Below are 72,089 nucleotides of genomic sequence, written 5' to 3' on the forward strand. Positions count from 1 at the left end.
TGCAAAGGTGAACTGCCCACCCATTGACCAATCCATTGTTTCTCTTTCAAGGGTCAAGTTTCCCCTGGTTCAACAATACAGTTTTCGGCATTGTCTTGTCAACCTGCTCAAACATGCATCAAATATGGCAGGGCCTCAGACACGACTCTGATCCCTGACACAGATGCTTGGGGATCATCCCATTCCTTAAATTCTCCTTTGGTGGTCAAGAGCCTCCTATGACTTTCATTTCCTTGAATGCCTTCCAGCTACCTTCTTAACAGGACCACTCTCTTTATTCTCAAGACAAAGACAGCCACTTGCACACAATAATCACTGCAATGGGGGAATACAGGACTAAGCACTGTCTGGTAAAACTGAAGGAATTCACCATTTGTTACAGTCAAACATTTTCCCAACATTTTCCACTCTCCTCTATTGTCAGCAGACATCCCCACCCTGTTCCATTCCGCTTGCAGAACCCTGTACCTACTATCCATGGGCACTGGGGATGGAGCAGCAGTCACAGAGATGGCCCTGCTGCACTGGGCAGGAACCAAAATGCTCTCGAGTCACAGCTGCAGGCCTGTATCTGCACAGGATGCTCTGGTTGCCCCACTCCTCATCACAGTTGGCATTTGGAAATGCAATTGCACTTTCTGCCTCATGGAGAAGCACCATGGTTGTGCAAAAATTGGACAATGGAACGTATTCCAAAGGAACTGCAATGTGGAGGAAGTGATGCCCTAGTGATTGAGGAACAAAACCACACACTTTTGAGACAATATTAGCAGAAGTGGCAATATCAATTCTGGTCTCCAACTGGAGGACTCCAGGGGCAGATATGGAAAAATGACCACCCTACATAGGGTGAACGTGATTTTTTAAGTCTGGAAAATCAGCATAATTGATAAGAATTCACAATTAGAAGCACAATAATGAGGAATTTCCCCCCCTTTTCATTCCACCTCTTCTGGAGCCCCTCTTTCTTGCAACTTGCTGTTCTAGCGGAACAGGCTATAGTTACTTTATGAGAAACGGTCTTGAGAACGTGTTTTAACCTCGGTTCCCAGTGGAGCTAAGATAGGAAGGGAATCTTTGGAACATGTTTTGTCTTTCTGGTTTTTAGGGGAGTAAAAGTACTGAAATTACTAGGAACTACGTAACTATACAACAATAGTCTATGCATCTAGGAATATATATGAAGGAAATGAAAAAGCAAAAATAATTTTGGCATCAGGAGACTCTTTCTCAATTCCTAACTATACCAAAATCACCATAAACGGGACTTTCCATCTTGAAAACAACATTGGACAATTCAGAAAATTAATGTAGAGTTTATTCACAGGATGACAAGGAAGGGAACCTTCCAATGGAGTTGAGGTTTGATAGAGTTTTTATTCTGAGTCCCACTCAGGATTTGAATTGGCGAGAGTCATCCTGAAATGGTCGTCACCAACACCTGAACTCCCTCCATTGATTCACTGCAATGATCAGAGATGCCAGCCAGGAGAGAGGCTCAGCTGGCTTCAAATATGGATACTGCCTAAAGGGAAAAAACAACAACAAAGGAACCATTACTTTGAAAACTCAGTGCCTCACAGGATCAAGAGAGATTCCTTGGTTTCCAGAAATATGCAGAAATAGGCCAGACAGGACCATCTGCACCTCTGCCTTCATGACCCTTCTATCACAAATCAATATTCTCCATAATCCTACAAGTTCATTCACCAAGGTCTCTCCAGCAGTAGCAGTAGCAGCGGCACAGCTCAAGAGACATCAGGCAGCAGTTCCCATTCCCTGTGTGTGCATGGCTGCAGGGTCAGGACTCCCAGGGCCAGGGCGGTTGGAGAGTACGGGCAGCACCGATCCCGAGGAGCCGCTGTCTTTGACACTGCAAGAGGACCCCCCTGAGACGAGGGGTTGGGAGGTGCCACTGAGTACTGAGATGGTTTTTGCAGTGCAACAAGGCAGCTCAGGTGCCCACCTGAGCCTTGAGTAGGCAGCAGCCAGCTCTGCCAGCAGTACCATATGGCCGGAGAGCTGCTGTGTTTCATACTCACAGCAAAGGCCACCAGCAAGACAATTTCCATGTCAGAGCTGGAAAGACCTTTCCTCTTACCTTGGTGGATCCCAGGGAAAAATTCTGGATGCTGTGACAGAGAATCTGCTTCTCCAAGAGACTGATGATTCCACTCACAAGGAGCTCAACACAACCAGAGCTTGAGCAATCCCTGTGGGACCAGCTGAGGATTCCATTGCAGCTGAGGGGACAGGATCACTGCCTGTGAAAGGACAATTCCAGTGAAGTATTAAGGCCTGAACAACAAGCCCTAAGCCAAAGCTGACCTCCAGATGAACCTTCCAACCAAACATTGTATTTATGTTCACTCATTAACAAAATATGATTAATCTTGTTAGTGAAACGGGAGTTTACCTTTTCACACTTAGAAGCCAGACAAGGTAACAAAATGAGATATCTCTATCTGGCTTTGCTGGAAGTTATATGGCCAAACTCCCTTAGTTCCTCCCTGAGTCCTGCCCAAGAGGAGGATGAAACCAGATGTTCCCGCACTACAAGTTATGGTGACTTATTTATTCAACAGTATAAAATCTGGGCCCTCTCACAGTAAAGTTGGCAGCCTTGGCAAACTGCATAGGAATTCCCAGTTACTGGGAGTTCCTCTCCAATCCTTTGCTGTGACAGGAGCTGCCCAGGTGATGTGTGTGTCAGGCTGATGGTCAAGTATTAGGGTAACTGGTGATATATTTTTCTTAGTCCCTAGAGGCAATCTTTTGCAGTAATAATCAGGTGCATTCCTTATATTTCCTTTTTTATTTCTTTGAATTTCTTTGCTGCTTTGCACTTCAGTAAATGACACTTACTCCATAAAGTGGTGTTGGTGTCTTGGTGCTCACCCTGCCTGCTGGAAAAACAGAAACCCATTCCCTTCAGAATTGAACTCGGTGGAGGCACAAGATGGCGGCTGGAGCGGAGGCAGCCTCACACAAGATGGTGGCCATGGCTGAGGCAGCTTCACACAAGATGGCGGCTAGGGCTAAGGCAGTCTCACACATAATGGTGACCAGGTCTAAGGCATCCTCACACAAGATGGTGGACCAGGCTGAGGCAGAAACACACAAGATGGCGGCCAGAGCTGAGGCAGCCTCACTCAATACGGTGGCCAGGGCTGAGGCAGCCTCACACAAGATGGCGGTTGGGGCTGAGGCAGCCACACACAAGATGGCAACCAGGGCTTAGGCAGCCACAAACAAGATTGTGGCTGGGGCTGAGGCAGACTCACACAAGATGGTGGCCAGGGCTGAGGTAGCCACACACAAGATGGCGGCTGGGGCTGAGGCAGTCTCACACAAGATGGTGGTCGGGGCTGAGGTTGTCCCTCCCAGTGGCTTTGCAACCCCTGCAGGCCCAATCCCGGCACCGGATCAACGCGAGGAAGGAAGAACCCCCCATTTCAACCTCTGTTTAAATGGACATAAACAGACACCTGGGGCACAGACACAGTGTGGCACCTTTGGTCTGTGCACGCAAACACACACCAACCAGTGTGTAATGTCAACTGGTAGTGTTTTGATGTCAAGGAAAATCAAATAGGTGAAAATAAAAAGAAGCTCCAGGGACTGAAGGTTTTATAATCAGAACTTTCTGTTTGGTTGGTTTTGGGTTTTTTTGTTTTGGTTTGGTTTGGGGTTTTTTTTTGGTTTTTTCCCCCCAAAAGAGGGCTTAAATCATTCCCTGTGCAGATGGACTTCATTCAGTGCTCTGTGCCAGAGACCCCCGGCTGGGCAGGGCACGGCGCCCACTGCGTTGCCGACTCTTTGTGTTGTCACAGCTGGGAACACCTGGAAAAGGTTATGGCCACTTGTGGGCAAACTGAGGGGTTTGTGGGGACTGCACTGCTCTGCACACACCCAGGCCACCTGGGTCACCGAACTTTGACCCTTAAAAAAGGGAAACCAGACAGGAATGACTGGAAAAGATTTAAGTTTCACCTTTCAATAGACCTGAGTACAATGGAAGTTACCCAGCAGAGCATCATCCCCATGGCCAGTTCAGGTGAGAAAGGAGGCTTTACTTTATTTCAGCACTGGGTGCATGGGGAATCACTTTTCTAACACGTACCCACTCAGAAATCTCATCTACTAGTTTGTAACCATGGAACTAAGACACACTCATGACTTTGCTGAAATTCACAGGCTCAACATTCCCCCAAATTATTTGACATATTTCAATCGCTTCTCAGAAGTTATTGACAGGAGAGTAGGGATCTCTTGAGGGTGTCTGGTGGTCATTTGGGGAACATCCCATTCCTCAAATACTCCTCTGATCCTCAAGAGCATCCTCAAAGTACTTTCTTCCCCTTGAATGCATTCCAACTACGTTATTAGGAGGACCATGCTCTTTATCCTCAAGGTTAAGAGCACCTGCACACATTCATCACTGCACTGAAGGAATCCAGGGCTCAACACTGTCTGTTAAAGCTAAAGGAATTCATGGTGTGTTACAGTTAAATATTTTCCCAACACCTTCCATCCTTGGAAATTGCACACGAGCATTTTGTTAATGCACCTTGAAAAAGCTTTTGCAGACTAAAACAAATTTGCGTCATTCCTTCAGAAATTATTAATGAAAACACAAATTGCCTACTGAAACCCTTCTACTCCCTTCCCAATCAGTTCACTAGTCAAGCACAAGCCTCAGGCTCATCCCTGATTCCCTCTTTGAGATATGAGGTAATATTTTTCTGCATCTAACAGGTTATTAGAAAAAAGAATGAAAGTTTTTGACTCTAGGTGTTCTTATTTATGGTTTGGATTTGCTCTAGTTAATTTGTTGGGTGTTACTGTGAGCTGGGAGTGGGGACGGGTTGAACACCAGACCAAAAAGAAAGTGGGATGAGAGGGGAGAGGACAGACAGAAAAGTACAAGGTCAGGAAAGAATGCAAGTTCCTCAGTATGCCGCCAATGGGAAAGGGGACAGGGATTACCCCCAGCTGGGAAAGGAAATAAAAAGAAGCATTTTGTTGGGGGGGATGTGTGTGTGTGTCTTTGACTTTCAGGGGAGGGACACACACCCCCGACTCTGCTGAATCTGTACTAAGAAACAGTTCCCTTTTGTTTTGATGAGTTTGTCCCCATTTAATTGTATCCAAGAGTTGGTTCATTTCTAACATCTCTTTCCCAGCAGCTCAGAACTGATTGCACAGTGCTTGCTGTGCCCCAGAGAGCACAAAGAAACCTGGTCTGGTGCCCTTCACTATTTCTGCAAAGCACTCTGCATTTCCCACCTTTGCTGTGGCTCAGTGCAGAAATGCGGGATATCAGGCACCTCCTGCCCAAGCTGTGGGAAGCACTGTCTCTGCAGATGTACCCTGACAAACTGTCAGTGCCTCCCGCTGGCCTCGGTTCCCCCAGCAGAGCTGGCGTGCCTGAAGGACGCTCCCCAGTTCTAGAGCCTGTGGAGCAGCGCGGCTCCCTGCCCCTGGGCCCAGAGTGCTGCACACACTGCTACCCTTTCCCAGGAGTGCCAGGGCAGCCGGCACAAGAGCAGCAACCCTCAGCCAGGCCACCAGCCCTGGGCTGCTGTTTGCCTTTCTCTCCGACTGGGCCCATATATCAAATGATAAAATCTCTGCTCTTTCCAGGAATCCTTATCAACCTACTCATGTGCTGTGTGGCAAAAGACAGAAATGGCGTAGTTCTGAATGCATTTCTGAGGCAAAACAATGAGGCTCCGTGTGTCTCTTGATACATTCTATTGTATGGTCTACCTTGATAACTGCATTTGAAAATTCCATTGGAACCTGCAGATGGTGCAAAGCTAAAAGACCTGGACTGCTGTCTTGTTGTTTCCTAATAAGCACAGTGTCCCAGTTTGGAGGACAGATGTCTGCTAAGAAAGGCAGGAGCCTCTCTTTGAAAATGGAAAATGTAAACCCCGTTCCTCCAAATTATTATAATTTTGAAATCAAACAGCTCTCAGGCAAAGATATGGGAATTAGGAATAACCGTTCTTTACTAGGGAAATTAAAATAGAAATACAATACTACAAAGAAACAGACCCCAAGTCCTGACAAAATCAGAGTACAACCTGACTCCCCGTCAGGCAGGGTGTTGGCAGCAGTTCGATTAAATGGTGGCTGTAGTCCTTTTGTAGTGACAGATGTGGTTAAGTTGAAGCAGTGGACCTGTAGAAGGTGCAGTTTCCTTCCGGAGGTCCAGTGGTGATATGGAGAAAATCCAGCTTCCCTCTGGAGTCCAGTGGAGAAGGGGTTAACCTGACACCCCATCAGGCAGGGTGTTGGTAGTAGTCTGATTAAATGGTGGATGTAGTCCTCTTGTAGTAACAGATGTGATTCAGTTTAAGCAGTGGTTCCGTAGAAGGCTCAACTTCCCTTCAGAGGTCAAGGGGTGAAGTGGAGAAAGAAAAAGAACAATTCCCCACCTGGTTTCAATGGATGACCCATAAGCAGAATATCTCCCATGGAGATTAGTTTCACTGCCCCCCACCCTCAACACATGGTGATAGAATAGATATCTTTTATCACACCCTGTATTGTAACCCAGGACACACAGGAAGGACACCTTGAACTTCCGGCTGCTGCATCTTAAGTCAAATGTGCGATTTTGCATCTGGGTTGCTACCTGGGATTAAAGGAGGAAGGGGTGCCAGTCAAGAGGAGGTGAAGATGAGGCAGCGTGTGCCCAGGTGGCCAAGAAGGCCAAGGGCATGCGGGCCTGTGTGAGCAATAGTGGGGCAACAGGAGCAGGGCAGTGCCCTGTGCCCTGTGCTGGAGTACTGTGTCCAGTTGTGGGCCCCTCTGGAGCAGAAAGACATTGAGGGGCTGCAGCGTGTGCAGAGAAGGGCCAAGGGAACTGGGGAGGGGTGGAAACACACACTGAATGAGGGGATGCTGAAGGAGCTTTAGCGTAGAGAAAGGGAGACTCATGAGGGATCTCTCATGAAACACTTCCAGAAATGCCTAGATGACAGTGCTCCCCACAATGACTGTTTTCATGCCAAGGATGCCCTCATTGCATCCAGATGCTTAAGACACTGGAGTAGGTGACACTTTGATAGTTTTTTTTTTTGGGTCGTTTTGTTACCAAGGGTACAATTCCAATATATTTTCTTCCTCCAGCAAGTTGTGGTGCTTTTGCTCAGCATTTTTTTCTATGTGGAGATGCAATTTGGCAAAGGGAGTCTGGTTCTGATTGAGTTTTTTTTATGCCTGTCCAACCAGTAGAACCTTTCACATCAATTTCATGTTTATAGAACCTTTACCTTTTGGTAGTCTGAGCGATCAACAATTGTCCAATAATACAGTCTGTATTTTTGCCTGGAATTTAGCATGAAATCAATACCCTTGCATTCCATCTTCTCCTCAGAGAACAGGGGATCTAGGAAGGGCTGGACTTGTTTTCTCATTACAGTCACTTTATTTCTTTCAGCGTGGTTGTCACCAAGAGAACTTTCCCCCGCAGAGATGCACAAAAAGTGCATTTCCCAGTGTAGTGCTCTGCGTCTGACCTCATTCCATAAAGACGTACATTCTTCAGATTCCCCAAGAGTGTGGTTTATTGATGCAATAGGAGTGCCAGTTTAGGATTGCTGCTGACTGGGGCAATGGCTGCTGAGTGTTGATGTGTGTTGTAACAGAATGTATACTAAGAGGAATTATATAAATGAGGTCTATGTATCTCTCTCTCTGTGTCTAGCTATCTGTCTATCTATCTATCTATCTATCTTATCTAACATTTACATAATTGATTCTTCCTGGTTCTGGTCAGAGGAAATAGGAGGTGCAAAGCTCACCCAAATATTTGCATCCCTTCAGGAGAAGGGGGAGAGAAATGTTCTGTTAATTGATCCCAAGCAGGCAGTGATGTTTCCCCTCCAGAAATTATTGTTTTTTCCCATCAGAGGTGTTTTCCTCCTCCTGCCTCTTCTGTCCTGACACCCTCAGTTTAGTCTTTAAATTTCTCCCTGTCCTAGTGACTTGGAAAAATTCCATGTTTTAGGTGGTGTTTGGTGACTGGTCACACATGCATTACATGACACATGATTTTCTTCATTGGTACCCCTAGGGGTGTGTAAGTTCATTTGTTGATGGGGCCTTAGAAGGGTCTCTGTTTCCGCTGGTCTGAATTTTCAGTTGACAAAAGAGAAAGAATAACCACCTTGGTCTTCCTCCATATACTAAAGTGGCTGTAGAGGCTCTCTGAACTCCATCAGAGAATCTTTACATGCGTCCTTATCTCCTGAATGAGCAAGATATCTAACAAGAGTGTAGATGTCAGAAAGGCAGGAATCATGGTGCAGACCTGAAGAGAACATGAACTCCAGAAGTGTCTGTCACATGGAGTGAGCCCACACTAGAAGCCACCTGCAAAGCCAGGATGAAACTGCGGGACAGGACTGGGTGTCAGTCACAACAGATAGACAAACAGGACACAGCAAAAGTGGAGGGAGGCCCTCAGCAGAGCCTTGAGAAATGTCACACCTTCCCTGTCAACTGCCTGAGAGGCTGCTGGAGTTTCAGTCCCAGATGGACCCTGATTGTACTGCCAGTGTCCCTTTGGAATCTGTACCTCCCCATGGGCAGAGAATGAGCCAGGAGAGCAGCAGCACGATGCTTTGGGAATGTGTGAACCCATCAGTGTGAGAGACTTGGCCCACAAATGTTGTATGGGAAGTTGAACCTGTTCTTCTCTTGCTTTCTGTGCAGGCCCTTGTAGAGAAAGAGCATGAGCAGATTGCTTTATCAGAGATGCCATCCCAGACTAAGGGAGAGCTGTTCCCAGCCCAGGAGAAGGAAGAGTAGCTCAGGCAGCAGGTGGAAGAGCTGCAGGAAAATGACCAGGTAAGCCTGGATCACCAGGTGACAGAGTGAAGGGCAGAAACAAGAGCATAAAACAGAACTTTTGGGATTGAGGAGGCCAGGAGTCCCAAAGGCACTGAAATCAAAGAGCCTTGTAATCTGCAGAGATCAGCACTGGGAGAGGAGGACTACAATGGAAGAAGAGGTGTGTCAGGAAGCAGAAGGAAGTGACTGAATGAATTTGATTTTGAGGCTGAAAGAGGAAAAAATTGAGCCTGGTGGCAGCTCCCTGTGACTTGCTCTGCCTTTGTGTTTACAGAACATCAAGGCAGAGTCACAAGCAGAACTACCTGAAGCTGAGATTGCCATCATGGCGGTGAAGAGAAGGCACAAGGAGACCATGAGAAGCGTCCAAGAGGAGATGAATCTCCATCAGCAGAGAGGCGATCAACAAAACCGGGTCAGTACAAGAGTGCCAGACAATCCACTCAGGAAACATTTCTCTTGCTTTTTACGGAACCTCAAGGACCAGCTGCACACAGAGCTGCAGGAAATTGATGCTAGGATGACTGCAAAGAGGAAGAGGCTGGAGGAAGAAATAAAAATTATCAGAGAAACATAATCCTCTGCTTCAGTCTGTACAAAAGCAAGTGAAACAGCAATAGCCAGTGCAGTCACCAAACTGCTGCTTTCTGCTCTTCTTGCCTTTCCACTGTAGAGTAGCAGAGGGTGGGGTGATAACTCTGCATGCCATCCTGCTGAAGGGTCTATCACAGCCACGCTGAAGGACCTTTCCTGGTGTGCCGAATCTCAACATCTGCCCTGGACAGTGAGGCTAGTCCTTTGGCCTTTTGGCTAGCAGTCATTCCAATTGATTCCTGCTGGCCTGTTACTGCGCTCCATGTTTCCTGAAGTATTTTTACAGTAGGACATAGTGACTCAGATGGAGGATTGAAACAAGCTGTCTGTAGCCCTTGTAAATCTGTTCTCTGCCTTTCCTTACAGTTGATGACTCTTGGCTGACAGGGACAAGCTGTAGTCTCTGACTGATTTGTTCTGTTTGACTTGAGGTGGAAGTGTTCACATCTCACCGACCAGCATGCAAATGCTTCCAGCAAATGACTGGAAGGTAAAAACCCTGTCATTGGTGTGAGGCACGAGAGCCATCCCAACCAGAGATGCTGCAGGTTGGGCACGTCCCTAAGATGGTGCAGGACAAGAAAACTCAGTGGGAGGAGGTAGAACATTTGAGCAAGTGTATCTGCAGCCCTTGGAAGGGGAAAGGAATTTTTGGGGAGGAAGTGGAATGGTCATTGTGGCAGTTATCCTTCAGAAAATCCATGAAAATGGAGCATGAATCTGGCTATGAACTTGAGTAAAATCAGCCTTTGGTTTTGACCCATCCTGTTTGAGAAGGGGACATCCTAATAATCCATTTTAAGTGTCCTGCATGTGGTTGACAGCATCTTCTTAAGGGCTTGCATTTGAAAAGTGATCTCAAAGTAATCTCTGCCATCCACCTTTCTGACACAGACTCATTACTCGTCTCAGACCTACATAGGTTCTGTTACTAAACCTGCTGCAGCAGCAGTGTTGTCCAAAGGAGCCTTTGTTCCGCAACCTGAGAAAGGGAGTCCGGGCAGTTTGTTCATCTCCAGCACTGACACAACTGCTGCTCAGCAACAGGAGACAGAGGAGAAGCACTTGCAACTGCTGAGTACGTCTTGTGTATCTCTTGTCTGAGGGTCAGCGTGTGGTGTGCATGTGTCAGCATAGCTGTACCAAATGTTCTTCTCAGTTTGGTGTCACAGGGACATTTAGTACTCCCCATAGAAACTGCTGTAAAAAAATCACTCTCTGTGCTGACCATCTGTTCTGCAGAGCTGTCTGTCTGGTTGTTTTATTTACCCAGTCAACTGTAAAAGCTTCAGAGACCCACGCAGTGGGGTTGCCTTTTTTATCTCCTGGAAGCTGACATCTCTGCTTTAAAGTGAGCATCTTGCATTTTCTTTCCTCAGGGAAAATAGCGAACATGGAAAATCCTGTGACAAAATACACCGAACAGAAAAATATTGGCAGTCAGTGAGTCCAACCACAGTTACTTCTACAACCATGGGCCAGGGGATTTGTTGATAGAATATCTATCAAGTGTGACATCAGGCAAGCTGCAAATATTCAGACACTGGGGTTAGATTGTCGCATCCCTCAATGGTGGACAGAATTTGTGAGCATGGTCAGAAGGCATTGTCAAAGACATCTCCATGCTGCCAAGGTCTTTCCTGCAGCAAGAACAGGACCTGCAAGATCTCGCTGTCTCTCAAGGGTGGGACAGCTCTGTGTTAATTTCCTTAGCATTTTGGAATAGTTCCAAATCCTACAACCACACTAATGAAAGAAGAATCTTGCTTGCCTGAAAGAGCAACCTACCCTCCATGATAGCTGTGAGATAACAGTTCTCAGGAACATTTCTTTCCAAGTGTTTGCTGAAGGAAATACTCCATCGTCAGGATAAGAACTGAACAGTTTAGAAACTGAAACCCAAGATGAAAGGATAAGTTCTCCTTTGGAGCTGAGGCAGTAAACCCCAACACTTCAGGAACGGACCCAGTGCCAATGCACTTGAGAGGAAAATGCATCATCTGCCTTCTGGCAGACTCCTCCTGCATCCTGCAGGTTTTAGGCACTTATAGCACAGATCTCCTGTCTGGGTTGACTTTCATGCCATGATCTAAATGGTTTCTCCTTTCTTTGCTGCTGTTTTGTTTCTAGGACTTTTGGAGTGGTTTGTAGGGCCATTGACAAGGCCAGTGGAAGAGAGGTAAATGTCAAAAGCCCCTGTAGACTCTGCAGCTCTCGAGGGCTTCCCCCTCTGGTGTGAATTGTGCCTGGAGCATTGGGTAGAGCTGTGCAGTAAAGGTACAAGAAGAACAGACTGGCACCAGCCTGCAAATTGCATTTGGGACAGCCTTTGTCCTTCTCAGCTACCAGAACAAAGGAGAGGAGGGCAGCGGTTCCTTTCAGAGCTCACTCGCTGTCAATTGCTGAAAGAAAGGTGGTGCCTTGGAGCATCTCACTGCTCTTTGGGGCTACAGTTTCAGAGCTGTATTCTCATTTCTGGTTGCCAGCAAATACATCTGAACATTAGTGGTAGTTCCTTAGCCCCTGCAGTGCTGCACTTGGGAGCTGCACATAGGGAGAGATCTGTAAGGTGTCCCTAAAAGTCCTGATCCCTGCTTATAGTCCAGGATGTATCCATAGAGTACCATGGCACGGATTACTTCTTTTGAATCCCAGTCAGAGCAGCAGAGAGTGTTGTCAGAGCTTTGTGGGTGATAATTGAGACATCTTTGTTACCAGGTAGACAAGGTAAAGTGTCAGTGGCCACGTGTCCTGTAACTGGCCGCCAAAGGAACAATGAGCTGTTGGAATGTCCGTTCCTAATTACTCCGATGTCTAATCAAAAGGCACTTTGGCTCAGTTTGGCTGTGTCATTGCAAAATCACTCACTGTGGTCTCCTGCCTTCAACTTGACAAGTTACTGATTTTCAATGTCATTTTAGGTGGCCATAAAAAAAATAAATCTCCATGGTCTGAAGAAGAAGGAACTTAAAGTCAATGAACTCGTGGTCAAGAGGAAGTATAGAAATCCCAACTTGGTAAACTATTTAGACTGGTGAGTCGTGTTTTTATCCTGACTGTTTGTTTACACACTGCAAACATACAAGATACAAATAAACTTTAATCACTGGTAGAAAATAGAGCTGTTAATTATTAGTAAATTAATAATTATTAGTAAATTATTATTGTTCTGCTCATGTCCAATGCATGGAAAGCATGTGCATCTTTGTCAGTGTGGATTTTCCCTAGCACATGTATTTTGAAAACTGTTGAAAAACCTGTATGAACTGTATCTTACTAAATCTATAGTTTGTAAGTTCACTGTCACCCCATTTTTTTGGGGTTCGATTTTTTTCAAGTGTCATCTTACATGCAGGCAAACTCAGAAGGATTTGCCTTGGATTGTGTTCGCTCATTTCCATTGCAGTGCATGTCAGGGACACTAGGTGCTTTTTTTCCAGAAACACACTGTGTGACAGATTTTTTGCCTGTTACTAAACTGCATTTTTCATTGCTGGCCATCTAATACATATCTGTTTCACACCTGTACCTTTGTCCTTGACACAACACAGACTGCAGACATTGCACAACCTAGAGGGAATGTCTATTCCTTTTATTCTGTCCTTGTCACAAAGGGACCCGGAAACAAGAATCAACCCTTGTCTTTTCCAAACAGCAACATAGCCATGCACGTTCATGTCCACCCCCTTGTTTCCTCCTTTCAGCTACCTTGTGGGTAAGCAATTCTGACTGGTGATGGAGTACATGACTGGAGGCACTCTGAGAGAGGCCATCAGCACGACCCACCTGCCTGAAGATGAGATGACAGCTGTCAGTCAGGAGGTCAGGGATCCCACCTGTGCTTCTGAGGGTTTGGGCAGGATTATCTGGGTAAATGGGGATCAGAACTGGAGAGATTTCATGTGCCAAGTTTTGTTTCTGTGTTGCTTCTATGCTATGGGAAAGTAAAAGCATCTTAAGTGAACTGTCTACCTATGCCCCAGAACTCACTGGACTCTGTTCCTGTACTCTGACCTGTTGCTGTTGTATTCTCACTCTGTCTCTGGTATTTTTATTTGCTATTCTCCATCCTACCTCTCGAAATGTTTACCTCGAGCCTGTCTGCACTGCATTCCTTGCCTGTAAAAGAAAAGGTGCGTGTGGCAGGATTTGAAATGAATAGCAAAGAAGAGAGACTCATTTCCCACAAGTCCCAAAAAGAACAATTGTGCACCCAAAATGATGTTTACTTCTGAAAGGTGACTGATGTGATGCTTCTAAGTCTGTGCTGAGGCCAACAAGAAAACCTTTGTCATGCAGTCACCCTAAAGTAATCCACACCAAAGGGAGGGACGTTTTCTTTCTTGTCAAACCCTTCCTCTGCATGGAGAGTACATCCACTGCAGCAGCAGTCATTCTGGCTGGTTTGCAGGGGACAGTCTACAATAGCAGTTGCTGTTGCTCTTTCCAAAGCTGACATGCCTTCGCTTAGAATGTTCCTGCTCTGCTAGTGTTGGAGAAGCAAGCTCTTCCTCTCAGTGGCACTGTGTTCTGCCATTACTCCCCATTCCGCTGGAAAGGGAATCATTTAGAGTTGTTTCCTTTCTTGTGTGATGAACTCACTAATTTTTGCCCTTCTGTTTCTGTTTTCCTTCCCAGTGCCTACAAGGACTGGATTTTCTTCACCTCAACTGTGTGATCCATCAAAATGTGAAGAGCGCCAACATCCTTCTCAGAACTGATGGCTCTGTCAAGCTGGGTCAGTAAATCCTTGGTCAGGGACAGTGTTCCAGGGATGTGGACTGTGGGGCTGCTTTGAATGACTGCCAACTCCTCAGAAATGGTGCTGGTGGTAGTGCAGGGCCCCTGCTTTGAGCTGAAGGCTCAGTTGCAAGGTGCACAGAGATTTGATAAGGAAACCACAAGCAGTCAAGAGTGGCGTTGGTCTGTGTGTCCCTTCCAGAGGAAGTGAGATACAATCTAAGCCTTCAGGGGAATAAAGACCAGTGCTGTGAGCAGTGTGTAAAAACCTGGGGTTTTTTTTTGGAAGTGGCCAATTCCTTACTTCCTTGGCTAAAGCCCCAAGGAAACTGAGCATGGACAGTTCTCCAGGAGATTCATCAACAGCACATTCTTTGAGTGAGAGTGGGGAATTCTTTTGCTTGGTTTCCTAATTTGAATTCCATGAACTGGCTTTCATGGTGTGTTGTTTTCTCCACAGCTGATTTTGTCCTCTTTGCTCAGCTCACCCCTGAGCAGAGTAGACAGAGATCAGTGGTCAGCACTTCCGGGTGGACGGCACCTGAAGTCATGGCAGGTCAGCCATATGACCCCAAAGTGGACATATGGTCTTTTGGAATCGTGGGCATTGAAATGGTGGAGCAAGAAGTTCCTTGCCAGATCCAAACTCCTGTCTGGGTAAGGAGCAAATACTTACTGATCCCACTGTCTTTCTCACCTGTCCCATGTTCTGTGTGCCACTAGACAAAATCCCAGTGCCATTTGCTGGCACCATTTCCACCAAGGTCCCTTCCTAATAATGTCCCTGCATTTCAACACATCAGCATCTTCTGTAATTTTGGTTGCATCAGAAGGGAAGTGACAGGTAACCAGTTCAGCAACCTGCCATTTTTGCCTGCAGCCATGCCTGACATTTTTCATTTGCTTTTTGAACACTGTTGGAACTCCGTTTCTGTAGGAAAGGTATGTTTTAGTGAAATGGTTAGCTATGTGATAAATGTCCTACAAAGCAGTGGTTGAATCCCCTAATTTCAATTTTATAGAAAAAGTAAATAAAAAGAAAAAGAAAAAAAGATAAAAACAACCACCAAAGCAGTGTCCAAGCATTTCTACTTGCTTTTTCCTTTTCTAACCACAGCACATCAATTTTCCTGCATACTGCAACATCTTTTGAAATCCTGTGTGTCTCTGAAACCTTCAGGCTTTCTAAAAATCTCTGCATTGTTCTGTCATGGTTCTGGGTGGCCTGGGTAAATTTAGGATGTGTTTTTCTGTGACTGCAGTTTGAATTGCACACCCACCCCTTGGCTGTTTCTTGGTGCTTTATCACATAGATGAACTGCAGTCAGGTGCCTATGGCTGGGATCCAGCTGAGCCATCCTTGGCTTGCACAGTTCTAATGACAGTGAGGACGTCAACTCCCCACCATGATCAGTGGCTGAGCTCAGCTGCAGAGAGACAGGATCAAACCCCTTTTGTGACCTCTGGTGGTGTGGGAAAAGGAAAGAAAACTGCCATCATTATTTTTACTCAAGGAGAGTGTGTTTGCTGTTTTAGACTTGGAAATTTTCCTCTGGGTTGAAGAGGATACTAACAAAGTCTCTTTGGTCACCGTCTATTTCAGTATCACCAGCACTGGGCTGTTAGTATTGTGATGGACACTTTTATGGAGACCAGGTCGGAGCCTGGTTTCATGGAGAGCCTTCCAAAACCTCCCATTTCTTGCCCGACACTTTCTGTGATGGCACACCATTAATGCATTGAGTATCCAAATGAGCAGGGGGTTACCACAGGGATAGCACCTCTCCTTCTTCCAATTTGCCCATGAAAAGTTTGCCTTTTGCCTCATAAAGAAGCTGAAACTTGCAGACTGCTGAGAAACGGAACTGCAGGTGTTTCCTGTTTGTGTGCCCAAACAGGCATTTTCATCCCAATACATTTTTGCATGCATCTTCATGTGTCTATGTTGAATATGGGATTCCAAATGTTTGTTTCCTTAACCTGAGGAACACTTGGCAGATTTCCTTTCTTTTCTTCCAATTACCATTGTTTTCTAGAACAGGACAAAATGCTTGATGAGTTTTGGTTTATGGCAGCTGTGCTTAAGGGACCAACAACCACTGCAGAGATGCCTTTCATATAATATTTCTTGGAAATAGAGTAGTTAATGTAGCAAAGTCCCTCTTCCAAATAACTTGTCAAACTGATGTGAATCTTCGAAGACCGAAACATGTTTTTGGTGATGTAGTTCCCACTAACTAGGTCAGTCCATGAAATCAGCTGCCAAGTTGAAATCCCCTGGATATTGGAAGAGCTGTGCTTGCTTTGGGGTTTGGTGTTACCTCATCTAAAGTTTCCCTGCTTCCTGGCAATTCTGTAGCAATTCAAGCCTGGGATGGGTAACATGAACAGGATAAAAGATACAAAGAGGTTCTTTCTCCCAGAGTTTTCCTTGGTTAATTTCTTCATAGTTTCCAGGGGGAAAAGTGGAAGTTTCCTATAGTCTGGGGTCTTTCCTAGGGTCAGGAAAGGGGAGGGGAAAATCATGACTTCCTGCCAATAGGCTAACAGAGGGGCATACAGGGACAGTCCATAGATTTACAGGGGTAACCAGAATCAAGGGACATACCATTCTTAATACATCTTGGGTACAGCGTTACAACATCTGACCATTTTTTTGTTTAAAAATGAAGGAAGAGTATTAGATTATTCTGGATTCAAATTATGATCATTCCCACCACTTGGAGCTAGTGGGAGAGTTAGATTGTTTCAGGGTTTTCATCTCTATGTGATTAACTACTGAGATAGAAGGAATGAGACCATTAATGGCCTTGACAACTAAGTGACGAAGGATTCCAAATGCCAGTATTACAAGGAAAAGAATAAGAAAGAATAACAAAATAGTTTTGACTATTGAAGTCCACCACCCTGTGAATCCCCAGCCTTTCAACAGTTCATTGAACCAATCTTCAGATTCTTGCTTCACTTGTCCGATCAAGCTGTTCATGTTTCGGAGGACAGCATGGATGTTAGGAGCTTTCGAGGTCACGTTCATGCAGCAAAGTCCTTCAAATTCTTGACACTCATGTCCATGTAGCAGCAGGAGAAAATCTATGGCAGCACAGTTTTGAAGTGTGACCTGCCTGGTAATTTGCTTGTCTTCTAGGAGGGAGTTGATGATGGTGGATGTCAAATTTGCCTGTTTGACTACCCAACACTCTAGGTGGCCCAATTCACCCAGAGCCTAGGCTGCTGCTACCCATGGAAGAAACAGGGATACAGCAACTCTTTTTGACTTGGTCCAATGGAAAATTTCAGAGTCACAATCTTTGTCCAAATTGTCTGCACTTCTTTTTTGGATTTTATCAACCGATTTGTTTTTATGAGTCCAATCACTAATTAAGGTTTCGTTGGGTGCCAACAGGAACAACTGCCTGAAAGAAAATGGTCCTCCTGAAAGCTGCCAAAAAATTCCTGCCCATGTTCGATCTCCACAAATCAAGAACAACCTTTTAGGGAGGCTCTTAGGACTTCATAGAGATGGGGTGTCTGCTGCAATATGACTCAGAATACTGCACGACCTTTTGGCCATGAATTCCTGTCTGTATGGCCTTATGTTATAGAATTCTTTGGTGTCAGAAGGTTTTGGAGGGATTATAAAATGAATGCAGTATTGTGCTGGATAGGAACCTAACAACTCTAATTCCTGATGGTCCTGAGCTGCTTTTGGCAAATTTGGCAGCAGTTCCTCTATAGGATTCTTACTCATTACTGTTTGCTGCCTACGAGGTTTGTATAATGAAATTGTGTGTGACTCGAGAAGTTCATTTGGCATCTGTATTTCAAAACTGGCTGAATATTCTCCAACCTTCAAAGGAACTCCTACCAGGCAGATGGACATAGGATTTTCTACCGTTGCCGAAGACAGGCATGTTTTCCTGTTGGAGTGTCTTTGCCAGGGTCACCCAGACGTTTTGACGCGGCTGAGGGACGATCCATGCAGCTGCCAGACTGTTCAATGTCAACAAGATGACAACATGGATGGGGTCCATCACGGGGTTGAGTGGAAGGAAGGTATTCTCTAAAAAGAAAACAAACATTTTTAAAACATTTTAAAAGTCTCTGAATCTGCTGGAAGGTAGTCTTCTATGTAGGTTCTCTTTCCTCTTTCCGGTGGCATCTTCTTTTTGAAGACACTGTGACTTGCTTCTCGCCTCCTTCAGCTGGAGCTGGATGTTTGGGGACAAAAGGCTTCACCCATTTCTGGGGAATCCACCGAGGGCTTGAGGGAGTGGATACGCACGCATAACCACGTCCCCAGGTAACAAGCTCATAGAGACCTTTGGTTTCCCATGTTTCTGGATCCCTAATCAAAACTGGTGGATGCTGAGACAACTTGAACTGTTTACCACTGTTAAAATGATGGACCACCGGAGGATTCACGTTTTCAAACGAACAGTTCAGAAAATTGATAGTGAAGAGGGCTTTACAGAGCTTCTGTTGTGGAGACATTCACACAGTTGAACTGCTCTGTCTAGCCAGAACCTGCTTGAGCATCTGGTGTGCATGCTCAATCAAAGCTTGGTCTGTGGGGGTGTGGGGGATGCCAGTCTTATGTTCCACTCCCCACTGCTGGACAAATTCCAGGAACTCCTTGGACACATACGCTGGGCCGTTATCTGTTTTGATTTCCTTAGGGATCCCCAATACTGAAAAGGCTTGCACTAGATGTTGTTTGACATGCACAGCTCTTTCTCCTGCGTGGGCAGAGGCATAAAGTGCACCTAAATATGTGTCAATGCTTACATGAACGTATTTGAGGTGACCAAAACTGGGAATGGGTGTGATGTCTGTCTGCCATACCTCACAACTGCCAAGGCCTCGGGGGTTAACCCCTGTACCTAGGGATGACATGACTTGGAGTTGGCAACAAAGACAGGTGGCCACAATGGCTCAAACCTGACTCTGTGTTAGTTTGAACTGACGGATCTGATCTGGCACATTCTGATGGTATTGCTGGTGGCTCAGCTTTCCCTGTTGGAAGATATCTGGGAGGCGTGCTTTTTCAGCTGGAGTTGTAAGTGAGTCTGCCTGATGATTCCCTTCTGCCATCTCACCTGTCAAATCGGTGTGTGACCTCTCATGTATCACATAGAACAGATGTTCTCTATGAGAAATTAGATAGATTACGGTAATTTTATGATTACCAGCTTCACTATTTTGACTTAAGTTTTGTTCCATACCCGGAAGTGTGGCTTGTATTTGCGAGCGGCTACTTTATGAAAAAAAATTCAGAAATTTGTGAACCGGAAATGTGAGCGCGCAGCAGCCCCGAACCGGGGAGGCGGAACCTGGCTGGGCCAGGGCAGGTCCGTGACGGGGGAGGGGGAAGCCAAACCGGGACCGTTCCCTGACGGGGGAGGGGGAACCGAGCCGGACTGGGGCCGTTCCCCGGTGGGGGACGTGGAGCCAGGCCAAACCTGCACGACCCCGAACCATTAAACGCCGTGTTTCTGCGATTCTGTTACTAATTGGCCACTTTGTGTACGTTGCACGGGGATCTTCGCTGCAAATGACAGAGTGGTTCATAATTGGGTGCGGCTTGTGTATGAACAAAGAACAAAATGTTGCCGACACCCGGAGGATGCGGTATATAGTCAGTGCGTCTTGTAATCTTGAAATTACTGTAGTTTTGATGGCAAGTTGAAAAGCTGTTCATTGTCGACCTCTTTGAGCACTGCCTGCTCCGCCCTGGGCATTACCCCCGCTACATAAGCTGAGTCTGTTGCCAAGTTGATTGGCTCTGAGAACTTCTCAAAAGCTCTTACCACTGCAGCCAGTTCAGCGACCTGAGGCGATCCCTCCACAAACTCAACATCAGCTTCCCAATGCTGAGTCTGAGGATTTCTCCAAGTCATCACCGACTTGTGGGAAGCCCCAGAAGCATCTGTAAACCCTGTGTGAGTTTTGAGTGGTCTCTGACTCCTCACGAGGAATGATGTGGAATTCCTCATTGAAATGCTTGTGAGACGGGGCATGGACTGATATTTGTCCACTGTAGCTTTCCAGAGACAATTGGAGACTGGCATTGCTCTGGAGTAAAAGCTGGTTTGGGTTACAATAGAGGGTGTGATAACAGGTCTAGTCTATCACTATCTGTTGAGGGTGGGGGACCTGATGCTTATCTCCGTGGGAGATGTTCTGCTAATGGACCATCCATTGAAACCAGGCAGGGCATTGTTCTTTATCTTTTCACAACCCATCCTACCTCCAGGGAGGTATCTTCTGCTAATGGCCAATTGAGTTCCACTGGGTGACTGATAAAATTACTTCATCCCATTGGAAGTTGCTCCAGCCAGGGGGAAGAGCCCAACATTTCTTACCAAGATAAAACAGAAGTTTTGGGACACTAAGGTAGCCTTCTTCTCCACTTGACTCCAGAGGGAAGTTGGATTTCTCCACATCACCACAGGACCTCCAGAGGGAAACTGCACCTTCTACAGAACCACTGCTTTAACTGAATCACATCTGTCACTACAAAAGGACTACAGCCACCATTTAATCAAACTGCTACCAACACCCTGCCTGATGGGGTGTCAGGTTGTACTCTGACTTTGTCAGGGCTTGGAGTCTGTTTCTTTGTAGTATTGTATTTCTATTTTAATTTCCCTAGTAAAGAACTGTTATTCCTAATTCCCATATCTTTGCCTGAGAGCTGTTTGATTTCAAAATTATAATAATTTGGAGGGACGGGGTTTACATTTTCCATTTTCAAAGAGAGGCTCCTGCCTTTCTTAGCAGACACCTGTCCTCCAAACTGGGACAGATTTTGGCGCCCAACATGGGGCTCAAGGGCATCGAGAGATAAAAAGAATAACAGTTCTTAAGTTACCTAATTTTTTGTGTGCTGATACAGAAACCTCATTAGGTGGCAATATGTTGTCTAGTTTACCCTTGTTTGGGTGGCACGTGGTTGTGGCTCTATTTCTCCCATTTGCAAACCCTTATGGAAACACTAATCTTAGAAAAATTAGGATTTTCGTTAAATAATTGATTGATCGTCTGTCATCTCATGTTTGCTCAACTGTGCTTACAATGGGAAAAGACGAAACTTGTAAGCAGGCCTGAAGAAGTACAAACAATCGCAACCAGAAACCCATTCTTTGAAAAATTGGAATATCCCCAGAAATCATTTGTATTGTCATTAATAGAAAAGGGTCGAAAGTTCAGGGTGAGGAAGACTTGCCTTACTTCTTCCTTTTACGACCCCTCCCCACAAAAACTACTCCAAAATTAATTCAAGAAGCAACCACGCATGCTTAATAACCATTCAAGCTAATTACCATAGGAAGCAGGGGAAGGGAGGGGCTGGTATTATGAATATGTATTTATTTAAACCTTTTGTCAATACATAGCCTCTGTGACCACCTGTAATTTTGCAGTGCGTATTAGGAGGCTACCCCACGCTGCTGCCCAGTACTGAATAAACATACCCTTTCAAACTTTAAATTGTTAGAGAGTCTTTTGTCCGTCACAGTTGAGTATCGGTACTAGATCGATACTCATATTTTGGTAAATCATTATCTCAACATGGACCCTATAACTAAGGCTACTCTGGTTGTTATCCAGCTTGCTTTATAGATTAACAAGGTGAGGAATTAATGGATTTTTAACTTCTTTTGGAAGACAGGTACATGGATTCAGAGCTATCACAAACTCACTATATGTTTTTGGGGTTACAGTAATTTCACGAATACAAGCCGCAGCAATTTGACAAAAATTTTGGTGGAAACCCGGAAGTGCGGCTAATAGTCGGGGGCGGCTAATATGTGAATAATTTTCTGACATTTACAACCCCAGACGTGCCAGCCAGGGCGCCGAGCCAAGCACCTGCCAGTAAAAACCAGCATTCCGCAATTGTTACAGAGTGTTACTGTGTTGCCCTGGCACCCTGCAGGCAGCATGGGGGGCGGGGAGAGAGGCGGGAGACCTCTCTTTCCTCCTCTGCCGCAGCCCAGGGGAGGACGGGTGGGGGGGCGCGCCGCCATTGCCGCGGTTTGGGGAGGACGGGTGGGGGGGGCGCCGCCATTGCCGCGGCCCGGGGAGGGGGGGGAAGTTCTCGCCGCCATTGCCGCGGCTCGGGGAGCTGACGGGAGCCCCGCGCAGCCATTGCCGCGGTTCGGGGAGGAGGCGGGGTGCTTTGTCCGCGCCCGCTGCCGGCGCCACGGGTGCGGGAAAGCTCCGTCCCTGCCCGCCGCCGCTGCCGTAGGAGCGGGGGAAGTTCCGTCCCTGCCTGCCACTGCGGGGCAACGCCGACCAGGGGTGACCGAGCCCAGTGGCAGCGGCGGCCGGACCCGAGTGGCAGCACCGGGCTGGGTCACCTGGCCCCGTCAGCAGCCCCTAGCGGGCTGAGCCTGCACAACCTTAGCTCAGCTAGTAAACCTCGCCCTCCCGCGGTTCTGTTACTAATTGCAGAGCGGTTTATATTCGGGTGCGGCTTATTTATGGACAAAAACCAAAATATTTGCCAACACCCAGAGATGCGGTTTATAGTCAGTGCGGCTTGTATTCGTGAATTTACTGTACTTTAATAATGGCACTTACTGTGAGGGAATGACACCAGGGGAAATTTTCTCCCAAACCTACACCCAGATTTTTGGGTCTACCCCACCATTTCTGGAAAGGGTTCCAACCTCCTCTAAATGCTAATGATATTATACAGTGGTTGGTCTTACTGATAGGTTTGTGTCCTAGTTTAGGGCAAATTAAGGGAAAACCTCCTGGAGGAGCCCCCAGGAGGAAAAAAAACAAACCCCCCAAGACTCCTTCCCCACCACTGGGTTTGGGAAGAATTTCCTCAGAGGAAAAGTGGAAAAAAACTGTTTATTAATCAAACAAAACACTCCCCAACACAAGAGAAGATAATTAACAACCCCGGATGACAAAAAAAAAACCTCTTTCACTGGTGTGAGAGGGTGACAAACTCAGAAAATCTCTCCTGCGGGTGGTATCAGTCTCCGGCGCTGAGAATGGCTGTTGCAGATCTCAAATTGCAGGATCTCGATGTTCCTCAGTGTTCCAGGTCCGGTCCAAACAGGTTCAGAACGTATACAGAAAGGAAAGGGGGGAAAGAACAAAGAACAGTCCAGGGAAAGAGATTGGACTGCCTAACTAATAAGCAAAAGCAAAACTAAAGCTAGCAAGCGAAGCAAAGCTAAGCAAAAGCAAGCAAAAGCAAGCAAAGCCAGCAAGCAGCCAGAGCCAACCTGAACCAGCAGAGCTAGCCTCTCAAGCACAGACGATGGGGGAGGGGAGTCAACTGATAAGTAGACAAAACAAACTTTCGCTTAAACAGAACACACGATTGGGGATACAAGCCACAATAATGTCACCCCAGGACATTCCACCCCTTATCTCCATATCGTGAGTCCACTACTAAACACCATGTAAAAACTTCATCAATTAAATACTTCCATCTCACTTGTTCAGACCTTCGACACTTACACATTTCCTTCTGTCTCATGTCTGTGTGATCTAATTTACAGACAATAGTGGTAACATTCAGACACAATCATATTTTTCTCACCCCACAATCAGATCTCCCTGAGGTACACATCGTGTTGTTCCATCTCTCTGCATTACCCACCATGTACAACCTGGTCCTTGAGCAAAGACAATCCCACCAATGGGTTTGTCTGTTCTGGAGGCAGAATTTATCCATACTGTCTTCCCTAACAAACCTCTGACATGGGCCACTGGGATGTTATCTCCATCTATTATATGAAGGGATTCAGACTGAGCAGGACCTGTTCGGTTGGTGGAGCCTCGGGTGTTAACTAACCAGGTGGTCTTTGCTAAATGCTGCTCCCAGTTTTTAAAAGACCCCCCCCCCCCAATTCTTTCAAAATGTTTTTTAACAATCCATTGCACCTCTCCACTTTAATTGCAGCTGGTGCATGGTAAGGGATGTGGTACACTCACTCAATGCCATGTTCCCTAGCCCAGATGTTGATAAGGTTATTCTTGAAATGAGTCCCATTGTCTGACTCAATCCTCCCAGGGGTACCATGCCTCCAAAGGACCTGTTTCTCAAGGCCCAGGATGGTGATATGGGCTGTAGCATGAGAAACAGGGTAGGTTTCCAACCATCCCGTGGTGGCTTCCACCATGGTCAGTACGTAGCGCTTGCCTTGGCGGGTTTGAGGCAGCGTGATATAGTCAATTTGCCAGGCCTCCCCGTACTTGTACTTGGACCAACGCCCGCCATACCAGAGGGGCTTCACCCACTTGGCCTGTTTGATGGCAGCGCACATCTCACAGTCATGGATAACCTGAGAGATACTGTCCATGGTTAGATCCACTCCTCGGTCTCATGCCCACTTCTACGTGGCATCTCTGCCCTGATGACCTGAGGCATCATGGGCCCATTGATCCAGGAACAATTCTCCCTTGTGGTCCCAATCAAGGTCTATCTTCGACACCCCTATCTTTGCAACCTGATCTACCTTCTGATTATTTTGCTGCTCTTCATTAGCTCTACTTCTGGGGACATGGGTATCTACATGGCGAACCTTCACAGGTAGTTTCTCTAACCGGGTAGAGATGTCTTTCCATTCTTCAGCAGACCAAATTGGTTTTCCTCTACGCTGCCAGTTCACCTCTTTCCATCTCTCCAGCCATCCCCACAAAGCATTGGCTACCATCCAGGAATCAGTGTACAGATAAAGATTTGACCACTTCTCTCTTTCTGCAACGTCTAGGGCTAGCTGAATAACTTTGAGTTCAGCAAATTGGCTTGATCCACCCTCTCCTTCAGTGGCCTCTGCGACCCGTCGTGTGGGGCTCCATACAGCTGCTTTCCACCTCCAATTCACCCCTACGATGCGACAGGAACCGTCGGTGAATAAAGTGTAAGGTGTTTCCTCTGCTGGCAGTTAGTTGTATGGCGGAGCTTCTTCAGCCCGTGTCACTGGTTCTTGTTCCTCATCTGTGACACCAAAACTTTCACCTTCGGACCAATTTGTAATTACTTGCAAAATCCCAGGGCGATTCAGTTTTCCAATCCGGGCGCGCTGTGTGATAAAGGCAATCCACTTGCTCCATGTAGCACTGGTGGCATGGTGGGTGGAGGGAACCTTTCCTCTGAACATCCACCCCAACACTGGTAGTCAGGGTGCCAGGAGGAGTTGTGCTTCCATTCCAATCACCTCTGAGGCGGTTTGGACTCCTTCATAGGCGGCCAAGATTTCCTTCTCTCTTGGGATGTAGTTTCCTTCCGACTCCCTGTAGTTCCGACTCCAGAATCCCAGAGGTCGGCCTCGAGTCTCATCAGGTGCCTTCTGCCACAGGCTCCAGGACAAACCATGGCTCCCAGTTGCAGAGTAAGGCACATTCTTCACATCTGGTCCTGTCCTGACTGGGTCAAGGGCTACGGCATGAGCAATTTCTTGCTTTATCTGGGCAAAAGTTTGTTGCTACTCAAGGTCCCAATGGAAATCATTCTTCTTGCAGGTAACCAGGTAAAGAGGGCTCACAATCTGGCTGTACTCAGGAATGTGCATCCTCCAAAAACCTATGGCGCCTAAAAAAACTTGTGTCTCCTTCTTGTTGATTGGTGGGGACATAGCTGTGATTTTGTTGATGACATCAGTAGGAATCTGATGACGCCATCTTGCCACTTCACTCCCAGGAACTGGATCTCTCGAGCAGGTCCCTTAACTTTACTCTTCTTGATGGCAAAGCCGGTTTCTAGGAGCATTCGGATGATTTTCTCTCCTTTCGCAAACACTTCTGCTGCTGTGTTCCCCCACACAATGATATCATCAATATATTGTAGATGTTCTGGAGCCTCACCCTTTCCTAGTGCAGCCTGGATCAGTCCATGGCAGATGGTAGAACTATGCTTCCACCCCTGGGGCAGTTGGTTCCAGGTGTACTGCACACCCCTCCATGTAAAGGCAAACTGAGGCCTGCATTCTGCTGCCAGGGGAATGGAGAAAAATGCATTGACGATATCAATAGTGGCGTACCACTTTACTGCCTTGGATTCCATCTCGTACTGCAGTTCCAGCATGTCCGGCACAGCAGCACTAAGTGGTGGAGTCACTTCATTCAACGCACGATAATCTACTGTCAATCTCCATTCCCCTTCAGATTTACGCACAGGCCAGATGGGACTGTTGAAGGGTGAGTGGGTTTTGTTGACCATCCCTTGGTTCTCCAGCTCTCGGATCATCTTATGGATGGGAACCACAGCATCTCGAGTTGTTCTATTTTGTCAGCGATGCACTGTTGGAGTGGCAATTGGTACCTTTTGCTCTTCTCCCTTCAGAAGTCCTACTGTAGTTGGATTCTCGGACAGTCCAGGTAAAGTGTTCAATTGCTGGATGCCCTCTGTCACCACAACTGCTATTCCAAATGCCCACCTGAATCCTTTTGGGTGTTTAAAATACCCCCTTCGGAGGTAATCTATGCCTAAAATGCATGGGGCCTCTGGGCCAGTCACAATAGGGTGTTTTTTTCCATTCCTTTCCAGTCAGACTCACTTCAACTTCCACCAAGGTTAAGTCCTGTGATCCACCTGTCACGCCAGCAATAGAGACAGATTCTGCCCCCACATATCTTGATGGGACTAATGTACATTGTGCACCAGTATCAACCAAAGTTTTATACTTTTGTGGTTCCAATGTGCCAGGCCAACGAATCCACACAGTCCAGAAAACACGATTTTCCCTCACCTCACCCTGGCTAGAGGCAGGGCCCCTCTAAGCCTGTTTATCCTTCTTCTCTTGGGCACATGTTTTGGAGGTTCCTTCAAGGGGATCGGACATGTCATCATCATCATTATACTTGGTAATTTGGCTACGGGCAACTGGAGCTGTTCTCCTTTTGGTAGAACTTCCTCTTTGAGTCTTGCCTTCCTTCAATTCATGCACCCATTGTGCCAGAGCAGCAGTAGATTTTCCATCCCATCTCCTCATGTTTTCTCCACAATCACACAGGAAGAACCACAGCTCAGCTCGTGGGGTGTACCTTCTCTCCCCATTGGGGGAACATCTGCGTTGGATACCCGGGCCTCTAATTGGTACAGCCGAGATTTGGAGACGGTCCTCCTTAATCTCATCACTGAGTCTCTTATGATTCTCCTCTATCTTGTCTTCTAATTTCTGCAGACGTGTTTCCACAGCTGCGATTCTGGCATGTGTTGGACCATGTACAGCATCTGCATATGCTCAGAGTTTCTTTGCCATATCGAGCACGATCTCATCCCTCTCATCTCACTTCATTATTGCCAAAGCAGAAGCGTATTCATGTGACCCAAGTTGCACAAGTTTTCGCCACATCACAGATGTACATGGTACCAAGTCTGGATTCCTAGTTGTTATGTCATCTGAGAAGATAATATCTGCCACTGCCATTTCTCTCAGGCATTGGATCCCTTGTTCTATAGTCTTCCACTGTGTCTGCTGCATATAAAGATCATCTGCACACAGGTATCTTTGTGCTACACTGTCCAGGACCCATGCCCAGAGGTTGTGAGGGTTAGTCCCCCTCATCATTCCTTGGTCGATGACAGGATCATGTGAAAGGGATCCCAAATGCCTCGCTTCAGTGCCATCCAGAATTGTAGCCTCGCCTGCAGCATCCCAAAGACGGACCAACCAACTAATTATAGACTCATCAGGTCGTCGAGTGTAATCCTTTCTGAGACCACGGAGGTCCTTTAGGGAAAAGGACTCAATATTGGCCTCTGATCTTGTACCAGTTGCTTTGACTCCTGGTTTTATGTCAGGAGGCACTGAGTGTCCTTCTCCTGCATCCTCATCATCATCATCATCCACTGGTCGATTGGTCTTGTCTGTGGACTTCCCACTTCTCGTGCTGGTAGCAACAGCCATTGGTTGAGGCTTACTGTCTGGTTTGGCTGCTGGCCTCGAACCTGGGGTGTTGGCTGCAGCCTGAGTGACTGGGATAGTGGCTGATTTATCTCCCTGTCCCCTTTCCTCTGTCTGCTGCCCTACAGTATCTAGCAGGGTGCGATAAGCATATGCGAGGGACCAGCTCACTGCAATGATCTTTTCCTCCTTGGAGTTATCATGACACTTCTCTTTCAGGTATTTTGCCACCTCATCTGGGTTCTGAATTTGTTCAGGGGGAAAGTCCCAGACTATAGGGTCAGAAAATTCCCTCAAGATTTGGCCTATATGCTCCCATTTCCCACACCACTCAGGATTCCTTACACTTGGCTCTACTCCTAAATCAGGAGTCTCATCAACCCCTCTATAAATCTCAGCTCTTATCCTATAGAAGCTGCAGACTGTATAAAGAAAGGTTACTAGATTAAACAGCAGAAAGATGGTCTCTTTAGCAGTCAGGGGAAACTGAACATACTCTAATAGGGATGTAAAAAATTCAGGGGAGATGAAGGAAAACAAAGACTGAAAAACCTCATCCCCTGCTTCTCCTCTAACAAACTGGGCACATAACCATAACCATGAACCATACATTCCTGGAACAGACTCCAGCATCTTTACAAACCTCCTACAAGCCATTAAAACCAAGCCCAGTCCGATGGATATTCTGGTCATTGCCCCTCTGCTACAGAAACTGCGTATTAGGGAAAAGACCGGAGCTATTTCTGGATGATAAAATAAACCTAGGGACCACAGAGGTATTAATACCTCAAAAACCCGAAAGAGTAAAAATACATGCAGGCCTCCACCCCAAGAGATATTATAAATTGAAACAACATCATTAGAACAAAGTTTTTTCCACTTTCTCTTGCCCTACAATTGGGCGCCAAATATTTGTCCTAGTTTAGGGTAAATTAAGGGAAAACCTCCTGGAGGAGCCCCCAGGAGGAAAAAAACAAACCCCTCAAGACTCCTCCTCCACCACCGGGTTTGGGAAGAATTTCCTCAGAGGAAAAAATGGAAAAAAACTGTTTATTAATCAAACAAAACACTCCCCAACACAAGAGAAGATAATTAACAACCCCAGATGACAAAAAAAAACCCTCTTTCACTGGTGTGAGAGGGTGACAAACTCAGAAAATCTCTCCTGCGGGTGGTATCAGTCTCCGGCGCTGAGAATGGCTGCTGCAGATCTCAAATTGCAGGATTCCGGTGTTCCTCAGTGTTCCAGGTCCGGTCCAAACAGGTTCAGAAGGTATACAGAGAGGAAAGGGGGGAAAGAACAAAGAACAGTCCAGGGAAAGAGATTGGACTGCCTAACTAATAAGCAAAAGCAAAACTAAAGTTAGTAAGCGAAGTAAAGCTAAACAAAAGCAAGCAAAAGCAAGCAAAGCCAGCAAGAATAGCCAGCAAGCAGCCAGAGTCAACCTGTGCCAGCAGAGTTAACCTCTCAAGAACAGACGATGGGGGAGGGGAGCCAACTGATAAGCAGACAAAACAAACTTTCGCTTAAACAGAACACACGTTTGGGGGTACAAGCCACCATAACATCCCCCCAGGACAGCTTGTCCTATTTAACATTTAGAGATAAGGGGGGATTGAACTTGATAACAACCCTGATACCTACTCCAGGAAATAGGGATGGTGCTGCAGACATTGACCCTGCCCCAGAAACTAGTGATGCTGCCCCAGAGCTTGACCCTGCTCCACAACCCACCTCAGAAAGGAACCACATGGAGTGGGTTTGGGTTCTAGTGAAGCAGATGAGTGAGATGAGCCAGATGCTGAAGGAGTACCTTTTCCCAGCTGGTGAGAAACCCTCCCTCTGCCCTAAAAAGGGAGAATCCAATGATGCTGCAGTGGAACCTACTAACGTTACATCTGTCCAGGTTCCAACTAAACCACAGGGGCAGTCACAGCCAGCAGCAGTCGCCCCTGTGGAAACTAGAAAGTCTAAGACAAACACAAAGCACCTAGACAATAAGGATAATAAAGGAGGGCCCTCACAACCAGCAGGGGAACCAGAGGTTGAGATCGTCACTGAGTCCCTGTTGTATGAAAGGCTCCGTAATCTGCGAAAAGACATTGTACGGCAGGGCAGTGAGACTTTTACAACTTGGTTACTTCGGATCTGGGAACTTATGGGTGCAGGTGTGCAACTGGATGGTGCTGAGGCAAGGAATTTGGGACCTTTGACCCAGGACTCAGGTGTAGATCAGGTATTCATAAGAGAGACAGGCCCCCTTTCCCTCTGGGAGCGACTTTTAATGAGTGTGAGAGAGAGGTTCGTCCACAGGGAAAGAATGCAGGAGCATCACCATAGAATGCGCTGGAAGACCCTTGAAGAAGGGATCCAACAACTGAGGGAAGTGGCAGTACTGGAGGTACTCTTTGGGAGGGGTGGACAGCATGACAATGACCCTGACAAGGTCAGGTGCACAGGGCAGATGCTGTGGAATCTGGCAAACCTGGGGCCATCTCAATACACCACCTTCATTGCAACAATTAATGCCGACAACAACCAAGAAACAGTGGGTTCTGTTGCTAACAAACTCAGAAATTTTGAGAGCATGATCAATGGCCCAATGCAGGCTCATGTCACTGCTGTGGTTAAGGAACTCAAAGAGGAGTTTAAGGAGGAGATGAGGGAGATAAGGGAAGAGGTAAGGAAGGTCAATTCAGCACCAGGGCGAGTCACAGGCCCCAAAGTCAGCGCCCAACGCCCCCCAGTTTGGGAGAGAGGGTACACCCCACGAGCTGATCTGTGGTTCTTTTTGCGTGACCATGGGGAGGACATGGGAAAATGGGATGGGAAAAAAATGAAACTTACTGTGGAGACAAAAAGCTGGTTAGTTATTTTAACTTACATGATTGGAATGATGTTTTTAGGCTCCTGCAAATTAATTATCAAAAATGATGGAAGTTCATTACTGAAAATAAAGATACTGAAAAATAATAATGAACACAGTATGCTTAAATCAACTTTGGTAATCTTCAAAGAGTGATAGTAGATGAAAGCTGCACAAAGTAATTTTACTTATGTGAATGTTGAAAACTCTGGGCCTATGCTTGGGTAGTTGAAGTAAAGCGTGGGAATACAACTAGAGAGTAGAACTGCTAGTACTGCTCAGTTTGTCACTACCGATGTGGATCTGTTAGCCATAGTAGGCCGCAAGCCTTGACAGGAGTGAGTAGGTCCAAGCCTTGACAGAAGAAAGCATGATTTTGGAGAAGGAATGCAAAAGATAAGAAGGTGTTTGGTACAGAGTGCTTAGCATGAAATTTCTATGGGGATTTGCGGGAAATATTGTATCTACCTGGCTAGTTTAAACGAGGCCTAGATTGAGCAATGTTATCTAGTTACAATTAAGCAATATACCTTAGTTACACGAATATTATTGGTGCACTATTTTTAGTAACAACAGAGAAAGTATATAAACTTTGATTTGTGGATCAATAAGCGACTTCATGGCTCCTTGCAAATCATGAAGACCCCGTCCCTTCTTTTCCACCGCTGTCAAATGGTGCCCCATGTGAGGATTGCAACTGTCGGACGGCGGAGTCCCCTGTAGGACGAGACTCCGCTCGGAGGAGCAGGAGGGAGGATACACTCAGAGAAATGGGAGACACTCGGGAGAAGAGTGAGACGCTGGTCAGTGACAAGTCTTCAACCCCTCTGGAGAAGAGGTGAGCCACAGGGGCTGGTTCCCCTGAATTCTAATTTGCTACAGGGAAACATGGGACAGGCAATGTCCAGAGATGAAAGGGATGTTTTTGAACTTATGCTAAAACTGTTACAGTAGCATGGCAGATATCTGCCTTCAAATCAGTTAAAAACTTTATTGAAATGGACATCATTAAAGCTACTGGGGGTTCCCCGAACCACAATCTTTACAACAGATCTGTAGGACGAAGTGGGAGTGAAACTTTGGAATGTTGTAACTAAGGGAGACAAAGCGGTTGCAAATATGATTCCCTCTTGGAGGGTCGTCTTTGAAACTTTAAAAGCCCAAGAAAAATCACAGGATCAAAATAAGGGGGATGCTCCCACCACCCCTGCCGCAGACGCTCAGAGCTCTTCGCAATCCAAAGAGACAGGAGAGACTGTTCCATCTCTCTCTGCGCAACCCACGGCATCCCCTCTCGCAGCCCCCACTCAGCCAACTGTAAGAGTGAGAGGTTTTTCACAAACCATTGGGGCTTTCGCTGCTGGCTACAGCCCAGAGGACAGCGAAGAAGAAGGAGAGGAGGATCCCTTTGATCCTGGGACTGTTGATCCTGATGATGAGCCAAATTTATTTCCCCCTGACCCTTATGAAAACTGGGTTCGTTTGAAACAACAAGCATTAATACAGGGGGATCTGGACATTGCTGAAAATATTGTCCCTCCGGTTTTTTATTCGGGAATGCGAAAATGGACAGCCCAATGGGAGTCGCTTTTTTTCCAAGAAATTAAAGCGCTCTGACGAGCAATTACTGATCATGGCATTAGCTCTCCATTTTTTACGAGCATTCTGGAATCTGTGTTTGCTGCCCACACATTGACCCTGCATAATTTAAGGATGCTTGCTCAATTGCTGCTAACACCTGCCCAATTTGCTTTATGGGAGAAAGAGTGGGAGAGAGGTGTGCAAAATTTGCTTGTTACTTATGTGGGTCATGCTAATGCGGCTCTGGCAAACCTCACAATCAGACAGCTCATGGGGACAGGACCACATACTGATCCTGCTGCTCAAGCCCGAGACTGCCCGAGAGAAACCTTAGATGGAACCTGTGAGGCAGCTTGGCAGGCATTCCTTAAGGTCCCTGATACTAAAAGACCTTTAGGACATGAATGTTGTCCTGCAAGACACGCTCAGGAAGTTGAGGGATATGGAGGTAGAGCTTCATAGCTGCAGCAAGATCCTGAGCTCCAGGTCAACCATCTGGATTTCAAGATTACACAGCAGCAGAGGCTCATCAAGGAGCTGGAGGTAAAGCTTTCTGCCTGTTGCAGGCAGTCTCAGAAAGCACTGACACAGATGAGCAGTTTCATTTTTGAGGGGTGGAACCTCTGAGTTAGGCTATGAGTGCCTTGTGTTTGATTAACAAAATGTGGAGTTTCTCAAGGAAAGGTGGATTCCCAGGTGAATGCTGTGAGCCTGACCTGAGAGTGAACAGCAGATGGGAAGAGGTTTATGTCACTGGGAAAATACTCTTAGCAATATGGAGGTATAGGGGCAGTATTTGTGCAGGATTTGTGATTTTTGTTTTTTAATTAACGTCTTAAGCAGATAAATCTTGTGGGAGGAGGCAAAGCTTAAGCCTTTTGGCTGAAGAAGTTGTAGAGTAGGTTTGGTAAGCTCTGTGCTGTTGCTGACTTTCTCTTTAATAGGTCTTCCACAGATCTCTGTTTCTCAATTATTTCTTTAATGAATGTGTGAGATTGTGCAAAGTTTAAATTTATTACCAACAGCTTGTATTTTAAACTTTTATTTATTTATTTATTTTTCTGTTTATGTTTCCCTAACAGAAGTGCTTAGAGTGAGGATTCAGTCTCACACGCTTGCTACTTTGCTTTACCTTTTCAAAATCAATGACTTCACTTGTATCTATATAACTTTAAGTGTCTGAAATGACTTTTAATATTCATATCTTTTTCTTGATCTTTGTTGCATAACTTGAAGGCAGGAGTCATTCTGAGGTGTATTGTTCTTTTCAAATCAGTCATCACTCTAAGTGAAAAGATTTCTTTGATAGAATACAGTGCAGTTAAAATTGCATGTGAATTTCTGCCATAGCAGCTCAGTAGTTACTGCTTTTTCAAATTCTTGACAGCTGTGTCCATGGACTAAGAGGAGGAAATCGATTGCAACTTGGTTTTGTAGGGTGGCATGCCTGGTGGTTTCTTCGTCTCGGAGGAGGTCACTAAGCACCTTTGATGTTGTGTTGGCCTGATTACTAAGCCAGCATCCCATGTGGTTAAGTTCACCTAGAACCTTTGCAGCTGCCACCTATGGGAGGAATAATGAAGCGGTAAATCTTTTGCCTTTTTACCAGTTCACTACCGTGGGATCACAATTTTCATCAAATTGTGTGAGTGATCTTTTTTGGCATGCAAATTCTCTCTTGTTCTTCCAATTTTGGAGAAGTGTTGTGTTTGGGGTGAGAGTAGTAACCTGACCAAGGTTGCATGGACCACCTCGGAGGCGGGAGGGGATTCCTGCCCACGTTCAGTCTTCACAAATAAGGAAGACACCTTTGGGAAGTGTTCTGGGAGAAAAGGAGGCAGAAGTATTGGACTCTGTTTCTGAAGTGTGATTGGACCAATTAGCCGAATTATAGATATTTTTTGTTGGGTAGACGTCCTGGGGCCAGGAGGAAGGATTCCAGAAAGAGAAGTTAACACAGTAACTGGTCTTTGTGGACCCCAACAAATCCAATTCTTGTGGCTCTCCTTGGGAGGGCGCAAGTACTTCTGCCCACTTTTTCCCTTGTTCAGAAGGTTGAAACCACTGTTCACAGGTGCCTGCTGTTCTGAGCAACTTCTCCAAAGAAGGACCATCACTGGGCGTGAAAGGGATCCCTACCAGGCAAGTCAAGAGTGGGTTGTTGACAGAGCCCATGGACAGGCACAGGTCTTGTTGCTGGCTCAACATTTGGCAGCGTCTTAGCATCGAGGCGTTTCATTTCTGTAGTATTAGACTTGGGAGAGACTTCATTATTGTTAAATAACTCTTTTACCCCTTGTTTGATATTTGCAAAACTTTGTGTTGGGATGGAATTATCTGGGGTGAGGAGTAAAACTGTTTTTGCTGCAATAGCGATGTCTTGTAATGTAGCCTCTGGTAAAAGCTGGACTTGGTCAGTGGCTTTTAAGAAGTTACCTTCTCCTGCCAATTGTTCTATTGTGAAATTTTGCCTATGTGCGTCTTTGGAGTAGGCATCAGATAAGGCTAATAGGTGTTTTTTCCAACACCTTTCCCTCAGCATGCATTCAGCCAAGGTACGGAGGCAATGTACAATATTTTTGATGTTGTGGGGGACCAGAACATGGGCAGAGAATGTAGCTTCTAGGAGGTTTTTGAAGTAGAATGAGCTCTGACCATGTCCTTTAGCAGCTTTGCACAGATCTTTGAACTCCCCATAGGGCAGAGGTTCCCATGATGCATATGCCAATGCCCTTTTTCTCTTTCTATGGATAACCGGGAAGGTTGTGATATTGCTTGCCAGTTCCCAGTCTCCCTCTCGGTTGGTTTCCCTTTGGGTCTTAGCCCAGCAGTCCCCGGACTCGGGGTGGGAATCCGAGTCCAAGGAGTCGCTACTCTCATCTTCTGAGGGAGATGGAGAGCGCTTGCTTGCAGGGCGAGACTTCTTTGGGCAGACCGAAACTGCCTAACGGTGGTCGGTAGTGGAGGCCAAGGTGGCTTCCTTCCAGTCCTGGTCCAGATCACCTCCGGTTGCCACGACAGCAGGAGCGGAGGTGGGTTGGGTGATGGGGAAGGAGCCAACCAGAAGAGGGGGGTGGATGGGGTTCGCATCAAGGAGGGGTTTCCCGACATAGGGGGAGGGTCCCGACGTGGTTACACCCGTCAACGCAGGGGGTGGGGAGAAGACGAGCGTGGGAAAACACAGAGGAGAGGCGGGAACACAACCATTATGGGGTGTAAGGGCGGGAAAACTGGAGTATGAGGGAGGCAAAATGGCGTGGCTGACCGCATTGCCAGCGCTATTTTGCGGGGTAACAACAGGAGGTAAAACTGGGTAAGCGGGCATAGGTAGGAGGTTGGAGGAACAGTCTGGGACGGCATGACTGGTGCCATCTCAGTAAGGGGAGAGAGAGGATTGGGAGGTGTCAGGGAGTCAGAAGCAGCCCTGTATACCGCAAGGATTTCCACCTGCCGGTTGCCCCTCAGGCAGGGAAGGGGGTTTGGGAATGTGGGGATGGGAAGGGGGAGAAGGAGTTTTTAACAAGGGATCTAAAGCATCATCCGAAGCATCCTTTAAAATCCCAGTAGCTTTCACAATGTTATGAAATAAAGGAAAAAATTTCGCAACAGAAAAATCCCCATTTGCCTAAGTAGTGTATAACTTTCTTCCCACATTATCCCAAAAGGAACCCGAAAGAACAGAATGACAATTTGTATTGGGAAAATGCTGGCAAACCCAAAGGACAATGTTTCAAGTTCCCCTTTCGAAAACTGAATATTTCCCATAAGAAGGGTACCCTCAACTTGGAGATAAGCGTCCCGTTGAGGAGGGCTAAGTGTAGAATATTGTATGCCCATCCTCAAAACTCTGATTTCCCACCGATCAGTAAAAGGAAGAACAGAAAAGAAAGACCGCGAGAATCTAAACTCATGTTTTCTCTTCGGGCCCATCGAAGCCCTCTAGGTCAAATCAAAACTGCAGGGGGATCATCAGGCAGTCGACCAGTCTTCAAAGATGATCTTCCGAAGGTCCTTGTCTCCCGTCCAATGGCCCTCACTAGAACGTGAGGAGCCCTCCTTGGGGAGCCGGTTGAACCCAGGAGCAGCTTGAGTCCCACAGCCGGAGCTGTGGGAGATGCTTTTCCAGGAACCTGTCAGCAGAGGTCCCTGTTCCAGGCACCAGCTATCGCAGGAGCTGTGGGGGAGGTGTCGTGACCTTCTGGGGAAGCGTCTTGAAAAAGACGTCCGAGAGGCACAGGCATGTCCTCGCTCCCGGGCGGAGTGACCAGCTCTTTTGTGAGTCCCCGCTTTGGCCGACGCAGGAAAGAGAGAGACAGGAGCCACGTATGAAGTTCCAAGGCGAAGTTTTATTGGGCTTCTTCCTCAGAGGGGTCCAGGGACGAACTAGTTCGAGGGGTCTGAGGGAGCAGGGTTCATATAGGGGATGAAACTGAGGGCGCAGGGGCGGTACAAGGGGGGAATGCCAATAGGATACAACCGATTAACATATAACAAAGGGGCATATTGGGGATAACTTTTCCATAACCGCTATGAAGAGGGAGTGCTTAAGGGCATTCCCTCCAGGGGAGTGGGGTAAGTTCTGTCCCAGGTGGACCATCAGCCTCCACACTGTTTAACAAGGAGTTGTTGCACTCAGCTTATTGACTGATTGTACCTTCTTGCTTATATGCCAAGGCTACTTTAAAACCAGAGTGACTGCCACATACAATTTTCAAATCAAGGACATTTCTATTTTGGGAACAATCAATTAGTTCATATTCACCTCAGAATTCTGTGTCTTCTATATGAAATGGGCATCATCACTGACAAAAAGTAATTTTAAAAGGAATATAATCATCAGACATTAAAGAGGGTTTTTGTGGTTTTGCTTTTAAAGACTGACATGGTTTACATCTTATTCTAAGTAGGAATTACAAGGGAAAAATTGCAACATACAACGTCCCATCTTTCAAAATGGAATCTCAACAAATGGTGAAGGTAAACTTTACTTACTTTCCAGGATTACAAGGCAATTTTACACCATAAATTTTCTTTTGCACTGTGATGCTCCTTTTCTTGGCATCTCAAATAAATCTCTCCTCACACGGAAGGTGTTATTCAAACAGATACCACATGAGCTCAGTAGAACAAGAATGCATGGCATAAGCACTTTTGATTTACTAAGAAATGTTTTCTCAGTACTCACCCACCTCTGCATACACATATAAATACAATGCCTTAATAGTTTCCAAGAATAAGCCTGTAATTTTATTACTCTGTTTAATGACTAAGTGTATGAAGTTGAAAGGAAATACTCCATTAGTAGGTGAAATAGATGGAGATAGTAGAGGTTCCGAAATATTCCTTTCTAAATGCACAGGAGGTATTTGTCCCGTGACTGACTCTGCCAACAGAAAGATATGCTTTGCGATCAAAAGGACTGCACTTAAACCCCAGTTTCTAAAATACTGGTATTATTCCAGTATTCTTTAAAAAATAAGACTAGGACTGAGATCTGTGGAGAGTCTTCTGTTATATATGTAAAGGCATTAAACCTACTATAGTCTTTTAATGTAAGGGACAGTATTTCCAGTTAAAAAATACAAGATAAATAAAAAGTAGAGCAAACTCCATCTATGTGTCAGGCAGGTGTAAGTTTTAGTCTACAATTTAGCCAAGTACAGTTCAGAAACATGGAGTAGAGAGACAGGTGTTCAATTAATAAGTCTCTTCTGTGGAGCTATGTTTCTCCATTTTCAAATGTGTACAATAAAATTTCTTTTGACCCCATGTCAGACGAATGGGATTCTCCTTTCTGGCAGCTCTCCAGACAGTTAACACTGCTCACAACAGGTGCAATGAAGAATGTCCCATGAGATTAAGTGCAATGCTGCACTTCTCCACTTGTGACTGATTCTCTCACTTTTTCCTTTCTGACAGTCTTGATTTTTCAGACCTTTCAAAGTTCCATGCTCTTCATTGTCCTGTGGGACACATCCCAATCTCCAGAGAGCAAAAAAAAGCAAAGTGTTAAAGAAGAAGAAATCCTCATGTCCTGTGATGAATCTGAAAGCTGAATGCAAGATAATCAACATACAGAACAAGATACCAGAGCTAAAATGAAGACATCTGTCTTGTCTATACTATTGACTGGCAGACCACTACTCCAGTCTATACATTTTACCACCAGGATGAGCCCAATTTGAGCCTTCCCTGAACTGCAGACACATTGCACACCAGCTAACTCTCACTTACCTGGAACAGATCCTTCATGACTGACAGCATGCTGAATTAATAATAATGAAACATTACGAATCCAGGTAGCTACTCAATATTACAGTAATTTCACAGTTATAAGTCACACCATTTTGAGTAAATTTTGATTCCAACCCGGAAATGCGGCTTACACTCAGGAGCGGCTAATATATGAACAAAGTTCTGAAATTTCCCAACCCGGAAGTGCAAGGCAAGGTGCCCAACTGAGCACCTGCCAGTAAAACCCGGGATTTCGCGATTGTTAAAAATTGGTTACTGTGTTGCGCAGTGGGTGGAGGCAGGTTCCCTGCCGCCGGCAGTGCAGAGAGGGAGGCGGGGGGATTCCTTCCCGCCCCCGCCGCGGGTGCGGGCGGGCTCGGTCCCCCCCTCCCGCTGTCGCCGCGGGTGCAGGCAAGCTCGGTCCCCCCCTCCCACCGCCGTGGGTGCGGGAAGGCTCCTGCTGGCACCACGGGGCAGTGCCAGGCTGGGGAAAGCGAACCTGGCGGCGGCGGTGCAGGCAGCAGGTTGGGGCGAGCGAGCCTGGTGGCAGAAGCAACAGCAGCCGACCCCGAGCGGCCACACTGGGCGGCAGTGCCATGCTGGGCCATCCAGCCCCATCGGCAGTTCTGAGCGGGCTGAGTATGCCCGACCCCAAGCCAAGCCAGTAAACCCCGCGATCCCGCGATTCTGTTACTAATTCGTTATTTGTTGCATGCGGGTCCTTGCTGTGAACCAGAGTGTGGCTTATCATCCGGTGTCGCTTACAGTAATTTCACGACCATAAACTGCACCGGACTATAAGGCGCACCTCCCCGGGAGTTGGCAAATTTCGCAACTTTATAGATCATATAAGGCGCACCGAACTATAAGGTGCACTTTTTTTTTTGTAGCGAGGAGCCGCGTGGCGAGCAACAAAGTAATGAATTACTGGCAGGTGCTCAATTTGCAAACATTTTTCACAGATCGGTGTAGCCTTTAAACGCAGTCCCAGGAGCCCTCCCCGTGCAGCGGGCCCCAGCACTCCTGCCTGCCCCCGGTGCCGTCTGGCACGGCTCACGGCTCCCAGTTCCCACTGCGCACCCACCCTGCATCCCGGTTTCCCCCCGGCCGCGCCGCTTCTCCCCGCTTCCCCGCAACTGCGCCGCTTCTCGCCGCTTTCATGTGGTGGTGGCTGTGCCGCTTCTCGCCGCTTTTCCGTGGTGGCGCCGCTTCTCGCCGCTTTGCCGCGGTCGCAGGGGCTATGCCGCTGCTGTGCCACCCCTGCACTGATGCCACCACCGAGCGGGCTCTGCTCAGGGCTGTTGCGGGTTCCCACTTCTCGTTCCCCTCGCACCCAGACCCGGAGTGGCGCCGCCCGGCTTCTTGTTCCGCCCGCGCCAGGGTCGGGGCTGGCAACAGCTCCCTCCCTCCAATCGCGGTTCCTGCCGACTGTGGTCGCCTACTCCCGCCCCCGCCTCGCGACTCGGCGCTCCTGCCGCACTGCCCCCCCATTGCGGTTCACACTTCCGGTTTGGAAAATTTCGCAACTTTGTCCATTATATAAGGCGCACCGGACTATAAGGTGCACTTCCGGGTTCGGGGCAAAAATTTAGTCAAAAGGGTGTGCCTTATAATAGTGAAATTACTGTATATATGGACAAAGACCTAAACATTGCTGACACCCAGAGGTGCGCCTTATAATCAGGTGCAGCTTGTAATCGTGAAATTACTGCAATTATTACAAACTGTGTATAGATAAATCTATTAGACATAAACAATTTTCCAAGTCTGAGATCAAGATCAGACCTAGACACACCTAAACTCCATAAAGAATTTGGAAAGCAAAGGGGTGCACTCTGAACCTCAGGACTCAGTGGTAAGGTCTTCCTCATCCTTTTGAATCTGTGGTCATAAAATAAAAGGTACTTTTGTTAGAGTTTTCTAAAGACCTGTCTTTATATTGACAGGATGAGAAAATCAAAAGAAAAATCTTTTCTGGATGTAAATGGCTACATGAAATTATTTCTGTGTATGTATAAATATATATCCAATTAGTAGAATCATTGATTAGAAAACAATTTTAAAATCCTAATCATAGGAAAAAGGATGAAACAATGATTTAAATTTTTACCATTCTTTTGAAATTTCAAAGTAGAAAAAGTACATTTTTTGAGAAGGATTATTTTGTTTTAAAATTCATTGGGTTGACTCAGATCACTGTGTAACACTGCCTTTTTCTGGGAGGCAGCTTTCAACATGGTTGATGGGCAATGTAAATTTAACCTGGTACTGACATGACTTTATAAGTCAAAGAAAAGAAATACATTCTAATATGGACAGCAGAAGATTTTTGTAAGCCAATTTTTTTTTGACCAGGAGTCAAGTGTAAGAAGTGTGTTTTTATTTCTTTGAGTTCCCCGTCCTTTTGAAATGAATTTTATTGCTATTGTGTCAGTTGTACGAAAAAAAATAAATCCTCTACATTATTTTCAGTTTTTTGACCAAGTAACTTTATCTGATTTCTTCTTGAAAATTTTAAGACAATGGATTGAGGAGGTGTATAAACAGCATGAATGAGATTCATCTACTCTTGCCCCAATGCATTAAAGATTCTGATGCAGAATCAGCACCTCTTGCTGTGTGCATTACCAGGGCACATCTAGCTTCCAGAGCTCCTCAGCAGGAAGGACACAAATCTGTCTTCATCAATTTCAAAGTAGAACAATGTTTGTTTGTTTTTTTCTTAAGTTGTAGCAATACTGCATGATTTGCAGTTGGCTTTAAAAATAAAAACAGCTTGTAGAACTTTTATTGCACTATTCATGCTTTAATAGGTGCTTTAATATGAAAGGAAATTGCCCAAATATTGCAGTAAATGTAACTGAGTAGTACCATTCTGTGGAAGATACAATTTCTCCAAAGCCATCTTCCTCTGGCCCTTGGAATTTGCTGTAATAGATAAGATATCCTAGATACCAAGGCTGAGCCAGATGCCTTAGGAATTTGGTTACTCTCCTAACACTTCGGAAGATAATTGGTTAGAAATTAGGATGTTCAATTGGTCAGTTTCTGGTCTTTGTATAAACTTCTATTGGTTGTAGTTGGATCCTTCTTGAACCTATAAATATAGGTGTCTGCCCTTTGTTCTGGGAGAATCCTGCCTGACCCCCTTTCGCATGAAATAAACTCATGTGGGAATCGTCAAGCGTGGCCTCCGGTCTTTCTCAGCTGATGAAATATATGGGTTTCTGAGAGATAGCTACATGTTAGCACTCTCCGGTCCCGCTGAAATCCACCAGGGACCGAAAAAGAGAAAGAAACCCTTATATTTGTGGCGCCTCGAACAGTGCCTGAAAACTGGGTTTTCACACTGATGAACGGCAGTTCTCGCAACTCGGCCGTCTTCAAGTCGTCATCACTCTTCAGAAACTGCTTTTTGTTGTAAAAAAAGCAGCATCTCCTGAAGGAACGTCGGACAACCTCAGAAATCCGGAGCTGAGACCCGACTGCATCAACACGAACCAGCAGCTCGACCCTGTTAACTGAGGAATTTGTGAGTTTTCTCAGTCTGCCCTTTCTAACACCCGCGCGGGAATCTCTGGGTCACTTTGAGGGATTTTTGTTTTGTTTGATTTTTTTTCTCTTTTTTCTGCCGGTTTGCAAAAAATATGGGAAACAAACTCACAACTCCCAAGCTTTCCCATATTGAGAAAGATCTCTTCCTAAAAATCTCTAATCTGCTTTCTTCTAACAATTTCACTTTCTCAAAAGGGCACCTTTCTAAATCTAACCTACAACACTTCATTAAGTGGCTTTCTACTGAATTTCCTCACTGTAACTTTGAAACTATAACTTCACCCTCTTTCCTAGATGGTGTTGGTACTCAGATCTATTTCTTACAAACTAAAGACAACTTTCGTGTTTCTTCTTTTATTCCTTTATTTCAACATATAGTATATGCAGTTAAAAATCAAATTCCTCCCACCCAAAATGATCCCACTCTGCCCCACCCAGTTTCTCCCTCCCCCATCCCTTCCCCCCCAAGTCCTGACCATAAAAATTCCCTTTCCCCCTCCATTCCCACCCCTGAAATCACCCCTCCCCCAGTACAGCCAGCTCCAACAGCCCTCTCAGCCCCCTCTGCCTCTCCCCACCCTCCCCCAGCAGCTGCACAGACATCCTCTACTCCCCCAAATTCCACAAACCTCCCTTCCCCCTCCTCAGTACATGCATCCCCTCTTCCTGCTCTCCCCACCCAGATCTCTGCCCCCTTATCAGTACCCGCTCCCCCTCCTCCTCCTCCCCCCGCCCTCATCCACCCCTCTGCACCCTCCGCAATGCCCGTACCCCCACACGCCCCCTCCCCCTCTCCCCCCGTACTCCCTGCGCCGTCCCTCTCCGCCCTGCCAGCCCCAGTTCCGTACACCCCTCCCTCCGCACCCGCCGCAGCTCCCGTCCCCGCCCCCACCCCCTCGGTAATCCCCCCGCTCGCCGCCGCAGCGTCGGTGCCTCAACCGCCCCTCCCAGCCTCTGCGCCGCCACCCTCGCGTCCCCCCGGGCCGGCCACGACCGCGTTTCCTCCCGTAAACCGCGCCGTTCAACCCGCCGCCGCCATTGCTGAGACACACGCATGCGCAGCTCCACCCGCGCAGCCTGTGACGTCATCTCCCCACAACCACCCCCATCCCTACCCTCAGCAGCCTCTGCAACCGTTCGCGACACCCCCTTATCCCCCTTCCCAACCCATGACTGCCTTTTACCCCCCCCACCAAGCCCCTCTATGCCCCCCGACCCAAACCGCAAACCCCCCCGTTCTCTCTGCATCGCACAGCGCTGTAGCCCCTCCCCCGCACATGCGCAGTCAAGCCTTCCAAGCCTGCCCGGGGAATCCGCTGGGTCCTAGCTCCCCTCCCCAGGCAGCGCCACCTACAGCTCAGACCCTGTCACATCACCGACCTTACCCACCAACCACACACCACCCCACCGCCCCCGCCCTCGACCAAATGATACAATCCTCTATGAGCCATGAACATTGCTGCCAGCAAACCATTTCATGTTCACAATATACCGATTCTGAAACAAATTTCTTTAATGCAGATATACCAGATCCATGGACTGCTGTCCAACTTCAAGCTGCAAATTCAGATCAGTGGAAAATGGCCCAAAATATTTCTGCTTTTCCAGTTACTTATAAGAAAAGCAGGAATCCTGGAGCTCAAAGAGAAGCAGAGTGGCACAATTTCAACCCAAAATATATTAATGATTTGTCCAAATTGGCTTCAGAACACGGCAGGTCATCCCAAATTTTTAAAAATTCTTTAGATGCCACCTTTTCTGGACATACCCTAATTCCACATGATCTGAAAAACCTATCCAGATGTCTCCTCACATCAGGTGAATTCATGCTGTGGGAAAGACACTGGAAAAAACATTTACTACTATTAGTTGATAAATATGACAAAATTCCAAATGGCAGAAAATACACCATTCAACAGCTTGCTGGTGAAGGTGACTTTGCGAAACCTTCAAAACAAATTGACACACTTCCTGAAGAGGTTCTGCAAGAAATAGCTAATGCAGCAAAGACCTCATTCCTTCTAACCCCTGATGATTCAAAACCTACCTTGCATTTCTCTACTATAAAACAAGGTGTGGATGAGAGTTTCATAAAATTTGTAGACAGACTTAAAGATGCCCTGGAAAAACAGATTGATAGTTCTGAGGCACAAAAAAAATTACTCTGAAAGTTTGCCATGTGCAATGCAAATGCAAAATGCAAATCTATTTTAAGAGCTCTACCCACAGACACTGAGCCAACCATTGAACAAATGGTGGAAAGCTGCACAAAACACACATCCTCCGAAAACACGGTAGCCCTGGCAGTTTCTAAAGGGATTTCACAGGGAGTCTCAGATGTTTTTGCAGTGGTGAATTCCAAACAAAATGCTCGCTGTTTTTACTGTGGAGAAATTGGACACTTTATAAAAGACTGTCCAGAAAAATTAGCTTCCTCAAACTTCAATAATAATTTCCAAAAACCCCAGAAACAACAAAAAAACCGACAGTATCAAAAAAACTCCTCCAGGAGCGCGGTAGCAGCCCCGCGCTTCGACAACAAATCAAAAGCTGCTTTCCACCCCAACCCTCCTGTGAAAACCGGGGGACACTTCAACCCACCGACACAGGGGATTCCACACTACACCAAGCAGATCCAACAGACGGAGCGTTACAGATGGGAACCAGGCGCCAGCTGGTAAACAATTTATCTTTGAACTTTACAGATAAGAACTTTTACCGTGTTCCCACAGGAAAGCGAGGACCAACCGATGGTCCCTGGAACATTTTGATTCTAGGTGACACCTTCCATGGCCCATCACAAGTTTTTGTTTTGCCTGAAATTCAGTATGTTTCGCCTGGACAAGAAATCTTTGTTCAACTTAAATGTGTAGACATTCCCTTCTATCTCCCACAGAAAACTCCAGTTGCACAAGCTTTCCTGCTGCCAAAAAACTACGTAGAGCAGATTCCACTCAACCCCACAATTTTGTGGACGCAAATCATGGGAACAAACAAGCCCATGCTTGAATGCAACCTTTTCAGCAAGGGAGAAAGAATCAGCCGACCAGGAATGCTGGACACAGGTGCTGATGTGACCATCATCGCCCACTCGGAGTGGCCAGTCAGTTGGCCACTGCAACCAGTGGCAGGTATAATCTCAGGCATTGGTGGTGTCGCTGAGTCCATGCAGAGCAAGCACAATGTCATCATCGAAGGCCCTGAAGGCAAGTTGGCCACCATCCGCCCCTTCGTGGTAAAAACCCCCATCACCATATGGGGTAGAGATGCCCTATCCCAATGGGTGCCTCTCTCGAAGTTCATGACCAGGATTTTTAGCTGGGACCATTGTTGAACGCGCGTGTCCCGAGACTCCACCCCTCACCTGGAAAAGTGATCAGCCTGTTTGGACAGAACAATGGTCCCTTTCTAAGGTCAAATTACGCGCGTTGCACACCCTGGTAGAAGAACAACTTGCCAAAGGCCATATCACCGAGACCACAAGCCCTTGGAACTCTCCAGTCTTTGTTCTGCGAAAACCTGGGACCAACAGGTGGAGACTTCTGCATGACCTCCGCAAGATAAATAATATCCTCGAAGAAATGGGTCCCCTTCAGCCTGGCCTGCCCTCACCATCGATGCTGCCTCGGGATTGGACTCTTGTTGTCATTGACATCAAGGACTGTTTCTTCAGCATTCCACTGCACCCTCAAGATGCACCGCGTTTCGCCTTCTCTGTTCCCTCTCTTAACAGAGAAGCTCCTCTCAAAAGATACCACTGGTTTTTCCTCCCTCAAGGACTCAAAAACTCTCCCACCATATGCCAATGGTACGTGACTCACGTCCTCTCTCCTGTCCGAAAAGAATTCCCAGACGCAATCATTTACCACTACATGGATGACATCCTAGTTTGTGCATCAGACAAGAAGTACCTGGACAAAGCAGTCACTTCCACCATCGAAACCATCCAAAAAGCAGGATTTGAAATTCGAGAAGACAAAGTACAATACACCAGCCCGTGGAAATACCTTGGACTCCAGATTCGAGAAAGAACCATCGTTCCCCAGCAGCTCTCCATTCGAGATGACCCAAAAACCCTGAGAGACCTACACAACCTGTGCGGATCCATCAACTGGATACGTCCCCTTCTGGGAATCACAACTGAAGAACTCGCTCCCCTCTTCAACCTCCTCCGTGGTGATGACGACCTGGACTCTCCACGCACCATCACCCCTGAAGCCAGACAAACCATCACCAAAGTCCAAGAAGCCCTGTCCTCACGTCAAGCCCATCGCTACGAGCCCAGCCTGCCTTTCCAGTTTGCCATCCTGGGAAATGCCCCTCGACTCCATGGACTGATTTTTCAATGGGACTCTCAACTCACAGACCCTCTATTGATCCTTGAATGGGTTTTCACAAGCAACCAGCCCACAAAGACAATCATCACATTTCAAGAAATCATGGCACATCTGATCAGAAAAGCCAGAACTCGCCTTCGCTCCCTTGCAGGGTGTGAGTTCACCTGCATTTATCTGCCACTCACCACTGGAGATCTGGAGCACTTGCTCCAAACCAATGAAAGTCTCCAATTCACTTTAGATAGTTACACAGGTCAAATTTCCATCCATTTACCAAAACATAAACTTTTCAATCGAAATGCAGTTTTTCATTTAGTCCCAAAGTTAGTCCAAAGCAGAACACCCCTCAAAGCTTTGACAGTTTTCACAGATGGCTCAGGTTCCTCTCACAAATCAGTAATGACTTGGAAAGACCCCAAAACCCAGAAATGGGAATCTGATGTCCAAATTGTGGACGGGTCCCCACAAATTGCTGAGCTAGCAGCTGTTGTCAGAGCCTTTGAGAAATTCAAAGATGAACCCTTTAATCTGGTCACAGATTCTGCCTATGTTGCTGGTATAGCCATGAGGGCAGAACATGCTTTCATCAAAGAAGTTTCCAATCCCAAATTATACCAATTGATTTCTGAATTAACTCAATTGATTTCTAGCAGGAAACAACCCTACCATATTATGCATGTGAGATCACACACTGATCTCCCCGGTTTCATCACAGAAGGAAACCGGAAAGCGGATGCACTGGCCATGCCAGCTCAATCTGCAAATGTTCCTGACATCTTTGCCCAGGCAAAACTCTCACATGCATTCTTTCACCAAAATGTACCTGCTCTCATCAGGATGTTCAAAATCTCAAAAGATCAGGCAAAAGCTATTGTGGCAACATGCCCAAATTGCCAAAATTACCAAATACCTTCTATGGGTACAGGAGTCAACCCCCGAGGATTGAACAGCTGTCAACTGTGGCAGACTGATGTTACCCATTTCCCTTCCTTTGGAAAGTCAAAATACGTGCACGTGTCAGTTGACACATTTTCAGGAGCAATTTTTGCATCAGCTCATGCAGGGGAAAAGGCCACTCACGTTATCAAGCATTTCCTCCTTGCATTTGCTACTCTAGGGGTTCCAAAAAAGATAAAAACTGATAATGGGCCCGCTTACAAATCCCAAGAACTAAAAAGGTTCCTCAATGAATGGGGAATTGAACACACTAGGGGAATTCCAGAAAACCCCACAGGACAATCCATTGTAGAAAGAACCCACCAAACTCTCAAAAGAGTCCTCAACCAGCAGCACAGAGACACAGTAATTTTGTCTCCGGTTGAAAGACTCTGCAAAGCTCTCTACGTCATCAATTTCCTCAATTGCTCAGCGTCGGAACCTGATCCTCCTATCCTCCAACACTTTGCAAACTCAACCCAAACTAAGCTCACAGAAAAACCACCAGTGTTGGTAAAAGACCCAGAAACACACCAAGTTTCTGGACCTTTTCAATTGATCACCTGGGGACGGGGATACGCATGTGTGTCCCTACCTTCAGGCCCCAGGTGGTTCCCAGGGAAAAATGTAAAACCATACTTAGGTACTGCAAAAATCACACCAAAAAATTCCAACAAAAGTTCTCCTGAGTCAAACACCAAACCTCCTCGAAACCAGACCAGCTCGGCCTGGAGAAGGAGACGTCGCAAAGCTCCCACACAACAGAAAATCAACCGTCCTGTCACACGACAGCAAACGAAACAGAAAGCTAAACAGCCTTCTGCTGTTTCAGTCAAATCGTAGGCCAGACTTAACCTGGCAACAGAACAGATGTTTAGACGCTGTTAACCCTGATGAAAACCCCATTGTTTCCTCTTTATAACCCTTAGCAAACCCCTAACCCTATACTTGTTCCCCTTTCCTTAGAGTTAAGTCAAAAAGGGTGGCGGGGAGATAGGGACGATAAAACCCTATTCCTCCTTTCCCAATTTAAAAAGTTAACAAATTTTGCTTGTGTTCCTATCAGAAGCCACACCCTTGTCCAGAGATGAAAAGCATCTCCGTTGGTGTTGCCCTCACTGCTGCCTGGATGCTTCTCACTGCACCGCATGCCGGCGGTTGGATCGCCCCACAGCCCAAACAAAATGTCTGGGTGACTTTAGCAAAGACGCTAAAACAAGATAATCTGTGTTTATCCATGGGCAACCTTGATAACCCACTTTCCACCTGTCTAGTAGGAATTCCTTTGGTAGCAGATGATTGGCCAGTTTATAACTCAGAACTCCTTCGCACCACAGGTAAGAGACCCAATCCAGTGGACAATTGGGATGAGTGGACAAAAATGCTGCCAAATGCGCAGGAGGAGCCCCAAGAATTGGATTTGCTGGGGTCCTCCAGGGTAACATTTTGTGTCAAATTTTACTTTAGACGCCCAAGACAAAATTTTGCTGATTTGGATTTGACAAAAAACACATACCGAAAAGATATCTCCCCCATTAACAAAACTTACAATTCCCCGGATTGGTGCAATTACACTGCTCACACACTTTCAGAATCCTCTCTCCATCCCAAAACCTTGCCCCGAGGAATGTTTCTTATCTGTGGTGATCGAGTTTGGGCCGGAATTCCCTCCCGCCTTCAGGGAGGACCCTGTAGCCTTGGCAGACTTTCTACCCTCACCCCAAACATCACTTTGTTGCACAATTGGAGAAAAGATAGTGAATCAAAACGCGAAAAAAGATCCTACACTGAATATGATGAAAGTTGTGACCCTAAATTGTACAATTGGAACAAACCCAAAAGAGTTGCTGTCTCCCTGTTTCTACCCTGGGTAGCAGCAGCAAAAGCCCTTGGCGAAATTGATCATTTGGGGTGCTGGCTTAGTAAGCAGGTCAATGCTACATCTGCTGCCCTGAGTGACCTCTTGAAAGACGAAGAAACCACAAGACATGCCTCTCTGCAAAACCGTGCTGCAATCAATTTCCTGCTGCTCGCCCACGGACATGGCTGCCAAGACTTTGAAGGGATGTGCTGCTTCAACCTCTCATCCCGCTCCACATCCATCCACGCCAACATCCAGAAGCTGCACGAACTCGTAAAGGACGTGAAAAAGGAAACCACCCCTGACTGGGTCCATGATCTTTTTGGTCAATGGGGACTGACGGGATGGGCTGCATTGTTGTAACCCAATACCCTACTGCTTTCAGAATGGTACATCCCTTTAACCCTGTAACCCCTACAAGACCAATGGACTGACCCCTGCGATGGGATTGGCCTGAAGCCAAGGCTGACCCCTCCCCTTTCCTGACCCAGAGAAAAACCCTGAGCCCACGTGTGGCTCGCTCTCTTTATCCCCATCTCTCGCTCTGACCACATGGAAGCCTAAGAATAAAGCAGAATACCAACCCTGGGAGATTAGAGCCTCTAATGTCTTTCTGTTCTACATGAAACAGCATCCCAGGCCAGCTCTGCAGGTATTTGGGGAGCAGGGCCAGGCCCAAGGGTGCAGTTTCAGTTAGCGCCCGGAACGTGGTGCTTTTTAAATTAAAACCCATGTGAGAGGCTGTGACCCTTAGAAGGGTTAGGAAGCCGACGGGAAGTCAGCTACCCTGCGGGCGAAACTTGCTTTCTAGCAGGTCTAGCTTAAGGGGACGAAACCGGTAAACCTATCCAGTCCATAGGGAGGTCGGTTTTCCAGAGCAGATTACAAAGTACAGTTCTTCAGCTCCTCGGTACTTCGCAGAGAGTGGTAAGTATAAATTTTCCTCCGTGGGGAGGGGGATTTTGAGGTGCTTTCTCTGTAGCATCGAGGTACGGGGGGCTGGGCTGCACAGCGTCCTCCCTGGGGGTTTGGAGCTGTGTGCAGCCGGAGACACTGGTGGGGGTAGCAAGGCCGCCTTGAAACAGTTTCTGCCGTGTGCACAGTATCACGCCAGACAGCTGATTTCAAAGAGAGGCGCGCTTTTGCTGCAGCCAGTGATTCTCTGTGGGGGGAGGTGCCAGCTTGGCCGGCAGCTAGTAACCTTCTCTACTGTGTTTTAACTGTGCTTTGTAGTGAGATATTAGAGTAAATTGCTGTGAAAAATATGGGTACACAGCAATCTACTTTGCAACAGAGCGTGGCTTCACAAATTAGAGAACTTTTAAAAATTGCAAATGTGATTATTACTAACAGAGAACTACATAGGTTTGCTAGATGGCTGTCTGTAGAGAGATCTGATCTTAATTTGGCAGATATGAATTCGGTTTTCTTTTGGAATGAAATTGGAGATTTATTAACTTTAAAAGTTGAACATGGAGATAAAAAAGCCTTAATGTTCATCCCAATATTTTTGCAAATTAGAAAACTGTTACTTCAAACAGGAAATAACAGCAGCCACAGCAAACTGCTTCAGAGTCAACCAGTTCTTCTATCTGTCCCTCTGCATGTGTGTTCCCTCTTCACCTCAGAAATCTGACTCCTCTGTCTCTCTAACTCATGCTGACAGCCACGTGTCTTTTACTACTGAGGCTGAAAGCAGACCCCAAAATGGCTCCAGCCACATGGCATTAAACTCTTCTTCTTCCCATAATACTCCTTCTCCCTTGATAACACCCTCAGACCCTCTCTCCAAACTCATCCTCGGCCTCTGAGTATTCAGGGCACTTTCTCCCTCTATTCAGAGCTTTGCCATCCCCTTCCCCCAAGCTATCAAGGCTAGCACAGATGGGGGTGGGGGTGGGTGTGGAAAAACTGGTTCTACAGGTTTTACACAACCTCCTTCTGAGATAAGGGCCTCGGCCTCGGCACCGCCCATCGCTCAGGACACTGTCCCGGTGGAGGCACATTATCAACAGATAACACAGCCCAGAATACAGCCCTTCCCTAAAACCCTCGATCTGAAAACTCAGATACCGTCTGTGGCTCCTGTCATTTATATGGGTAAGAGAAATGGCAGGAGAACATATCAGCCACTACCATACCAAGATAAAAAGGAAATTTGTAAGATTCAAAGAGAATTTGGCAGACACAGTGAAATGTTTAAAGGATTTTTAAGAGCAACATTTAGTTCTAATGAGATGGTACCCAATGATATTAAGGATTTATTCAGATGTTTACTTTCAGCTTCGGAATTTGATTTATGGGAAAGTATTTGGAAAAGATCTTTAAGAGTGCTTTTGCAGGAACTACAACAAAGCCCAGAAAGTGCAAAAGATGAGGATGAATAATGATATTACACAGGAACACCTAACAGGAGAAGGAGAGTACCAAAGCCCTGATAAACAGGCACGCTTATTAACTAAATTTGTTTTGGATAAGATCTCTCTAGCAGCAGAAAAAGCTTTCCATCAATTACCTACTGTTGAATGTTACAGGTAGTTATGTTAATATTAAACAGTTTCCTTCAGAAAGTTTCTTGCAGTTTCTGGATCGCCTCCGTGCACAGGTGGAGAGACAAGTCTCGGACCCAAAGGTGCAGGCAGAGCTACTAAAGGAGATGGCTCAGAAAAACGCTAATGAATCATGTCGCAGAGTCATACTTAGTCTTCCCCTCGACCCACCACCTAGCTTAGCACAGATGATAGAAGCCTGCACCAGAAAAGCAGAACTGTTCAGTGCACCAGAGAGGAATCCAGGACCAGCACACTCACGATCTGCAGCAGCTATGACACCAGGACCAAGGAAGCAACCGGTACCACCACAGCAGCTGCAGCACATCACCTGCTTCCAGTGCAAGAAAACAGGACACTATGCAAGGGATTGCCCACACAGCCAGAAACAGAAGAAAACCAACAAACAAAAAAACTAGGTGTACAGCGCGTGCCCGCCATAAATACCATAACGCGCAAAGATATAAATACTGCGGGTTCCACACGGGAAAAAACCTCTCTCTTTAAAACTAAGGGGGAGGACGGGACAAATGGTGTGGGGATTAATGATAGCATTAATGTTAAATATTCAATTGGCAAGGGTTGGACGCCTTTTGGTCGTCTCAATCTTAAGACCACTAAAGGTGTTTGTTTTATGTCAACAGAGTGGACAGCAATTACAGTGGATCTGTCTAGCACTTCACTGGACCTGACGCTGTTGCATTTGGAACTGCGCTGTGAGTATTTAGTTATGGGGGACACAGCACACACACCCTTGGATAATGGAAGTAATTCCATTATCCAAGAAGGAAAATGTCTCAGGTTTCGTTCTCTTAGCACGCTGCTCACAACCACCTTATTACCTGAACGAGGGGCAAATCCTCGCCCAGGCCATCCCTGTTCCAAAGGAAATCACAGCAGAAGGAAAATCACCTGAAGTCTATTGGGCAGAGGTGGTGGGTGAGGAAAAACCCTCTGTGGCATGCAATCTGACCCATGGTTCAGACCATCTCCATGTGGAGGCGGTACTGGACACAGGGGCAGATGTGACGATCATACCCGAAAGGATGTGGCCGTCACAATGGGAATTGCAACCCGTGGCAGGCAAAATCCAAGGTATAGGGGGAATCAAATTGGCAAAAATATGAAAAAGCATCGTGCAAATTGAGGGACCGGATGGAAAAATAGCTAGTGTCCGTCCGTTTGTTACAGACTATAAGTGCCCCCTGTGGGGAAGAGATACCATGTCTCAGTGGGGAATGAAAATGGTAATTCCCAAAAGTCTCCAGGATTTTTAAAGGCGACCACTGAGGAGCGCCCTGCCCACAAATTGACATGGTTAGATGATTCTCCAATCTGGGCAGCTCAGTGGTCGATGAGTAAAGAAAAACTTAAGGCGCTGGAGGAGCTTGTAACAGAACAATTGGCAAAAGGACACATAGAAGAAACTACAAGTCCTTGGAATTCCCCGGTATTTGTAATTAAGAAACCAGGGAAAGACAAATGGAGATTGTTACATGATCTCCGGGAAATAAACAAAATTATAGCAGACATGGGATCACTTCAACCAGGGATGCCCTCTCCAACGATGCTCCCTCAAAATTGGAAATTGTCAGTTTTAGATATTAAAGACTGTTTCTTTCAAATCCCTTTACACCCAGCAGATGCTCCACGGTTTGCCTTCTCTGTTCCTACCATCAACAGAGAAGCCCCAATGAAGCGCTACCACTGGAAAGTGCTCCCTCAAGGGATGAAGTGTAGTCCTTTCATATGCCAGTGGTATGTGGCCTCATTGCTGTCTCCAGTGCGTGCTCAGAGAAAGGAAGCTATCATCCTACATTATGTAGATGACTTGCTTGTGTGTGCCCCCTGATGACTCTATACTCCAACACACGCTTGACCTAGTGGTTAAGGTTTTAACCTCTGCTGGATTTCAATTGCAGGAGGATAAAGTCCAAAGGATGCCACCTTGGAAGTACCTGGGCCTGGAAATCACTGCAAGGACCATTGTTCCTCAGAAATTGGACATTAATTGTAATCCAAAGACCTTAGCAGATCTCCATTCCTTGTGTGGGTCTTTGAATTGGGTTAGGCCCTGGCTAGGCCTCACTAATGAGGACCTAGTGCCCCTTTTCAATTTATTGAAGGGGGAGAGAGAGCTGATTTCTCCCAGGGAACTGACCCCAGAGGCAAAAGCTGCAATCGAAAAGGTACAGAAAGCTCTGGCAGAGAGGCAGGCTCATCGCTACAAGCCTGAATTGCCTTTCAAATTCATAATTCTGGGAAAACTACCACACTTACACGGTTTGATATTCCAATGGATCGAAGGGCAGAGAGATTCGCTCTTAATCATAGAGTGGGTCTTCCTCTCCCACCAAAGATCCAAAACCATCACAAAGCCACTAGAACTCATAGCTCAGCTGATTCGTAAGGCAAGGATGAGACTGTATGAGCTGGCAGGTTGTGACTTCACATGTATTCACCTTCCAGTCAAACTCTCTGAGGAGGGAAGGAACTCTCCTGAGAGGCTGACAAAGGAGATGTTCGAGCACTTGCTCCAGAGCAATGCCAGTCTCCAGTTGTCTCTGGACAGCTACAGTGGACAAATATCAGTCCAGGCCCCGTCTCAAAAGCTGTTCAATGAGGAATTCCACCTCATTCCTCGTGAGAAAAGGAGTCGGAGACCACTCAAAGCTCTCACAGTGTTCACAGACGCTTCTGGGGCTTCCCACAAGTCGGTGATGACTTGGAGAAATCCTCAGACTCAGCATTGGGAAGCTGATGTTGAGTTTGTGGAGGGTTCGCCTCAGGTGGCTGAACTGGCTGCAGTGGTAAGAGCTTTTGAGAAGTTCTCAGAGCCAATCAACTTGGTAACAGACTCAGCTTACGTAGCGGGAGTAGTGTCCAGGGCGGAGCAGGCAGTGCTCAAAGAGGTTGACAATGAGCAGCTTTTCCGGTTGCTGTCAAAACTAATCTATCTGATTTCTCATAGAGAACATCCGTTCTATGTGATGCATGTGAGGTCACACGCCGATTTGCCAGGTGAGATCGCAGAAGGGAATCGTCAGGCAGACTCCCTTGCCACCCCAGCAGAACAAACACGCCTCCCAGACATCTTCCAACAGGCAAAACTGAGCCACCAGCAATACCATCAGAATGTGCCAGGTCTGATCCGTCAGTTCAAACTAACACGGAGTCAGGCTCGAGCCATTGTGGCCACCTGTCCCAGCTGCCAGCTCCAGGCCATGCCATCGCTAGGTGCAGGGGTTAACCCCCGAGGCCTTGGCAGCTGTGAGGTGTGGCAGACAGACATCACACACATTCCCAGTTTTGGTCGCCTCAAATATGTTCATGTAAGCATTGACACATATTCAGGTGCGGTTTATGCCTCTGCCCATGCAGGAGAAAGAGCTGTGCATGCCAAACCACACCTAGTGCAAGCTTTTTCAGTATTGGGGATCCCTAAGGAAATCAAAACAGATAATGGCCCAGCGTATGTGTCCAAGGAGTTCCTGGAATTTGTCCAGCAGTGGGGAGTGGAACATAAGACAGGCATCCCCCACTCCCCCACAGACCAAGCTGTGATTGAGCGTGCACATCAGACGCTCAAGCATGTTCTGGCTAGACAGAGCAATTCAACTGTGTGGATGTCTCCACAGCAGAAGCTGTGCAAAGCCCTGTTCACTATCAATTTCTTGAACTGTTCATTTGAAAACATGAATCCTCCTGTGGTTCGTCATTTTAACAGTGGCAAACAGTTCAAGCTGTCTGAGCATCCACCAGTTTTGATTAGGGATCCAGAAACCTGGGAAACCAAAGGTCCCTATGAGCTTGTTACCTGGGGACGTGGTTATGCGTGCGTATCCACTCCCTCAGGCCCTCGGTGGATTCCCCAGAAATGGGTGAAGCCTTATGTCCCTAAACAGCCAGCTCCAGCTGAAGAGGAAGAGAAGCAAGTCGCAGTTGCTTCGAAAAGAAGACGCCGCCGGAGAGGAGAGAGAACTGACACAGAAGATGACCTCCCGGCAGACTCAGAGACTTTTAACATGTTTTAAAATGTTTGTTTTCCTTTTAACAACCTAATACCTTTCTCTCTTCTTTAAACAAAAAAAGGGTGAGATGTTGTAACCCAATACCCTACTGCTTTCAGAATGGTACATCCCTTTAACCCTGTAACCCCTACAAGACCAATGGACTGACCCCTGCGATGGGATTGGCCTGAAGCCAAGGCTGACCCCTCCCCTTTCCTGACCCAGAGAAAAACCCTGAGCCCACGTGTGGGCTCTCTCTTTATCCCCATCTCTCGCTCTGACCACATGGAAGCCTAAGAATAAAGCAGAATACCAACCCTGGGAGATTAGACTGCATCTTTGGTCAAAGGAATTTTGTGGATTTTGATTGTAGTTGTTGTTGTGTTAGTTATGTTTGCATGCTTTGCTCAATGCTTCAAGAAGGTTACCAAAAGCGTCTTTTTAGTAAATACAGAGAGAGGAATTGTGGAAGATACAATTTCTCCAAAGCCATCTTCCTCTGGCCCTTGGAATTTGCTGTAATAGATAAGATATCCTAGATACCAAGGCTGAGCCAGATGCTTTAGGAATTTGGTTACTCTCCTAACACTTCGGATGATAATTGGTTAGAAATTAGGATGTTCAATTGGTCAGTTTCTGGTCTTTGTATAAACTTCTATTGGTTGTAGTTGGATCCTTCTTGAACCTATAAATATAGGTGTCTGCCCTTTGTTCTGGGAGAATCCTGCCTGACCCCCTTTCGCATGAAATAAACTCATGTGGGAATCGTCAAGCGTGGCCTCCGGTCTTTCTCAGCTGATGAAATATATGGGTTTCTGAGAGATAGCTACATGTTAGCACTCTCCGGTCCCGCTGAAACCCACCAGGGACCGAAAAAGAGAAAGAAACCCTTACCATTCTTTTATTTTTGTTTTTGCTTTCTCAAGCTGATTAAGGTAGAGTTGAATCACTGTGTCCATAGGGGCTCCTTAGAAAAATGTCTTCATAGGGAGGGTGGATTTTGCAATTTCTCACAGCAGAATCGTTGGGAGCACCCACACTGGATTCTTTTTGAGTGGCAAAAAGCTGGGGATGGACTCTGGGAGCTCACCCAGTGCACTTCTACTCAGACTGGGATGTAATTCTTCCTGCCCTCCTGTGTGCCCTAAAAACTCTGTGCAGTCCATGTTGGGTTCTCAGCATCATCTGTCCCATGTGATGGTTCCCATCCTGGTGTGTCACTCTGCTTCCTTCCTGAAGTACAATCATGGAATCACAAAATGGTTTCACTTGGAAAGGACCAGTTTGGGTTTGAATTGAGACCAGAGGTTTGGAGCTGAGCAAGTCATGGCCTTTTGCTGGGGAGTTTCTAAAGCAGCAGCATCTCACTGCTCTTACTGGTTCTTATCACACTCCCCAAAGGCTGTAGGAACAAAACTCCGCTGTAGTCGTCAGTGTCTGTCCACATCATCAGACAGGCTGTTCCAAACCTCAGTTGCTTCTGCAGACTATTGGCTCTTGGCATTTAGTGCAGATTTTCTTCCTCCTGTCTGCTCTTATGTTGCAGATCACACCATTTGTTTTGTAAGTGGTTTTATGTCCATCACAGAGGTGCAAATCCGTTGTCTTGTTTGCAGCTTTTCCCCTCAAAGCTTCTGATTTAATCCATGTGTTCCCTAAAGTGGCCATGGGGCGTTTTCCCTGATTGGTTTAAATTCACCAGTTGGAAGGAAGGGCAAACAGCACTAGAGAAGAGGTTTCCAGGTGGAGCCAAAAAATCCTGGAAGAAAGTAATCTGGTTTCATACTTACACTCCAGAACTGGCAACAGGCTTTAAAATCCCCCATGAATCCATGGCATTGTTTGCTAATTATTTGTCATGTATAATCCAGATTAAATTCTACTATAAATGCCATTCTGCAGGTAATTTGAGCAAGTTATACAGGCCTGCAGGTATGAAACATTAGTTAATTCATGTATTTGTTAGTGTGGTATCTTTGCATCCTCCATGTAATATCAACCATGGCACTGAAGTTTGCACTGGATTTCCTAGAAATTGCTGCAAGTGGAGAGCCAGGAGGATCATCTAATGCATCTTTGGGTGATGGGAATTAAATATTCCCTGGTACTTCTGGTAGAAATGGGCTTTGGAGAAAGCTGAAGTGAACTCCACAAGTCTCTGCAAATAACTAAAGTGTGTTGTTTTAATTTCCTCCCATTTTGGCACAATCCTGATGTTTGAAGTGAATCTCTTTTGTCCAAACTGAGCTAATTAATGCATTCTCAAGTGGAAATGGAAAACGACTGACTGCTGTCCTTTCGACGCCTTTTTTTTTGTCTTGCAAGGCCACATGATATTTTCCTCTCTTAGAGAAAACTGCTTTCCTTCAGTTCTTGAAATGGTGTTTTCCAGTTCTTTAACTCTTCCACTTTCTCTGAACTTACCAAGAAAGCTGTTTAAAAATTTATGCCATAAACTGGGCTAAGCTGTCTGTGCCTTTTAGTAGGCACTCCTTCCCCACAGTTGGTCACTGAGTTTATGATAAATGACAACAATTTTACCCTCTTGGTCAGAATGTGTATTTTCCATTTAATGTCCATGTAGACCTTTTATTGTCTAAGCATTCCTTCATCTGTCTTATCTCTTTTGGTTTTGAATCCTTTTCTTCAACTTGTCAAAATCAGTTTGAAGTCTTGTCCTTGAAAGTTCTTGCAACCACTCCCAATATGTTGACCCTTCTAATTTTAATAGTTGCTTGATTTTTTTGTGTTAGCCAATAAAGAAATTGTTGAAGGTAGTTGAGTCTGAAACCTTTACAAGACCAAATTTTAAGTCTTACAAGTTGACAACCAACTAATGATGACACTTTAAAGTACAATTTTCCAGAAGCTGTGCCCTGTTTCATGAGCTTGCTTAGCACACTGCCACCTGAGGCAGTGGCAGAAAACCCTCTTGAATTCAGGGCACATCACAACTGCTGCTGTCCCATGTCTGCCAGCACAACTGCCCTGCCAAGGAAATCAAATTGCTCTATGTAGCCTGTTTTCAGCAATTTTATTGCTGCTTCATTACCTTGCTATTTGCCTGGTGCTTATAAACTGTTTAGCAAATAGTCTTTTTTAGGGATTTATTTTTTCTTTTAGGGATTCAGGGTGACTATGACCTCACAGCTGTGCTGGTGGTGCTGAACAACAAATCAGTACCTGGGGTTGAGAGGAGCTCAGGGGAGGCTCTGACTGGCTGGGGGTGTGGGTAGGAGGTCTGACTCTGGCTCTCAGTTTATTTGAATTATATGTGAATTTATAGGTGCACTTTGTGCTCTGCACAGCTTTGCAGTAACCTCCTGTGCAGTGGGAGCTCTTCTGTTAGAGCTGCCTTTTCCTTTTGTGAAGCATAGCTTGGATTCCACAACAACTTTGCATTTCAGTATTTTGAATTTGAGTCATATCTTTAAAAGGATGCTCATTCTAGCTTTGTTATGAACTGAAAAAAATCTGGAATCTGCCTTTGGTAATGTTGGCAGCATGCATGGTTTTCCTTGGTCTTAAATTTTTGAATGCTCAGCTCCTGCTAAGAGGGAAATCCCTGACAAAAATATTTTGCTACTCATCTTGAGAATAAGACCTGCTTTCTCCCCAGTGTCAATGACTGACAACTTAAACATCTCTATAAATAACTTTTGTAAGTAATTCAGCAATGAAAAATATTCTTATTATATTTCTCAGGGTGAAGTAAGATCATCTTATTTGGAATATACTGTTGGTAACTTTCAAACCTTTTCTGCTATGCCTGGAGTATATTAGAAAGGGGAATTGCTAAAATGTGAATTAAATTCCAGATAAGAAAACTTCCTGTTATGCAAAGGAAATTCCATTTTGGCTCTTAACTTACCTGTTACATCCCAGTTAAACAGAAAATACTCTTGATTTCATTTCGCTTGTCAAGGATTTTGTTTTTTATTTTTATAAATACAACATCCATCTTGTGTTAGTTTACTGTCTTTTTTTTTTTTTCTTCTTGAGCTCACATGGAATTGCAATTGAGGCTTTTTTTACATGTGGAACCATACATTCGAGCCAGAAAGCACTCTAGATAGTAGCTAAAACCAAATAATTTTTCTAATTAGCAAAATATTTTTTAATTTTTATTTTTTAAGGGATGTGTATATGGAAACACAGTGAAAATCTTGATATTTGAAGAGACATGCCAGTGTCTTTTCTGAAGTGATGCCTTAGGAGACTGAAAGACAGGACAACCATGGACTATGTAAAATATTCTTCATCTCAGTGCTGCCACCAGGTTTATCTTGCCTATGTCAGAGTCCAAGTTTTAACATTCCAACTTTAATGTGCATCTCTTTATACCATGGAAGATGATTAAGAAACTGCTTTTCCTTAGTGCCCTTTGTCCATAGGTCACGGCATATAAGCAATATCATATTGTCATCCTGAGAAGAGCAGATGACCTTGTTCCTTCTGGACAACAATAATTCACTGTGCTTTTAACTTTCCCCTGCAAAATTTTGTCTTTAAAGCCCTGCTATGATGGCAGGTACACCTGAGAAAATCGGGGAAAGGAGGAGCAGGGGTCACTGCTTAGTGCAGGATTGACTTTTTCTCCTTGGAAAGAAAGGGGAGTTCCCATGGGAGGGGGACTGGATCCTGGTCAAAGGCAGAGCCATGAGCTGTGGGGCTGTCTCCCACTTCAGGTGCTCTAAGCCACACTCAAACACCAGTGCTGAAAGCATCTGATTTCTGTCACCTTTTTCAATCACCTGACTTTTAACCTCTGAGACAATGATTTGTCCTTCCAACGTGGCACTCAATGTGATTTACCAAAGTATGAGTATCGGTCTAATACCGATACTCAACTGTGACGGACAAAAGGCTCTCTAATAATTTAAAGTTAGAAAGGGTATGTTCATTCAGCACTGGGCAGAAGTGTGGGGTAGCCCCCTAATACGCACTGCAAAATTACAGGTAGTCACAGAGTCTATTTATTGACAAAGGGTTCAAACAAATACATATACATAATACCAACCCCTCCCATCTCCTGCTTCCTATGGTAATTAGCTTGAATGGCTATTAAGCATGCGTGGTTGGCTTCTTGAATTAATTCTGGGGTCGTTTTTGTGGGGAGGGGTCTTGGAAGGAGGAAGTAAGGCGAGTCTTCCTTGCCCTGACCTTTTTATTAATGACAATACAAATGGTTTTTGGGGCAACTCCAGTTTTGCAAAGAATGAGTTTCTGGTTGCAATTGTTCGTGTTCTTTGGACCTAACTACTAGTTTCATCCTTTCCCATTGCAAGCACAGCTGAACAAACATAAATTGACAGGCAACCAATTATTTAAGTTTCAGGTAACTATCTCAAGCCCATTTTCTTTTAACTTTAAACTAAAATCTTAGTTTTTTAAGATTAGTGTTTCATTCCCCACTTCTCCTTTGAAATGAGTAAATTGTTTTACTCAGTATGGGGATTTCTCCTCTTCTATTCAAGACGCATGGTGGCAATTTTTTTAAGACCAAGCTATACACTTTCAATAGCCATGCTGAGTTTGCTACTTGTAATAGTATCCTCCAGTTCCAAACAAGTAAACTGGTTGTGGTTGGTGACCATCCAAATAGCACATCCCACTAATGATGAGACAGGTGTTTTTGAATAAAAACCTGTTGTATGGTCTCTGCGTCATGATGTATCATGATCGAAGACTTTTTCCTGCATTAAAATTTCCTTAATTTCTGATGTTTTAGTAGCCGAGCAATTAGGGTTCCCTTGATACGATTTGATTATCTATCATTATGGTGGGACATGCTGTTCTGAGACAGACACAACCTTGTCTTATATACACAAGTGAAGTTGTCTGGTTGGTTAGATGCATTTCAAAGTGGCAAATGCTTTGTTTTGTGTTCTGGCAAATATTTTGTCATATTCTAAAGTTCTTTCACATATATATCTCAATTGTTTCTTCATAGAACAGGGCTCTAGGTTAATGGTTTGCCATTTTTCCTCAATTTCTCATGCCCTGAACATTCTATGTTCAGAAGTGTACAATACAGTCCCTTCATGATGTAGTCTTAGAGCAACTATTGGATGTATCAAGTTCACAGATGCATTGTGTATAGTTAAATTGAAGGCTGCTATCATATTTGTTACAGGGTCATAAGTAAAATTGACTAAGACCTACCAAGATTGAAGCTCTTTTTCATTTCAGAGGCATTATCCCAAACAATTTTGCAAATTTTATCAGGGAATACTCTTTTCTTACCTTCTTTGATACCTGTGGCAGTAAATAACTGCATACACATTAGTGTTTGAGTACATTTAAGAGCTAGAGAAATGTTCACACTAGCTGTGCTTAGTGCTTTAATTATTACTTCTTGGTCTTGGTCTTCTATATTTTCCTATTCTGGTAATATTTTGGTTAATTTTAATAATTGTTTCTTAATGTTAACAAAAAAATATTGCAAAGGCTACTATAATATAACTAAATCACTTTCCATCACAGCCACTTTGTTCATTAACACTTTTGAAACTATTGTATTTAAAACTCTCAATTTCATTCTTAATATCTCAGTGAAATCTCTCTTTTTCATAAAACTAGAAGGCCTACAGCTTTGAAGCCAAGCAGTCTAATCAGTACAATCCATAAAAGAGTTTTGAGAAATGGGGCACTGTTGTAACCCAATACCCTACTGCTTTAAGAATGGTATGTCCCTTTAACCCTGTAACCCCTGCAAGACCAATGGACTGACCCCTGCCATGGGATTGACCTGAAGCCAAGGCTGACCCCTCCCCTTTCCTGACCCTTAAAAACCTGAGCCCTCCACTGGAACTCTCTCTTTATCCTCCTCTCCCACTTTGCCCACATGGAAGCCTAAGAATAAAACAGAATATCAACTCTGGGATAAGAGCCTCTAATGTCTCGTCTGTTCTACATTAAACAGCACCCCAGGCTAGCTCTGCAGGATATTTTATGTGCAGGGCCAGGCCCCCTTGAGTGTTGTTTCAGTTAGCGCCCAACGTGGCGTTTTTTTAAATTAAAACCCACGTGAGAGGCTGTGACCCTAGAAGGGTTAGGAAGCCGACGGGAAGTCAACTGCCCTGTGGGCGAAACTTGCTTTCTAGCAGGTCTAGTTTACAGGGGGGGAATCTACAACTCATCCAGCCCAAGGGTGAGCAGATTTCGGAACAGATTACAAAGTACAGTTTTTCAGCTCCTTGGCACTTCGCAGAGATTGGTAAGTATAAATTTTCCTCCGTGGGGAGGGGGATTTTGAGGTGCTTTCTCTGTAACATCGAGGTGCCGGGAGCTGGGCTGCACAGCGTCCTCCCTGGGGGTTTTGGAGTTGTATGCAGCCAGAGACGCTGGTGGAGGGTAGCGAAGGTAGCCTTGAAACAGTTTCTGCCCTGTGTACAATATCACGCCAGACAGCTGATTTCAAAGAGAGGCGCCGTTTTTGCTGCAGCCAGCCAGTCTCGGTGGGGGAGGTGCCAACTTTGCCGGCAGCTAGTAACATTCTCTTACTGTGTTTTAACTGTGAATTGTAGTGAGATATTAGAGTAACTTGCTGTGGAAATAAGGGTTCCCAGCATTCTAATTTGAAAAAGAGCGTGGCTTCACAAATTAGAGAACTTTTAAAGATTGCAAATGTGAATATTACTAACAGAAATCTAGAACGCTTTGCTAAGTGGCTGTCTATGGAAAAATCTGATCTTAATTTGGAAGATATGAATTCAGTTTTATTTTGGAATGAAATTGGAGATTTATTAACTTTAAAAGTCTAAAATGGAGATAAAAAAGCCTTAATATTCATCCCAATATTTTTGCAAATTAGAAAACTTTTACTTCAAACAGAAAATAACAGCCAGCCACAGCAAACTGCTTCAGAGTCAACCAGTTCTTCTATCTGTCCCTCTGCATGTAATATTCCCTCTTCACCTAAGAAATCTGACTCCTCTGTCTCTCTAACTCAGGCTATCGGCTACGTGTCTCCTGCTGAAAGCAGATCCCAATATGGCTCCAGCCACATGGCTCTCAACTCTTCTTCTTCCCATAATACTCCTTCTCCCCTGCTAACACCCTTAAACCCCTCCCCAAACCCATTCTGGCCCCTGGGTATTCAGGGCAATTCTTACTCTATTCAGGTTTCGCAATTCCTTCCCCCAAACTATCAGGCTAGCACAGCGGGGAGTGGGGGTGGGAGTACTGGTTCTACAGGTTCTACAAGACCTCCCTCTGAGATAAGACCCTGGGCACCGCCCATACCTCAGGACACTGTCTCTGCAAAGGGGCAGAATACACAGATAACACAGCTTACAGCAGTGGGAGGGGTAGTGCCTATCCCTAAAACCCTGGATCTGGAAACCCTGATTCCAACTGTGACTCCTGTCATTTATGTTGGTAGGAGAAATGGAAGGAGAACATATCAGCCACTGACATAGCAAGATAAAAAGGAAATTTGTAAGGTTCAAAGAGAATTTGGCAGACACAGTGAAATGTTTAAAGGATTTTTAAGAGCAACATTTAGTTCTCATGAGATGGTACACAATGATATTAAGGATTTATTCAGATGTTTGTTATCCCCTTCTGAATTTGATTTATGGGAAAGTATTTGGAAAAGATCTTTAAGAGTACTTTTGCAAGAACTACAACAAAACCCAGAAAGTGCAAAAGATGAGGATAATAATGATATTACACAAGAACATCTTAGGGGTGAAGGAGAATTTGAAACCCGGATAAACAGGCACGTTTATTAACTAAATTTGTTTTGGATAAGATCTCTCTAGCAGCAGAAAAAGCTTTCAATCAATTGCCTACTGCTGAAGTTACAGGTCGTTATGTTAATATTAAACAGTTTCCTTCAGAAAGTTTCTTGCAGTTTCTGGATCGCCTCTGTGCACAGGTGGAGAGACAAGTCTCGGACCCAAAGGTGCAGGTAAAGATATTAAAGGAGATGGCTCAGAGGAATGCTAATGAAGCCTGCTGCAGGGTTATACTTAGTCTTCCCCTCGACCCACCACCTAGCTTAGCACAGATGATAGAAGCCTGCACCAGAAAAGCAGAACTGTTCAGTGCACCAGAGAGGAATCCAGGACCAGCACAATCAAGGTCTGCAGCAGCTATGACACCAGGACCAAGGAAGCAACCGGTACCACCACAGTAGCTGCAGCATATGACCTGTTTCCAGTGCAAGAAAACAGGGAACTATGCAAGGGACTGCCCACACAACCAGAAACAGAAGAAGACCAAGAAACAAAAAAACTAGGTGTACAGTGCATACCCGCCATAAATATCATAATGTGCAAAGACATAAATATAGCAGGTTCCACACTGGCGAAAGCCTCTCTCTTCAAAACAAAGGGGGAGGATGGGACAAATGGTGTGGGGATTAAAGATAACAAAAATGTTAAATATTCAATCAGCAAGGGTTGGACGCCTTTTGGTCGTCTCAATCTTAAGACCCCTAAAGGTTTTTATTTTATGTCAAAAGAGTGGACAGTGATTACAGTGGAACATTGGAACATTTGGAACTGCGCTGTGAGTATTTAGTTATGGGGGACACAGCACACACACCCTTAGAGATGGAGTTACTTCCATTATCCAAGAAGGAAAACGTCTCAGGTTTCATTCTCTTAGCACGCTGCTCTCAACCACCATATTACCTGAACGAGGGGAAAATCCTCGCCCAGGCCATTCCTGTTCCAAAGGAAATCACAGCAGAAGGAAAATCACCTGAAGCCTATTGGGTAGCAGTGGTGGGTGATGGAAAAACCCTCTGTGGCATGCAACCTGACCCATGGTTCAGATCATCTCCATGTGGAGGGGGTGCTGGACACAGGGGCAGATGTGACGATCATACCCGAAAGGATGTGGCCGTCACAATGGGAATTGCAACCCATGGTAGGCAAAATCCAAGATATAGGGGGAATCAAACTGGCTAAAATATCAAAAAGCATCGTGCAAATTGAGGGACCGGATGAAAACATAGCTAGTGTCTGTCTGTTTGTTACAGACTATAAGTGCCCCCTATGGGGAAGAGATACCATGTCCCAGTGGGGGATAAAAATAGTAATTCCTTTGGGATTCCAGGATTTTTGAAGGCAGCCACTGAGGAGCACCCTGCCCACAAATTGACATGGTTAGATGATTCTCCAATATGGACAGCTCAGTGGTTGATGAGTAAAGAAGAACTCCAGGTGTTGGAGGAGCTTGTAGCAGAGCAATTGGCAAAAGGACATATAGAAGAAACTGCAAGCCCTTGGAATTCCCTGGTGTTTGTAATTAAGAATCCAGGGAAGGGAAATTGGAGGTTGTTACATGATCTCTGGGAAATAAACAAAATTATAGCAGACATGGGATCACTTCAACCAGGGATGCCCTCTCCAACGATGCTTCCTCAAAATTGGAAATTGACAGTTTTAGATATTAAGGACTGTTCCTTTAAAATCTCTTTACACACAGCAGATGCTCCACGATTTGCCTTCTCTGTTCCTACTATCAACAGAGAAGCCCAAATGAAGCGCTAACATTGGAAAGTTCTCCTGCAAGGGATGAAGTGTAGTCCTTTCAATGTCAGTGTTTCGTGGCCTCATTACTGTCCCCAGTGCGTGCTCAGAGAAAGAAAACTATCATCCTGCATTATGTAGATGATTTGCTTGTGTGTGCCCCTGATGACTCTATACCCCAACACATGCTTGGCCTAGTGGTTAAGGTTTTAACCTCTGCTGGATTTCAATTGCAGGAGGATAAAGTCCAAAGGATGCCACCTTGGAAGTACCTGGGCCTGGAAATCACTGCAAGGACCATTGTTCCTCAGAAATTGGACATCAATTGTAATCCAAAGACCTTAGCAGATCTCCATTCCTTGTGTGGGTCTTTGAATTGGGTTAGGCCCTGGCTAGGCCTCACTAATGAGGACCTAGTGCCCCTTTTCAATTTATTGAAGGGGGAGACAGCGCTGGTTTTTCCCAGGAAACTGACCCAAGAAACAAAAACTGCAATCGAAAAGGTACAGAAAGCTCTTGCAGAGAGGCAGGCTCATCGCTACAACCCTGAACTGCCTTTCAAATTCATAATTCTGGGAAAACTACCACACTTACATGGTTTGATATTCCAGCGGATCGAGGGGCAGAGAGATTTGCTCTTAATCATAGAGTGGGTTTTTCTCTCCCACCAAAGATCCAAAACCATCACAAAAGCACAAGAACTCATATCTCAGCTGATTCGTAAGGCACGGATGAGACTGTATGAGCTGCCAGGTTGTGACTTTACATGTATCCACCTTGCAGTCAAACTCTCTGAGGAGAGAAGGAATTCTCCTGGGAGATTGACAAAGGAGATGTTCGAGCACTTGCTCCAGAGCAATGCCAGTCTCCAGTTGTCTCTGGACAGCTACAGTGGACAAATATCAGTCCATGCCCCGTCTCACAAGCTGTTCAATGAGGAATTCCACCTCATTCCTTGTGAGGAGTCGGAGACCACTCAAAGTTCTCACAGTATTCCCAAACCGTTCTGGGTCTTCTCACAAGTCGATGACGACTTGGATAAATCCTCAGATTCAGCATTGGGAAGCTGATGTTGAGTTTGTGGAGGGATCGCCTCAGGTAGCTGAACTGGCTGTAGTGGTAAGAGACTTTGAGAAGTTCTCAGAGCCAATCAACTTGCTAACATACTCAGCTTATGTAGCGGGGATCGTGTCCAGGGCGCAGCAGGCAGTGCTCAAGGAGGTTGACAATGAGCAGCTTTTCAGGTTACTGTCAAAACTAATCTATCTTATTTCTTATAGAGAACATCCGTTCTATGTGATGCATGTGAGGTCACACATCGATTTTCCAGGTGAGATCGCAGAAGGGAATCGTCAGGCAGACACCCTTGCCACCCTATCTGAACAAGCACACCTCCCAGACATCTTCCAACAGGCAAAACTGAGCCACCAGCAATACCATCAGAATGTGCCAGGTCTGATCCGTCAGTTCCAACTAACATGGAGGCAGGTTCAAGCCATTGTGGCCACCTGTCCCAGCTGCCAGCTGCAGGCCATGCCATCGCTAGGTACAGGGGTTAACCCCCGAGGCCTTGGCCGCTGTGAGGTGTGGCAGACAGACATCACACACATTCCCAGTTTTGGTCGCCTCAAATACGTTCATGTAAGCATTGACATATATTCAGGTGCGGGTTATGCCTCTGCGCATGCAGGAGAATCCTACAACCACACTAATTGAAGGAGAAGAATCCCTCTTGCCTGAAAGAGGAAACTACCCTTCATGATAGCTGTGAGATAACAGTTCTCAGGGACATTTCTTTCCAAGTGTTTGCTGACGGATATGCTCCATGGTCAGGATAAGAACTGAACAGTTTAGAAATTGAAACCTGAGATGAAAGGATAAGTTCTTTTTTGGAGCGGAGGCAGTAAACCCCAACACTTCAGGAACGGACCCAGTGCCAATGCACTTGAGAGGAAAATGCATCATCTGCCTTCTGGCAGACTCCTCCTGCATCCTGCAGATTTTAGGCACTTATAGCACAGATCTCCTGTCTGGGCTGGCTTTCACACCAAGATCTAAATGGTTTCTCCTTTCTTAGCTGCTGTTTTGTTTCTAGGACTTTTGGAGTGGTTTGTAGGGCCATCGACAAGGCCAGAGGAAGAGAGGTAAATGTCAACAACCCCATACAGATTCTGCAGCTCTTGAGGGCTTCCCCCTCTGGTGTGAATTGTGCCTGGAGCATTGGGTAGAGCTGTGCAGTAAAGGCACACGAAGCACAGACTGGCACCAGCCTGCAAATTGCATTTGGGACAACCTTTGTCCTTCTCAGCTACCAGAACAAAGGAGAGGAGGGCAGCGGTTCCTTTCAGAGCTCACTCGCTGTCAATTGCTGAAAGAAAGGTGGTGCCTTGGAGCATCTCACTGCTCTTTGGGGCTACAGTTTCAGAGCTGTATTCTCATTTCTGGTTGCCAGCAAATACATCTGAACATTAGTGGTAGTTCCTTAGCCCCTGCAGTGCTGCACTTGGGAGCTGCACATAGGGAGAGATCTGTAAGGTGTCCCTAAAAGTCCTGATCCCTGCTTATAGTCCAGGATGTATCCATAGAGTACCATGGCACGGATTACTTCTTTTGAATCCAAGTCAGAGCAGCAGAGAGTGTTATCAGAACTTTGTGGGTGATAATTTAGACATCTTTGTTACCAAGTAGACAAGGCAAAGTGTCAGTGGCCTCGTGTCCTGTAACTGGCCTCCAATGGAGCAATGGGCTGTTGGAATGTCAGTTCCTAGTTACTCCGATGTCTAATCAAAAGGCACTTTGGCTCAGCTTGGCTGTGTCATTGCAAAATCACTCACTCCATGTGCACTGTGGTCTCCTTCCTCCAACTTGACAAGTTAGTGATTTTCAATGTCCTTTTAGGTGGCCATAAAGAAAATAAATCTCCATGGTCATGAGGAAGAAGGAACTAAATGTCAATGAGCTCATGGTCATGAGGAAGTATAGGAATCCCAACTTGGTAAACTATTTAGACTGGTGACTATTGTTTTTGTCCTATGACTGTTTGTTTACACACTGCAAACATGCCAGGTAAAAACCAATTTTGGTCACTGGCAGAAAATAGAGCTGTTAATTATTAGTTAATAATAATTATTAGCAAATTATTATTGTTCTGCTCATGACCAATGAATGGAAAGCATGTGCATCTTGTCCGCGTGAATTTTCCCTAGCACATGTATTTTGAAAACTATTGAAAAACCTGTATCAACCGTATCTTACTAAATCTATAGTTTGTAAGTTCACTGCCACCCCATTTTTTGGGACTCAACTTTTTTCAAGTGTCATCTTACATGCAGGCAAACTAAGAAGTATTTGCCTTGGATTGTGTTCGCTCATTTCCATTGCAGTGCATGTCAGGGACACTAGGTGCTTTTTTTCCAGAAACACACTGTGTGACAGATTTTATGCCTGTTACTAAACTGCATTTTTCTTTGCTGGTCATCTAATACATATCTGTTTCACACCTGTACCTTTGTCCTTGACACAACACAGACTGCAGACATTGCACAACCTAGAGGGAATGTCTATTCCTTTTATTCTGTCCTTGTCACAAAGGGACCCGGAAATAAGAATCAACCCTTGTCTTTTCCAAACAGCAACGTAGCCATGCACGTTCATATCCACACCCTTGTTTCCTCCTTTCAGCTACCTTGTGGGTAAGCAATTCTGGCTGGTGATGGAGTACATGGATGGAGGCACTCTGAGAGATGCCATCAGCAAGACCCACCTGCCTGAAGATGAGATGGCTACTGTCAGTCGGGAGGTCAGGGATCCCACCTGTGCTTCCAAGGGTTTGGGCAGGATTATCTGGGTAACTGGGGCTCAGAACTGGAGAGATTTCATGTGCCAAGCTTTGTTTCTGTGTTGCTGGTATGCTATGGGAAAGTAAAAGCATCTCAAGAGAACTGTCTGCCAGTGCCCCAGAACTCACTGTACTCTGTTCCTGTACTCTGATCTGTTGCTGTTGTATTCTCACTCTGTCTCTGGTATTTTTATTTGCTATTCTCCATCCTGCCTCTCAAAATGTTTACCTCGAGCCTGTCTGCACTGCATTCCTTGCCTGTAAAAGAAAAGGTGCTTGTGGCAGGATTTGAAATGAATAGCAAAGAAGAAAGAGAGACTAATTTCCCACAAGTCCCAAAAAAACACAGTAGTGCACCCAAAATGATGTTTGCTTCTGAAAGGTGACTTATGTGATGCTTCTAAATCTGTGCTGAGGCCAACAAGAAAACCTCTGTCATGCAGTCACCCTAAAGTAATCCACACCAAAGGGAGGGACGTTTTCTTTCTTGGCAAACCCTTGTTTGTCCTCTGCATGGAGAGCACATCCAGTGCAGCAGCAGTCATTCTGGCTGGTTTGCAGGGGACAGTCGACAATAGCAGTTGCTGTTGCTCTTTCCAAAGCTGACATGCCTTTCCTTAGAACGTTCCTGCTCTGCTAGTGTTGGAGCAGCAAGTTCTTCCTCTCAGTGGCACTGTGTTCTGTCATTATTCCCCATTCCTCTGGAAAGGGAATCATTTAGAGTTGTTTCCTTTCTTGTGTGATGAACTCACTAATTTTTGCCCTTCTGTTTCTGTTTTCCTTCCCTGTGCCTACAAAGACTGGATTTTCTTCACCTCAACTGTGTGATCCATCAAAATTTGAAGAGCCCCAACATCCTTCTCAGAACCAATGGCTCTGTCAAGCTGGGTCAGTAAATCCTTGGACAAGGACAATGTTCCAGGGATGTGGGTTATGGGGCTGCTTTGCGTGACTGCCAACTCCCCAGAAACGATGCTCGTTGGAGTGCAGGACCCCTGCTTTGAGCTGAAGGCTCAGTTGCATCATGCACAGAGGTTTGATAAGGAACCACAAGCAGTCAAGAGTGGCGTTGGTCTGTGTGTCCCTTCCAGAGGGAGGGAGATAGAATCTAAGCTTTCAGGGGAATAAAGGCCAGTGCTGTGAGCAGCGAATACTTACTGATCCCACTGTCTTTCTCACCTGTCCCATGTTCTGTGTGCCACTAGAAAAAATCCCAGTGCCATTTGCTGGCACCATTTACATCAAGGTCCCTTCCTAAAAATGTCCCTGCATTTCAGCACATCAGCATTTGCTGTAATTTTGGTTGCATCAGAAGGTAAGTGGCAGGTAACCAGTTCAGTAACCTGCCATTTTTGCCTGCAGCCATGCCTGACATTTTTAATTTGCTTTTTGAGCACTGTTGGAACTCTGTTTCTGTAGGAAAGGTATTTTTTGTGAAATGGTTAGATATGTGATAAATATCCTACAAAACGGTGGTTGAATCCTCCTAGTTTCAATTTTATAGAAAAATAGGAAAAAAGAAAAAGAAAAAAAAGGTATAAACAACCACCAAAGCAGTGCCCAAGCAGTCCTGCTTGCTTTTTCGTTTTCTAACCACAGAGCATCAATTTTCCTGTATACTGCAGCATCTTTTGAAATCCTGTGTGTCTCTGAAACCTTCAGGCTTTCTAAAAATCTCTGCATTGTTCTGTCATGGCTCTGGGTGGCCTGGGTAAGTTTAGGATGTGTTTTTCTCTGACTGCACTTTGAATTGCACAC

The sequence above is a fragment of the Catharus ustulatus genome, chromosome W (genome assembly GCF_009819885.2).
Source record: "Catharus ustulatus isolate bCatUst1 chromosome W, bCatUst1.pri.v2, whole genome shotgun sequence".
Classification (NCBI taxonomy): Eukaryota; Metazoa; Chordata; class Aves; order Passeriformes; family Turdidae; genus Catharus; species Catharus ustulatus.